General features: G+C 36.9%; 1 protein-coding gene across 1 annotated transcript; it reads right to left on the minus strand.

The window, feature by feature from the left end:
- Positions 1-4,512: 4,512 nt before the first annotated feature.
- LOC140148697 (general transcription factor 3C polypeptide 1-like) lies at positions 4,513-58,700 on the minus strand. The gene is made up of 37 exons (XM_072170739.1): positions 58,662-58,700; positions 56,506-56,611; positions 55,498-55,724; positions 45,741-45,901; positions 44,563-44,803; positions 42,969-43,166; positions 41,106-41,240; positions 39,988-40,087; positions 38,919-39,022; positions 38,202-38,320; positions 37,551-37,627; positions 36,598-36,678; positions 35,686-35,834; positions 35,358-35,422; positions 33,879-33,963; positions 32,725-32,877; positions 31,863-32,024; positions 30,732-31,095; positions 29,927-30,255; positions 29,091-29,282; positions 28,216-28,393; positions 27,409-27,586; positions 25,729-25,907; positions 23,411-23,535; positions 22,607-22,819; positions 21,073-21,180; positions 20,455-20,568; positions 20,108-20,211; positions 19,193-19,358; positions 17,528-17,659; positions 16,955-17,111; positions 15,532-15,608; positions 14,083-15,089; positions 10,250-10,436; positions 7,637-8,106; positions 6,597-6,789; positions 4,513-5,671 (listed from the first exon to the last, which is right to left on the minus strand). The coding sequence occupies exons 2-37, from the start codon at positions 56,558-56,560 to the stop codon at positions 5,501-5,503; spliced, it is 6,756 nt and encodes a 2,251-aa protein (XP_072026840.1). The 5' UTR covers positions 56,561-56,611; positions 58,662-58,700; the 3' UTR covers positions 4,513-5,500.
- Between the last annotated feature and the right edge of the window lie 4,107 nt (positions 58,701-62,807).

Here is a 62,807-nt window from a genome sequence, read left to right on the forward strand (position 1 = left end):
GAGAGTGGTTTTGAAAAGATTCCACGTACGTTCGATACGTACGTTTGGAAATCGCAATCTCTCCAGTTTCTTGCAGAAATCCGTTTATTAAATCTTATTCTGCCGTGGCGTTGGCGTTCTTGTGATCGCATCGCTATTACTGTTCATTCTATTTATCATGTTTATTACACCTCATTTACATTCATTACACCTCGCCTCGGCTTATTTCGGCATGGCTTAATTCGGCAACCACTTCTTCACTGTTTACTTCGGCAAGGCCGTGCTGATGCCGAAATGCCCTTAACTAACACTCCCTGTCCCCCCCTCCCCCCCCCCCCCGTAGACCTATATGAGGTATACTGGATCTGGACATGCTGGAAGAGCCTCCGCATAAATTTGGTCTTGTTATTCGCTATTCCATCTCGGTATTCAGTGTCCAAGTTTCACTCCGTACAGAAAGAATGTGCTCAGACTTACGAGGTTCATTCTTGATTCCGCCGAGATGTGTTACCGGTATCCCTCCAGTTGGGTTTTAGATTCGTTAGTGTGGATGTATAGCAACTGCAAATTATTCTGATCTTGATCTCTTGCACTGATTTTGCATCATCTGTGAAGGTCGCCCCTCTAGGTATTTAAACTGAGCCACTGTTGGAAATGCCTCTCCTCCATCAGATCCCATCTTCATGACCTTGATTCTGCTAATTTCCATGCCAAGACGTTTTGCGCCTTTCTATTCCTGTATCGGTATTTACTGACTTCTTCTGGATGTTCTGCTATCTTCATGATCTTGCTTTTTTCAGCGCCAATTTTCATGCCAAGACGTTTTGCGCTTTCTTCTAATCTTCCTGTAAGGGCTTCTGGTTGTTCTGCTATGACGTTAGTATCATTTGCAAATCTCAAGTTGGTGACATCTTCCTCCTATGCTGACTTTCCCCTTAAACATGCATGTTGAACCGACCAATCCATAGCTTCCATCATTTATGTATTCTAAAAAGTACATGTACTAAAGATGGTATGATAAAATACATCCTTGTCTAACTCCAATCCCTAATTTCATCTCACTACAAGGTGGTACGCTTACTTTGTACAAGGCAAGCCCTCAATTGAATTGCAGTCAAAATCTCAATGAATGCAAAACGTCCTCAGAAATTCGCACATCCTATCTTGCCGTACCGGTCGAAGGCTTTCTTGAAATCGACGAAGTAGGCCTATGTGGAAAAGTGGCTTTTCAGATCTGTACAGTACAGAGATCTTGTTTAAAAATCTTATTTCTGTGGTCCCCCCTCTAGTGGTCGGGATATTTTGAGTTATATCTCCAGTATATCATGATGCATTGGAGATGTAACTTGAAATATCATATTATAATGGAACGACCACGGGTCAATATGGGGTTCCACACGTGGGTCAAATGATGCAAAGATTTTAAGTCTTGAATCATTTGTCTTCAAAAATATTCAAAATGAAGACAAATTTGCAGTTATGCATTACGATGTTTGCATGATTAAATTGGAAATACGTGTCTTCAACATATTATCCATCGTCACATCATGTTCCACCTTGAGCGTTATCATATGAATTTTCTGGCAATATTCAAAACGGAATCTCGTGGTTTCTCACAGCACGTTCGCAAAAGTTGTCCTAGAAGTAGACTGCTTCGCAGCCTGATTTTTTTTTCTTTTTTTCCTCTCAATCTCAATCTAAATTAGCCATTGATATGCCAGTGTCCCAAGTCCTGCGAATGAGAGAAGAAAATAATGATGGCGCTATAACCATCCATCTCCCCTCCGAGAACCATGAGAACAGCGAAATCCTAGTGAGAAAATCATGCCTCATAGAGTCATACTCTCATTCAGATTTCGCGGTTCTGGCGGGTTGCTGGCGCTGCATGGTTATAGCGCCATCATTAATTTTTCTCTCATTCGCAGGGGATTTTGACCCTCCCTTAAATTAATCAGCTCCAATCCGGTTACTGGATTTTCGATTCCCCATGGCCCGGCTCTGTGTGTGTAGGCCTAATCAATGCTGGTTTTCAATGGCATCGATTTGTGGAGAAAGAGTGGGTTTTTAGAAGCTGATTTTGGAGAAAACGTGGGGGGTGTCTCAGATATAATCTAATTTTGCAAAATAAAACTAGCATTGAGGGTGATACAATTTAGGATGAACTACTGGGCTGCAGAAACAATTTGCTTAATTCGCACTGACATCAAGGAACAGACAAAAAGGATCAACAGAATTTGACAAAAACTCCACTTTTGGTCATAAACAAGAAATAAAATTGACAAGTAACACAATGACTAGTTTTACTTTGTGCGTTGGTTTATTTCTTATAAATAGAAAAATATCATACATATCTTTGAGCTGCATGTTGACAAAAGAATGCTTTTCAATCTGAACTATTATAAACACAGCTTGGCAATAAAAAATATTCCTTAATTAATCATAGTACTTCATGTAGTAATCAACTTACAACAGAGACCCCTTTTTCTAGGGTCTGTGCTTACAATGATGACAAAATATTGAACAATAATATGATATAATGGTTTACCTTTGACAAATAATGAGCTTTGTGATAGAAATTGCTCACAATTGATAATGCCAGAGAAGCCCTTCATCAGTGGGTTTCAAAGATTCCAGTTGATATAATTAAAAGTGGGTTGGAAGGGAGCTTAACCTAGCGGTGTTTGCATTCAAACATGCCCCCCCATCACGGACATTCAAAGATTCCAGTTGATATTATAATTAAAGTGGGTTGGAAGGGAGCTTAACCTAGCGGTGTTTGCATTCAAACATGCCCCCCCCCCATCACGGCAAAGATTCCAGTTGATATTATAATTAAGGTGGGTTGGTAGGTAGGCAGATAGTGCGGTACTGAAGAAAGCATACACACGCCTGACATTACGTACATGCTTAGTACGCTACATGGACGCAATGCACATGTTCCAGCTTGGCCAAGAATTACTTAATATACCTGTAGTTAAAATGATGCCATATAAAAACATGGCCGACCTCATTAATAGCATCAAAAAAAATGATGCTGCCACCAGCAATATAGCGTAAAGTAAAAAAGCGTATTGATATCAAGACTTATGTTCAACGCTATAACGTCACTGTCCTCAGATCGTATGTTGCCTATCCACACACTTCGTGCATCATCCTTGCTTCAAATAAGAAGAATAATCTAAATTATTCTTCCAAACACACTGTCAGAATGCAAGAATGTGGCAGGATTTCAGAAACATTTCATCAATTAAAAAATGATTTATACATAATACTGATATGGTATTACTTTCAGAATTTATACTAATTATAACAACTTAACTTTGATAAATAAACAAAGTGAAAATTAAAGCCATAATATACGATTTATGTCAAATCTTGAATTTTTTGACTTGTTGCCCAAAAAGTATTAAAATAATATTAGTAACAACTGTCAGGAAGATTTTCTGGTCATTTTAAAATGATGTAATGAGGTAAAATTAAAGAAAACCCACTGCTTAACTTTGGAGCCCTATATATAATTCAAAATTGCTATTATAGGTGTAAGTTTAGACATGTGTAAACATTATTATGACAAAAAAAATCAGGTTTGAAAAAAAAAATTAACTAAACTAAATTATGAACAATCATGAAGTTAGTGATAGTTTCTGCTACTAGGGGGTTATCAGTTTCCTAGTGAAATAATGTGGTAGTGCATTGAAACTGCATAGATATAACCACCTTCTTGTATTGAAACTACATGGACATGGCAATCTTTCTTGAGAATTTTCATGAAATGCACTCAATGTGACTTAACCCCCCTTTTAGAACTAGCATCCTCAATTCATTTTAAAAGATTGTACATTATGGCTTTAACATGATTAATGTACCTTGACATGATCCCAATTTGACATCCCAAACTCTAACAAATTACCCTATATATCTCATTTTATTATAGATGGAATCTATGGATTATAGAATCAGGAAATATAAGTGAGTGTTCATAAATACTTTGGTGGGGGGGGGTAGAAAAGTTGGAATTGGAGTGTTTTTGATCACCTTAAAAAGGGTGGATGTTTTATCCCCCTTTTTATGGTCTAAACTTTTATTGATCCCCCCTGCATATCCTAAAAAAGAAACCAAAAATATATGCAATAAATAAAGCTAAAAATTACCGTTTGGAGTTGGGCCTAGGCCTATAACTCATTGGAGTCATAGTGTTACACCCAAATTATTTTTGATCCCCTTCCCCATATTTTCCAACCCCCACCAAAGTATTTATGAACACTCCCTAAGTATGATTGCATCAAAGAAACTTTGACGTAAATTTCAACAACACGGGTGGGTATCTGGTGTTTTTCAAAGCCTAGTACTAGATCACCAACAATTAATTAATTCATTTATAATTAATTACTGAATTCAGACTGCTTGGCAGCATTAATATTGATTGCAGCCAAGATATTCATCAAAGAGGATGTATATCTGGTTTTCAAGATATGGTTTCCAGATTAATGACACAAGTAATAAATGCAATCATACTTTGCAGAAAATTATAAAAACCAGACCCTGCCAAAAGTGTTGATTCTTTTAAATTATCTGACACAAGCTATGAATCTCAGATGCAAGACTTGAGCTTAATTCTCATCAACATGCCTGTTCATTAATAGCCAACCAACACTATAACTTGCCCAAATATTTTCATCAAGAGCATGATCGTTCAAGCATTGATTGAGTGAGTGCAATTGCCAATGTCTTACACCTCCAGACTTGAGCAACATAATTACACCACAAAATTCTTTTGAAATCAGGTAATGGCGAAGTGATTTTCGAAATAATAATTACGATCGATTGCAACTCTCAATTTAAAACAGGCAAGTGCCAAATATAATCCCTATTTATGTAAATGTCACATTTGTTAACTTTCTAAAAAATAAACCCTGTTCAATGTTTTCCAAGATGAGTTCTAGTAATATAACAGTATCTGGCTGGATCACTTCTACACATCACCAGTAAAATATACATTTCCCCTATTCAGTATTCCTAAACACATTCCACCATGTCCACAGGCTGCAAAGGAGGTAATAATAAATATTGGTGTACCAGTACCTCATAACTGCTTAAATTGCACATGTGCTCCATAAGCTTGGATTATTATAATATTTTGCTGTAAACCTTTGACGAGGGTGTATTAAGTCAGAGCTAACAACGCGTTCATTCATAAATGTCCACTATGCAACAGTGGATTGCCTCAGCAGCCAATCAGAGACAAGTTTGTTTCAACACAGTAAATGTGCAATGTATGCTTAAAATACGCTCTCGTCAAAAGTTTACAGAAAAAGATTGTAGTGTATGCTTGTTTATGAACGAGATGTAATGCAATTGAGCCATCAATGTAGAAAATGCTTCATGCGCAACCCTTTGTATTGTTCAAGCTTTCAAAGGCACGCCGATTGTCCAAGGTACACCAGTTTTGTCTCCAAATGTGACAATCCAACATGTCACTGAGATTTCCTATAGAGTTACTCAAGTGGCTTTACACCTTTCATCACGTTGGTTTAGGTTGACTTACTTCAGCGAATGTTGCCAGGCAGTGTGCAGTAGGTTGATAATAGTATGTTCTGTCTGTATCATCTGCCTGCATAGGTGTCATGAATATAGATGTGGGTTTCATCTTCTGTACTTTGTGTTTGGTAATGCACCCAATGTCCTTCAGCATCTATACCAAGCAAATGAAAAAATATATAGTAAGTGCACCTATATATAACTTGCTATATTAAATTATCTAGTTTGTTACTTGATCAGATGTGTGTGTAGTATCATAAAGAAATGATGGTGTTCAAAATTGGAAAAGAAAGTTACATGAAGAGGCTAATGCTAGTATACACGATCTGGTCCATGGGGGGCCAAAGGAGGCATTTTTGAAAATTGAGTTAATGTAATTATTACATTATACATACAATAGGCTAGTATTTACTGAAAACACCAAAGGTCTAGTATACTTGGTTCTAAAGTTATGAAGTTTTTTGATGTCTATTTTCTTATGTATTTTATTGTTTTTAATCCATATTTTTACCTTTATCTCAGTTTCAAATTTGCCGCCTTTGGCCCCCATGGACCAGATCGTGTCACATATAGAGGGTATGCAATACGACGTCACTCATAACAGAGTCATCTTCATTTAAATAAAATTCTGTCCTCCATAAGGTACCACGGGAAAATTCGCATAATAATACAATAAAACGTGTGATAGGTATGAATGGTTGTGGAATCGATCTAGAGACTTGTCCCTCTGTCATCTTAATTTATCTTAGAACTGTCCTCCAGCTGGCTGCCATTTCAATTGTTATACCGTTCTGGTTGGTTTATTGCATACACTCTATATATTATATTGCTCTATAGAATTAAGATTAATAATATGCAGTCAATTCAGAACACTCTCAATGCAAAGGTGCAATATCACTTTTCTATATCTTTGTACATGGAAGAAAAGGAGAATCCTGAAATCAAGAACAATCCTTAGAAATCAGATGGACGCAACTGGTCATGCCCTCATTACCATCTCATTTATTTTGTGCATATGCATGCACCACTTAATCATTTAATATGTTTAAGACATGTAACTCAGTCAAGGCCACACTTACTTTGAGCAATTCCATGCATTCAACTGGGTGCAAGATATCTTTGAAGTTTTCAAATACCATCTGCTCTTTAACACCTGGCCTGGTGACGATATAAAATATGACATGCTGAAGATATTTCAATAATTCACTGTCACACTGGTAGCCTTCAATGCTCCGCCATGGTCTCCCCACAAAGGTGACTGCAGTTCCAGCACTATTAAAAGAGCAATCAACATCATAATTACACCTTGTTTTTAGATCAAGCTTGACTTGCCACATTCATATGCGACTGACCTTGTATCCTAGGTTGTAAGTGGACCAAAGTTTATTTATCTTTGTGCTTTTGCTTTTTTGTACTGCAAATATTGATCCTTATTTTACTGATACATAATAATTTCCAGGATTTCATGCAAAAAACTTGCACTGTGTTCACAATCCATCCGATAAATTGGGCTACTACTGATGCTGTTTTTAATAATCAGTGTTGCGTCAAATGCGTGAGCGTACTTCGCAGAAGCTCTGACCTTAGCGACAATCTGCCTAGTAACAACATTGCATAGCGTGATTGGTTATTCTTTTCCAACCTATGCGTAGTATACAGCTTGAATGATGCTTGTGGATGCACTCTTTGCTTTCAAATTATATGTGTCGTATCCGAGAATTAAATGTAGCAACAGTAGCAACATTAAGATAGCATATAACATACCAACAATTTTGAATGAATTTTGAACAATCCTCAAGAGAAAAATAAGCCCATCTTCCAGCATTCATTTCTATCACCACAACTTGTATAAAATCAAGTTGATAGATGCAATACTGTGTCACATGTAAAGATTAGTAAGTCACAGTATCCACTCTTCTGACAGGACAGAGTTGCACACCTCCGCAACTTGACAGTCTGCTTTAATCTTTAATAGGCTCCAATAATACACGTCATCCCACACCCATGGACCAGTGTTCATTTCTACCACTTCTACCCTTTAAACAATGATGTTCTTATAACTGTCCTCCTTCACTATTTCAGACCTCGCCTAGATACAAGAAAAAGACACATTCCTTACCATTCAGTTGGAGACTGTGATCGTTTCCTCTTCCCAAACACCTGCACTTCTTCTTCTATTTCAACATCTTCTTTGTCTGGTTCACTAACTGCTGCTTCTTCTTTGCTCACATTCTCTTTACTCTTTGGACTTTTCTTCTTCTCGTTAGATTCATCTTCATCATCGCTGATGACCATGCATTCGACATCCTGGTCTTCGCTGATGTCGATCACTGGTGGGTCAGGCAATGGTGGATCAGTCACTGGTGGGTCAGCCAATGGTGGATCATCAGTCAATGGAGGATCAGTCAATGGTGGATCACCGGCCAATGGTGGATCATCAGTCAATGGTGGATCCATTCTCTGTTTCTTGGTTTGATGAGGGAATGTCTCATCTAGACTTGTTGGATCTAGTCTTGTTGAATGTATCAGCCAAGGTGAGGCATTTTGGGCTGCCACAAATCGCAACACATCAAAACCAACTTCCAACACCTTACATGAGACAAAATAAAGTAGCACAGAATTTTGGATTTATGACTTAACATGTTTAACATCATATTGAATCTAAGCATGGAGATATAACAAATTCAATTAACATACTATCCTATTTGAAATTCTTTCAAACATCTCACTTTCAAAGTAAGGAAATCAGTGACAATTGTGAACCAGGACCTTGACTCACAACACTTGTACTTTTAAATTGATCTCGTATGTCAAATACCAATATTTTATTCACTGCTTTTCAAGTTCAGTTTAAGTATATTCTTCACACATCACCTCATCCCCCAAATTCACCTTTAAAATGTATCCATTTAAATGTACCTTAAGTGATTGAATAACATATTACTTTAACAATTGATTTTTATTCGGGTGCGCCGTCAGATATCACATTACCGGTGCAGCTGGTCAATGTGTGAAAACTACAGTACTGGTGCAGCCAGTCACCAGTGGCGATGCCGTGGCCGCCCCAACCCGGGGTGGGGGCTGAAGAAAATTCAATTTTGCCGCCCTTCCTCACCAGCCCGAAAAGGTTGACCCAATTTTTTCTCGGTCATTTGAAAAAGTGAAGAGGAAAAAAAAATAAAATAAGGGTTTCAGGCCATGTATAGTACCATTTTTTCAAAAATTTTTATGCTTTATCAAATTTTTCCGCCCTTTTTTATTTACTAAATTCTTTTTGCCGCCCTCTTCGCTTTTTTTGCCGCCCTGTTTTTGCTGCCCTTCTTCTTCCGCCGCCCTTCATTTTGGCCCCCTGTTTTTTACCCGAGGAGCTGGCGCCCCAAAGCCCCCCAAAATACGCAAGCATGGTCACTGTGTGAAATTGGTCAAGCTTTCGTCAGATCAGTCCTGATGAAGTCAGAGCCACATCTGAAGAAAGCTTGACCAATTTGACACAGTAATTGGCTGCACCAGTACTGTAGTTTTCACACATTGACCGGCTGTACCGGTAATGTGATATCCGACAGCGCACCCGAAAAAAAAAAATCAATTGTTATGGAATCCTGTCGTGAAAGCCCATCTACTCACTAACATATTACTTACAAGCCGACGACGAATGTCGGCTTGTTCTGTCTCTTCCCAATTCTTTCTTCTTCTTTCTTTCTTTCTTCTGGCAACCGCAATCAACTGCATGTAGCTCCGCAAAGGATTGACAGATTTCAACCAAACTTGACCCAAAAGACCACTGGGCTAGGCCAAACCTTTCATTTGACTTTGACCTTGCTGTGACCTTTGACCTAGCTATAATGGTCAAAAATGTGATTTCACAAAAAATGCTACTCCTTCCACAAATTTCATGCGATGAGGACATGGTTATATCATGTGACTCAACTTTAGTCGGTGTCTATAGGGTATGCTCAGATAAGGGGTCAAAGGTCATTAAGGGGTCATTTCGGTCAAAGTCTAAAAATATTCAAAAAATCACTGTCTTTACAAATTACATAGCAGAGAGTCGCCATTAGCACACATGCATTGCTACTAGCCAGGGTCTTTAGGATGCCTACAGTTTTGGGGTCAAAGGTCATTAAGGGGTTAATTCCAGTCAAAAACCAAAATTATCAAAAATGTTCAAAAATTTTTATCTCAAAATGTAAACAGACCAGAATAATATAACCAACATACATGAATTAGTGTTCCCTGATGTATGCATGGTATTTTTATTTTGGGGGTCAAAGGTCATTAAGGGGTCACTTCCTGTTTTTAGCTGAATAAATTCAAGAATTTTTATCTCAAGAACTGAACATGTTAGAATTTTTAAATTAAAATTTGAACAATGTATTTTGTCGGTGTACATAAGGTTTTTTTTCCATTGAGGTCAAAGGTCATTAAGGGGGTCAAAAGGTCAATCAAAAATTTTTTAAAAATCGAAATCCATGTATAAGTTCCGATTAAGCTGAAATTCACCAGGAATATTTCTTATGACATCCTAAGCACAATGCAAGAGCATTTGACCCCATCCGTAACCCAGGGGTCAAGTTATAGGGGTCAAATTGCGGCTTGTATTCAGCGTCTGTTGACTCTAGTTTCTTCTCTAGACTTCAGCTTTGCTACTATAGATCTTGAAAAATGGTCGGTTTGATACTTTACAAGTTACAAAACTACACATTTATGATGCACTTGCATTCATCTTACTTACAAGTTGTTCCTGAACAAGAATATGCACGCATTCCCTTATTGTCTTTTGTGATGCGTTTGGTAAAAGAGCAGCACACTGTTGTCTGAAATCTGTCTCAGCTACGATGCCCATGAAGTCAGTATCATCGATACAGGTGTACAATGTTCGTAACGCATCAAGATCTTCCTTTCTCCACTTCAAACTAAGTCTGTGGGTGTTGGAGAGAAGATTATTATATTTTTACCAGTGTCTCTTTCATTTTATCAATCTCAGGCACTTAAAAAATCTACCGTATCTGGGAAGATTTGCACTAAGGACCATCGATATATCAATAATAATTAATAAATCAACTATCCAATAATATTGATATCACCAATATGACTTTCTGAAGAAAATCCGATTTATCCAATTTACCTATAATGATAAAAATTATCAAAATCAAGAAAAAAGGACCATGCTGAAATTGAGCAATTGTTGTAGGTCGTGTGATGATATCGTACTACTGGGGTGCCAAGGAGAAAGGCTTTCCATGCCAGCATGAATAGATGAATGTAGAAGACATTCAGTAAAATTGAGAGAAAAATCAAGTTATAGATTTTTATCGATATTGAGTGGCCAATATATTGATTTTTAAAAATACCGACATTGACGGTCCTTAACACTAACCCACTTGTGGAATATATACCAAAAGGGAGCACTTGTACAATGCAGTACTCTACACCTGCCATACACACTTGATTATTTTGTGACAGGTGCTACATACATGGAATAAGTGCAGTGTTACCTAGCCACCAAAAGATTTATGATTTATTATATTTATAAATCATAGTACAGTTTTCGCTAAAACCACTAATCACTCCAATTATCCCCTGCTGATCCCTTGTTGATAGAGCTGTCTTTCAACAGGGTGTGAAATATGTGCCAACAGGTTCCATAATAAGATTATTACATAACATTTGTCTATCAGTTGGTTTATCCACTGTGGTTTATCACTGAGGTGTGTCTGGCTAGCTGGGAGTGAAATTGGCCAAAGGAATTGAACTTGGTTTTATATCCTTTTTTTATAGCAAAATCCAATATAACTACCGTAAATGTTCGCCTAATGGCGCTATGGGCTCCCTTGACATAACTGGAATTTTAGACACAAACTAAAAAGTGCACTCCCATAAAAATCCCACCAGCAAATAAGGGCACATCTATAATAAATTACTGAGTTTTTCGAGTTGGTAAGGCTAAAAACTTCTACATTTTACATTATTTCGAAAACGGATTTTTTGCTATGAGAGTAAAGTTGTCCGCACCCCAATAAAACGTCCAATTTTGTTTTTGTTTACGTTAAGGGTGTCAAATTATGTTAATTAGTTTCAAAGGCACTAGCAGGGCACTTGCATGCTAAATTTCATACACTAATGCACAAATCAATTGTAGTCCTGGCCCCCGGGGCCACTAATGCACAAATCAATTGTAGTCCCGGCCCCATCAATTGTAGTCCCGGCCCCGGGGGGCACTAATGCACAAATCAATTGTAGTCCCGTGGATAGTGGGGACCTACCCGGGGATGTAATTTTGGAAACTGTTACAAACATGCTACAGTCCCCCTTGCCCCGGCACCATGTTCTAAGTCCCCGCGAGTGTTTCACCCGCATACGACCCGGCACAATTGTGAGTAGGCCTACTTTTCTATTACGTCTCGGGTACACTCCCGGGGTAGATTCCGGCCTGTTTGAGAGGCTTTACATCCCCGTACACTCCCCATTACATCCTGGCCAAGTCACCGCTCGGACCCTGCTATTGCCAGGCCCCTTACGTCCCGGGTACACTCCCGGGGTAGATCCCGGCCTGTTTGAGAGGCATTACATCCCCGTACAGAAATTGGGCTGTTACATCCCCGGCCAAGTCCGCGCTCGGACCCCGCTATTGCCAGGCCCCTGGGGGCCGGGACTACAATTGATTTGTGCATAATGTTGACATAGCCTGAAATAGGCCTTCTCTCATGCCATCGGTGTGAGGATATCATGCCTGTAGTCTGAATTAACCATATTAACTTGGCCCTATTATTATTATACCTCAGGCATTCAATATCATTTTTGCAGATCCAGACTCAGGGTTGCCATATTCATCATTTTTGCAGATCCAGACTCAGGGTTGCCAAAATTTTCAGTCAGAATCATAGGTAAAATCACCCAATTTTTTCAGATCCAGACTCAGGTTTGTAAAATCACCCAATTTTTATTTTCATAAACTATTGGCTTCTGGCAATATACAAATTGTGGAAAACATTTCAAAATTCACCTCATTGGGCTACCAAATTGTGGTTTCAAATGTACACATTGTGGATAACATTTTAAAAGTCACCTAATTGGGCTACCAAATTATGGCTTTGGCAACCCTGTCAAGACTATGAACATCTCATTTACACCTATTTTGACACATCTTGGAGATCAATAATGACTGTCAACAAGGGTCAATGTCCTTTTTGGATGTTGGAGTCTCCAAATTGTCCTTCTTGGATGTCAAGACTCATGTGTCATCTCATAATACCTAAACCAACCAATGGCTATAAAATATTGATCTGCCATACACACACCTTGAACATGTACATGTAACCTAATTGTTCTGCCATATACAATGTATACACATATTTAACATGTACATGTATGTGACCCAATGACTTTGTATCTCTCATTTGCATAATGCATGTAATGATATTGGTCTCAGCTGGATGATATTGACTTATTCTTGAGGGGCTCTTGAGGACTTTTCTTTAAGTTCAACTTTTCACAAGTTTGAATGCAAATTTTGAGCTTTTTTCTCAACTTTTCATGAGTAATTTCATCTTCTCATGATAAGTGACATCTACACCTATGAAGACTTTGATTGCACCTTTTCGAGCTATTTCTCAGCAAAGATGCTTGGGCAGCGTCTCTAAAGATGGTATGATGGCATGCAGCCATTTTAAGCTAATGAATTCCATGTACATGAATGAATAATAGGCATAGGCCTGTCTGCCTTATGGAAATTCTATGTGATCAAGATATATTGTACATGCATTGTACGTAACTCTGCAACTTTATGTATATCATTGATAATTGTGTCAGAAATGTGAATAAAGGCTGTGTTCATAATTTACTTTAAAAACAATCCCCCTCGCTATTGTGATTTCTAAAGGATAATCTCACTTACGAAACTAATCACAATCAAAAACATTTACACACCCAACATATCACTACAATTCACCAACCGCCGAAAGGCTGTGACCGCCAAAGATTGTGACCGCGAAGCACGGGTGACCGCTAGTACTCTTAATTCTTGTTGGGATTTTTAGAGGAGGGAGCTCTCTATTTGTACATGAAATTTACCCCAAGGCAAAGGAGCCCGGGTGCGCCATTAGGTGAATGTGTTGATCCTCTCCTAATTCCTTAACTGATGTGAAACCAGAAGTGATCAAAATTTACATCACTGTTCTTTCAAGAGTAAATAATATATGCAATTAATAATAATACATGCAATTTATTAAGTGCCTTATATTGCACGCATCCACAAGACCATTTACATGGTAAACAAAAATTCTAAAAATACAATAAATTTTAAGCTACGGTAAAACTAACTGAATTTAAGAGCATGAAAAATAGCACTTTTTAGTCAAATATGCACTTGTAAAATAACAAGTTACAACAGATTAATTTGTCATTTCAAAACCCCTCCTTCCCTCACAACTATATTCAATCATTATGGTTCACTGGTCTATTGGGTTTGTAAATGTCTACACAAACATGGAAATGCTCACTTAGAACATTCTATCAATGTGACACATGAATATGTTAAGATACTGATAATTCCAATCCACTACTCACCCACTGATCATGGCATCTACATCTGACCACATAGTATTCACAATACATGTAGTATCTTTGCCCAAGATCTGTCGAGTCCTTTCACTGCACCTCTCAAATCCTTTAAACCGTCCATCATCATGCCAAAACATGTCCCACAACAATGTCTGCTGCTCTGTACAGTCACTAGTTCTTGTTTCCATGCTTTGGTCATCTGCTTTTCGTAAAGTGACTGTGCAGGCATTAACAAGCGTGTTGTCCTGTATGTTCTTTCCTAGCGTCTCCCGTGTGCTGGGAGTATAATGCCCTTGTAATACTAACCACCTGGAGAGAGATACCTGACTTCCCTTTATATTATACTTTGAACCGGATACTGGTTTATTCTCAGCCATATCAGTTACATCTGACTGACTGGTGTCTGTCTTCACAGTCTCTTTGTCATTATTATCCTCATTTGTTGTAGTTCTTTGTGTTTGTGATGTGGTGGCACACTCCTCATCACCATCCTTTGCCTGCCTAGTAGCAACTTCATCAATCTCATCTTGAGGCAACGTTCTATGATAAACTGAATAACTGTGATCACTTAATACTGATACAACTGGCGTGTCATTCTCTACAGAGGGTTCTTTCTCACTTGGCTTGGTAGACTCATCTACAATCTTCTGTGTCAGCTTTATAGTTTCTGCTATTACAGGAGTTCTTTGTTTCTGAATGCTCACCAGTTGCTCTATGTCAGATTGGCTTTCTTTGGCTGCCATATGTGGCTTGTTAGACTCCTCTACAATCATCTGTGTTGGCTTGATTGTTTCTGCTATTACAGGAGTTCTTTGTTTCTGAATGCTCATCAGTTGCTCTATGTCAGATTGGCTCTCTTTGGGTGGCTTATTGTGCTTGGCAGTAGATCCACTATCAGCTTCCTCATCAGAGTCAGAGTCTGAATCCAAATTCTTAGCAGTCAAGTCTCCTTCATCTAGGAGATTGAGGTCAATCTTTATGATCTGATCAGGGAGTGTGATGTCCAAAATTACCTGAAAGAAAAACAACCCAGTTGTTAGAGTAGAGTAGATTAGATTAGATTAGAGTAGAGTAGAGTAGAGTAGAGCAGAATTGAGTAGAGTAGAATCAAGTAGAGTAGAGTAGTGCAGAGCAGAGCAGAGCAGGGCAGGGCAGAGCAGAGCAGAGTAGAAATAGAAAGTGAAGGATTAAATTTGCTCTGTATGACTTTACAAAGATCAGCCCTAACCCTGCCAAAATGGGGCACTCCAATAAAGACTAGCAAAACAAATTCTAATTTCAGACATAAATGAAGTAAGAGATGAAATCAAAACTCGGCTGGCAGCTGACCGCCAGTTGCATCCGGTTCTGTCCAGTTTCTTTTGTTCTAAACAATGGAAACAGGATGGAACCGGGCAGAACCGGTGGTCAACCGCCGGTCAAGTTTTGATTTGATCCCTAACTACTGCCATGTACCTTGTCTGCTGCCATTAGGGATAACACACCAGCACAGTCGCCCCCATTGATCTCTGTTGGTAAAACCAATGAATCACCTGTATAGGGAAACAAAGCAAGAACTTTCAATGGAAAAGTTGTCAAGTTTTTAATTGCAATGGCCACTTACCAGATATTAGAGTGCAATTTATCACTGCTACAGTGCTTTTTAAGTAGTGCAAACTTTTGTAGCCCTGGATGGTTGACTTAATTTTTTAGAATGTTCTTCTTTTGATTTCATGATGTGGTGCATTCTTATAATTTTTCCATCAGCTCTTACCAGACTACTGATACTGAAAGGTATGTTGCTCTGTAATAGGGTTTAGGCTATTCTATGTTAAAAATGTTGTTGCGAGGTCTTTTTGCAATCCCAGCATGGGTTCTTGGAAAGCACTTTTGTATTCGGCAAACCGGGAGACTGCTGAAAAACCTTGCTGAAAACTGTAAATGACAATATGATCTATGTGGCATGTCAGAATGATTTTCCTCATTCTAAAGTCTAAACTTTTAACTGTAAATGTGTAGGGTCTCCATAAATCAAGATATGCAGAAAAAGTTTTCAACTCAAAATCTCAGAATACCCCATTAAGTATTCATAAATAGTTTGATGGATAAAATGGTCCAATCGTTTCATAAATATATATGTTTTCAAACATACTTAAATATATGAATGAAAGTGTCATACGAGCTGTTGATACCACAACTTTCAAACAAATAAGTTTTTGATCCACAGGTTTTATTTGAGGATAATTATGACCTACATTTACTTGGAATTAAGTTTTTGCACTTAGGTACTTCTTCCACTACAGTCCTCAATAGCTGTGAGTACTTCTGATTAACCCTAACCCTAACCCTACCCGTGGCTTTTTGCTATCGGAAGGAAAGAAAAAACAAAAAAGGAGTGAAGGTGAAGAAAGAAGTCACTTGGTACCCCCGGGATTTGAACCCGGGACCCCTCGCATGCCACACACACAATCACCGACCTGTAGCTACAGAGGTTAGGCTGCCCAGGGCAGCAATTCCCTGGATATATATGACTTAGGCTGATTGCGCCATCAAGTCATGTGGAATATATGCACGCAGAGTGGTTTTAATAGTGAGCTTTAGTGAGACTTAATTGGGTTAGGGTTAATACATAATGTAATGTTTGAAATGTACATTATTATCACCAAAATTCAAGATGAAACAAAGCATTTACCGATACAAAGATATCTAATACTGATACTTGCTTAAAACATGCAACACATTTCCCATTGTTTTCAATACAGTCTTTGTTAAGTTATGCAATCTACACACGCACACACAAAACCCACCCTCCCCCTCACATATCCAGAAAATTGACAGCTGGATAACCAAGGTAGCACTGTATATAGAGCTACTAGAGCTCCAAAATGTCTTGTCATACCTGCTGCACGAAGCTTTGCCATAAACTCGTGCATCTCTCCTACGAGAGGTTCTGGCATTGGTGTCACAAATCTGTCTTTATAAGAATTGGATAGCTGGATGCTGATTGGTGCAACAGGGATTATTCTCTTGTGGTTCCAAGCAACGGTAGGTTTTCTCTGAAGACAAGAACAAATAGAATATAGCAATAAATGATACTGGACTCTTGTCATTATTTTACTTTAAAATTTTTGTTTTTGCTGAGCAGCAAAGTACCCCATCACAGTGTCTTCATTCAGCGCTGGATATGACTCACCATAGGGAGTACACTAGTATGTAGACAGGCGGTTGTCCGTATACTGGGGATGCAACTGTGTAAATTTACTGAATGGCACTCTCAACTTGAGATAAGACACAGTATCAATAAACCACTAGGCCTTACCTCAGCATACTTAACATATTTCTCATCAGCTCATAAAATAAACCTTCACAACCACATTCTAAAAAGTTTTATGCATGGAAACTGTGACAACCAGGAGTGATTGTTTAAAAAAATAGAGTTAAAGTCAGTAAATCTTGGTTGAGAAACACTTACATATCTATTACAGAAACCCATCTTTCTGAAATGTATGAAGACACTGCCAAGAAGATCCTGATTATATTGCTCATACGTCTTGTACACTAGTTGGTTATTGTACAGGTCAGAGTGCCGAGATGCCAGCGAACTCTAAAATAATAAAATATTAATGACAAAACAATTTCAGAAAACAATGAGCAACTTGGTTAGTCTACATTTACTTGTATTCTTTACTTTTATTGACTTGCTGTTTGCACTTGATTTTCCCACAAGTGGTACAAATTCCTAATATGGGGGCAAATTTCACCACTGACTGCAAATTCTCAACAGCTTGCTGCTAAATATGGCAAAAGGGAGGGTACGTAAACATTTTGTGCACCATTTAAAAAAATACACAGAACAGTAGGCCTATAAGAATTGAATTTTAATTATAATAACTCATTCATGCAAGTACAGTCATTGGAGAGTTAATTTTGAGATCATAAATAGATTAAAGGAACATTTTGTGATTCTAGCAACCCCTTTTTACTGTATGTTTCAAAATATCCACAAAAAAGCTTATTTCCAAACTGTCAGTTCATTCAGCAATTGAATTTGCAAGTTCATATTACATGTATTTCCATTTCCCATAACCAACCAATTCTGCAAGAAAGGTTACACATACAAACATTGTGTAGTCCTAAATTTCTGATAGTATAAGAATCTCAATATTTTTGGAGTAAGGGAGGGGGTGTGAGGCTGCAGATCACAGAGTGCCCCTATAATTAATTACACTGGCTTCTTTAAAATATAAATTGGTAAATAATGCTACTGATTTTGCAACTGTTTCATTGCATTTATAGTTGCCATGTGATTCACTTTATCCTTTAGCCCAGGGTTGATGATTTTTTTAAATTTTTTTTTAAAATAAAAAAAATCAGATTTTTTAAATTTAAATCGGATTTTTTTTTATTTAAATCAATTTTTTGGATTTTTTTAATTCCAAGAACTGCTATACCCCATAATAAATTCAAAAGAGACCAGTGGAATGCTAGACATATGTGCAATCCTATCAGGAATTTACAGAAATTCAAAACATGCTTTTATATGTGAAACTTTTATATGTGAAAATTTCAAAGAAAATATTTGGCAAAAATCATGGGGGAAAACCTGTTGAATTCTGCACCTTGAAGATGAATTTTTAGCAATTGATAAAGTGACATCATAGAGGTATTTTAATTGTATCCAAAAGTTGTAGAAACATCAGGAATGAAGTAAAGCTGTCAATTTAAGAAAGAAATTAACTTACATATTTATCAATGATTTAAATCGGCGTGATTTAAACAATTGCAACAACCCTGCCTTAGCCCCAAAGTCATCAATCATTGATATTCAGTTATTTAAAGTCACACGATCATGAATATTCAATTATTGCCATACTATTATTGAAAATCACATATCTCTAGCATGCTTAGTTGCAGAGTTATGATATTTCAAAATGCCTTTTTTCTTCTTCTGTTTTAACTTGATTTCTGTTTCATTTTAGTGCCTGTATTTTTCAAATTCAAAACTTTCCATTGTTGTCCAAGAGGTCAGTTAATTCCAGGGCTTACTTTCTTAAATTTGTGTCCAAAATATAATTGTTTAATCTTAAATCTTAAATATAATGTAATGTTGAGTACCATCCTGAAGTGCTTAACTTACCAACACAAGGGAGCACAGCAGCTTGAAGTGTATGTCCTTGACACTCTTGATGTCCCTGTTAGTCAGCGTTTTCTCATCCACCAAGGGTCGACGATGTACAGGGGTGATGATGTAGTTCTTAAGCTCACCTATGTCTGTCAATGCACCTATTGTACTGTCGCTACTCCTGGGTTTAAAACATAAAATAGAATCTTACGATAATATATGAAATCTAAAAGAACACTACAAGATTCCTATTGTGGCCACCTGTACAGGCATACTGTCACCATGGTTCTTGGCTGGTAGTGCAGTACCAGGGAAGAGCCAGTGCAGTTGGTACTGTGCGGGTACTCTGTGTGTACCAGTCAGGTACCTTGGCGACAATGTACCTATGCAGGTGGCCCCATCAGGAATCTTGTAGTGGATGTGTATGTCTCATATGATCATTCAAAAATTCAATATTTTAGCAACAAGAGCAACAAACACTTCTTTCAAAACATGATGTTTGTACTCCTTTTTATCATCACCCTTGTGACCTTTTTGACCAATATATTTTAAGAATTTTATTTTACTTTAGGGTAAGGCCAAATTACATGTATCAGACCTCGCTAGCCCTCCAGCCCTTTCATCTATAGTGTTTATTTCTCTACTTTGTCATTATTATTTTTATGTTACTCATTGCTCTATATGTGTATTATTATTATTCTGGAAATAAATTGAAATGAATTTGAAACTGCAGCTAACATTACTCATGATAGGGTTGGTGTGAATTTGTGCATAGTTTTTATTACCAGAATACGAAATTAAAATAAGAACATTTTTCTGTTATGTGGACTTCATTGTATTTGAAAAATGTAAACATAATAGAAATGATGTCACAATCTAAAATCAGTTTTACAAGTACACTCATTTTACATATTCAAATACTGTACTCACTGAAATTTCTCCTGTAGTTTCTGGACAAACTCCTCAAATTCCTTGGCACAAACTGTCATCTTAGAGTAATCTTCTGTGTGTTTGGTTGATAAAGCCAGAAGTTCCTGCAAAAATATAGATTCACTTGTGTGTAAACCGGTTCCTTACCGTATTTTGACCAATCCATCAAGTTATTTTGGACCAATCAATTGTTAATTTCTTGTTTCGGAATATTCCATTTGTTTGTCTTGCCCAATGAGCTAGTAGGTAATGTGAAGATAATATGCTAATGAGCTCTCACTTTTGTGTTGGATCCTGCAGTGGACCTGCTGTTCTTCATAATATAATGAGATGGCTTTGCTACCTACCTTATCAGTCTGAGCCTCAGCAAGACATATCTTGAAATTGAGATAAGTTGATGGATTCTTCATAATATGATGAGATCGCTTGGCTAATGATTTGGTTGTCTTGTCTTTACTCCTCTGAAATGTGACAAGATCAGAAAGCAAAATATGATCAATATATGAGAATCAAACAATTATTTCTTGCAAAAGAAACAACATTGATTTTCCTCAAAATATGTAGCTTATAATGAAGCTTAGAAACTCATCTGTGCAGGGTTTAGTCAGGATTTCAAAGTTGCCTGTTCATCTCGGTCTCAGCAGATAGGTACAAAAGAATCTGTGAAAATGCTAATACCACACAGAATTGTAAAAGCTCGTAAGGCATTTATTAAGTTTGGGACCCTGATATTGTGTAAATTAAAACATTATATTCATCAAGTTTACATTTTGAAGCAAGGTTCAACATGATCTTACGTAAAGTTACATCAATACTCTGCCCAAGATGTCTATTTTGCTCAACAAGCTTTTCATGCTATTTTGATGTATTTACCAACAGCTATTTAAGCTATTTGCAATGTGATTGATGTGTTTAATAAGAGTCTGGATATGGACATGAATTTACAACAAAGTCAAATACCTTACCTCAATGTTTTTGTGCATGACATCTCGGATGACAAACCACGGTACAAATGCGCCCATCTTAATTGCTTTGGTATTCAAAATGGTCGATGCAACACGACATAAAAGTATCTGAAAAAAAAAAAAAAAGAATATTAATATAAGCAATGAGAACACTTTACATCTGACTCCAAATAACAATGGGTTATATCCAGGATGTAGTGGGGTCGCAATCACAGTATTTTACACAGATCTGTCAACTTGATTTTCAGTGCATTTTACTACACTTATTTGTCACAACAGGTCTTTTAATTCATCAGAGGCCACAGTGGAACACTCAGAACACATGTAAAAGTCTGTTCATGCTTCACTGCATCTGCATTGCAGTAATTGTGTTACCCGCATTGCAGTCTCTTTACAAAACAATCCACAGGTGTCAGTACACCTGTACCATACACTGTAGAAAACAGCGTAGGCTGGTATGCCACATGTATGTGACAGTCATGATGGCCACAAATTATTTGAGATTACTGTAGTATCATTTCTCTCTGATGATTAACAATATATCTGCTGCCGTAGTGCATGTTAATTAGTAACCATTGGTTATAGGTTCAAGCCTTTGCTCATACACTTGTTCCGAATTATGTATGTTCCTAACAAAGAAAGCGTGAGCCAGTTAGCAACTGTCATTATCTAATGTGCAGTTTTGTGCACATATATATACAAACACTTTGGGTAATTAAAGGTATGTAATGAGATTAACAGCTTCATCCCCCATTTTTCCTCATCAAAACAGATTTTGGTAGCAGAAGGAAGCTCATGTGTTTCTCAATACCCCAGTAAAATATAATGCCAAGATATGTTTTAATTTAGATAGTATCAACAAAAATGTGGTAGAAAGTGTTAACCACCACCACCAGAAATATGTACTATCCTATGGATATAAACATTTTTGCTTCTTATATCAAAACTGCTGGAGCAATGTAACTCAAAATTTGAACATATTGTTTTAATTGTACGTCTCAATGTAAGATAGAAAATACAATATGAAAAAAATCTGACCACACAACTTTAATACCATCAGATGATAATAAAAGATTGCCAACAGATGAAGGCAGATTACTTGTTTAATTGTTCCTCTATACAAATTCGGCTAAAGAAGATATGTCTCAAAACCCATGCGCGTGTTCGTTTTTCTTAGCACGTCTATGTCAGCTGAAACGGCAAATTCATTTTTTTTATTTTTTTTCCAGTTTTTTGCTGTAAAATCATAAAATTCTGAGACAAATTTGGAAGAAAAAGTTACTTGATTCGATACTCGCCTTGTTTAAGTATAAAACCATTGATATTTGTACTTCAATTTCATGCTGTGTACTTTTGAACACTCGAAAATGACATCTTAATTCAAAATTTTGTTTTAAAAAATTGTAAAAAAAATCTTAAAAAAACACCCTCATTCTGCATTCGTTTCTGAAACTGCCATAGGCTTTGAGACATAGCATTATTTTTTTTTAGCATTATGTGTACTAAACAGGAACTCCCAATGCCAGCTACCTACCAAAGTATCTTCCTCTGGGGTCCAATCCACCCTCATCTTGCTCATCAGTTTCCTAGCTTCTTCATCCTTGTCATCATATGTAGTGGTGTTCCTCTTACCATCGTTTGTAAAAGCCATCCGAAATTTCCTTCTCCTATCATCTAGAATTTCATCATCTTTTTTCTTCGCATCTTCTGCCTGATCTTTGACCTCTTTGGTTTGTTCTTTGGCAATCTGTACTTCCAAATTATCAAAGTTGAAGAAACAATTTACAGGTGGGTGTTTTTAATTTATTTATATTTTGGGTAAGATTTTAATCCAAAACATGTTTTTGTTTTAAATGCTGAGAAACATAACATATATCAGTATCTCAAACAATATTCATTTCCATTACCTTTGATCTGTATTGTACATGAACATTACTGGCTCAGCAAATATTTCAAAAATATTTGAACAAGTTTCAATTTTGTACCTGCTTTATTTTGTTCGCACACAAACCTCAAAATGTCCAGATAACAAAGTATACAGGGAAGAAGGCTCTATCCCAATATTATTAATCTTAAGGGTCCGATGATATTTATCTTTAGAGAGTCAACTTTATTACACAGTAGTTAACAGATGGGATAAGAATGACACACAAACTCATGCCCAACACAATGAGTGAAGACTAGTCATATGTGAAAAAAAAGATAGTGTACTTCCCCAGTGTTTTATCTGAAGCTGAAATTTTGGCATCTGAAAACAAAGATTTCACAAGATAACTCCCAAATATGGCCAGGTACAAAATCTGCTTTTCAATTTAGTTAAAAACGCACAAAAGCTGACCTGTTTCTTGGTCTTTGTAAGTGGTGTCTCTTTTCCTTCAAACTTCTTAGCCTTGATGTTGCCAACAGTTGCCTGCATTTCTTTACGCTCCTGCCTGGTCACAGACACCACTTCGACTGTCGTACCTATTACAAACCACACATGTATAACCAGCAATTATTAATTCAAAATGTTATAGTTTCTCTCATTATTATTTGTCAACATTTACAACAACACCCCACAGGTCAGACCAAACAGACATAACTTCAAGTACGAATTATACACATTGCATTTGAAACATGCTTTTATAATGTATCTTATATTTCAACTTGTAGGTGAAACATGTCACTAGCAGAAACATTGAATAATATTAAAGTGCATTGAAAGTAAAATGAGAAAGTAAAAAGAAGTCAAATTCAATTATTTGGTGTGTGAATGGGGTGCGTGTGTGTGTTAGCAAATTTCCAAGCTACCTTGCACCCTTTTAAATTTCTTTGCATAAAACTTTTGCACCTTCTCAAGGATGAGACATTAGATTCAATTCATATGTTTTATGTGCAAAATTTGAGCAGCCAATCAAAAAGTTTGCTTAAGGCCAGAGTAATGGAAGACACATTCGTTCACGCCCGAATTTGAGATTTCTTGATATTTATCAATACTAAGATGTATTCTTTCACTTGAAACTGATAAAATACAACTTGCTAATATTTACTCATATTTTTGCTTGATTTGTTTCACTCTTTTCAACTCTAAAAAGTCACATGGCTCAAGACAGCTTAGTAAATTGGCGGGAAATAATGAGTCAGAAATGCTTGTGAATGCGAAATATTTTGATTACGCATGCGATTCGCTTAGCGTGACGCCGGCGCAACTCTGCACGTATGTCCCACGCAGTCTAGGCGCATTCGGTTTGTTGTTAACGCCAGCAAATGTGGTGTATACAAAACAAAAATTTGCAGTCAAAATGCCACTTAGATTTTTTAATTATTTTGATTTTGGCGCACTGAAAGCAGACATTATAGATTTATTGGTGCAAAAAGATGCATATTTAGACCATGCAGCAGATACAGCTTTTACAAGCGTGAAAGTCTTACCGTTTTAAAATATAAGGAGGTTTTGTGCATAATTTTGACATTTTTTTACTAAAACGTCGATTTCTCAGAGTTCACTTTTGACAATATTGCACGATTTTTGTGACAAGATAACTCGAAAAATATGCAAGCAAAAGGTAAACCTTTTGCACTATCATTTAGAGTACATCAAAGCCTAGGGAAGGTTTCTCATTTTTTCAAATTATTTGTTTTAAACAAAAATATACACCATTCTGTGCAATTTTTAGCTTAACAGAGTGACAAAATATATTTATATCATCAATCTTTATTCAGCAAAACAGACAAACAAAGAAAGTAATGAAAAACAAAGACTGGACTTACGCCCAGGACAAGTTGGTAGACAAAAGTCATCAACTATGCAGGGCTATGCATGCAACGAAAAACTATGTTTTTTTCAATATTTTGAAAAAAAGAGACGAATTTCAAAAAAATAAAAAACCCTTCCCTAAGTTCATGTCTCTTCTTTATGAAAAGCTAACTGAATTTTTTTTACTCGAGCGGATTTTTTTCTAAGTTGTCACAAACAAGTTGGGGTAAAAAAGTGAATTTTTGTGATTTTTTCAAAAACTCGAGATTTTTGAACAAATCTGACGTCACCATGGGATTCCTTGACTCATTTCCTTTCCAAAAATGTATAGTTTTATATACTTTTGACATACAATTAAGAAATAATGATGCTCGAAAAGGTCCATCTTCTCTCCCATTACACTGGCCTTAAGTCCTTTTTGATTGACTTGGGTGGTTTGGCTTTGACAAAAGAGAAGATATTGGAAATCCTTTTGGTGGTATATCGGGTGTAACCAAACCACATGACCCGATTTCTATGCAGGTAAGATTGCAAGTGAAGCCATTCTCAGAAATGTCTGATATGAGGTCAATATACTTTGCTAGCAATGCATCATTAGGCTTTCGCAAAGCGTATGCGGTAATTAAATCATGCAGATGACAGGCGTACGCACCCACTTTGCAGGCAGAACCTCATTTTGAGATGACCGTGCGATCGGTGAATAGCATGATGATAACCTTTGATACACTTTGTCTACACTCATATCCCATGCTTACTTTGTGTTGAAGGTTGTCTTATGATAACCTTTGATACACTTTGTCTACACTCACTGTAAGTTCTCATATCCCATGCTTACTTTGTGTTGAAGGTTGTCTTAGTGGGATATTAAGACCTTGGACACATATCCCAAAATATGATATCGTTATCTCAATCTTAGTTACCTTGAGACATGTTATTTCTCCTGTATTGTATGCTTCCAAGTCGCTTCAGTTTCTTCTTTGCATTTTTGCGGTGACTCCGATCCATCTCTTCTATATTATCATTGGGATATGAAGCAAGATAGCGATCATAATGGACCTCAGGTACGGAGTTGTACCAATTCCAGTTTCTTCGTAAGTGGCTAAAAGAAAAGAAACAAGATGACAAGATAATCAGTTATGGAGCAAAATTGCATGTCAAGTGTTTTGTGAATTAGATGCTATCTATGATGATATTCTGTGTATCTTCCTTTTCGTAAGGTATCAAACATCATTAATACAAAATACATTTAATTGTTGGTTTTAATAAAAAAAACTGTACAAGCATGAACATGTAACGGTTTAGATTTTTAGGGTGATTTTCTTTTGTTCAACTTTGGATCCAGGGGCTTACTCGGGCGATAATAAATGTCCAATACCGTTACACAAAATAAAATAGACACGATGGAAGACTTGTAGATATACGCTGTTGTTATGCTCCGGCTTTAATATAATATAATATGATGATTCGTAGAAACAATGAAGATGGATGCAATATAAATATATTTAATGAATATGATGACAATTTAATTGATGTTGACAAGTTGGATGCCTGGATGGAAGATTTGATGTTTATCAGTTGGTGGCTAAGATGGAAGTGAGGTTAAATTATCTAAGGGCAAGCTCACCAGAAAAACACTTGAAAACCAACTTAAATACCATCTCTGCAACAGCATAAATAATAACCCTAACTAAGCATTTACTTAATACAAATCTTAACAATACACAACCCGTTAAAGAGATAAAACTTTCTCATGAATAATTCATAAGTAGATGACCTACAATCTCAAGCTAAAAGATAAGTGGCAATAATTTACACCACACTTAAGTTTTTAGGATAACAATACACACTCATATAAAAGGAATCAATTGCTAAAGTGCTATTAAAACTTCTAACAAAGGAATACAATAAACAATGAAGACATAAAACATTTGATGAACTCATAAACTTGAGAATCAAAGGATGCAGCGTGTTCATGACCAATGGATGAGGTGAATGACCTTTTCAAATTAAAGATAAACCATGATCTATTAAAAACAATTTCAAAGACAATAATGATTACGATGGAAAATAACTTAACTTGATGATGATTATGATGGATTAATTACACAACAGATAGAAATATAATTTGATATGAAACCAAAAACCTACATTAATTAAGAATGACACAATCAAAATAAACAAAATAATAAACATGGTAAATAATGATATTACCTTAATCTTCCTAACATTTCAAACCCTAACCTTATTATTAAAACCAACCATTCTGATGCCGGTTACATTCATATGACCCTTTAAACTTGTAATTTTTCATACAGACCTTTCATTTTGAAAGCTACATGTATCTTTACCTTCCCATCACTCTGCTTGATTAAAACACTATCGTAAGTGCAGTAGAAATGTTGCAAATGGCAGCTATTGCATTCTACTGCACTTATAATAGTGTTGCACTCTGCCGAAGACTTGAGACTTATGGGATATACTAGTACTTATCTTAAGAGTCTAAATCGGCTGCTCAACTTTGTCTCTACAAAGATATCCTATGATAATACTTGGTTGTTGTTGTTGTTGTTGGGTTTTTTTTTGGGGGGGGGGGTACTTACCTAAAGATGCTAGAATCTAGACCACATGCTCCCCTGCCATCTCCTGGAGGTATCCCATCGTCTATGATTGGTTGAGACATATCTGACGCTATCTGTGCTATGCTTTTAATGTGGCTTTCATAGCGTTGATCTGGATATACCTTTTTACCGACTTGATTTTTTCCTTTCATGCTCATTCCTGTAAAAAATTATATCAAAACATTTAGATATACATGTATCAGCAAACAATCAATACAACCTTTTTGGACCTGAAGGCCAGATTGCAAATTACAGATAGTTTGATGGACTGCATTGAGTGTTTGATATATTCATGATGTTATTTTGTTAAAGAAAAGCTTTGTGGACATCACCGAGGGTCGCACATGGCCCACAAGCGTAGATCACCCACCCGTAACTTGCATAATTCAGTATAAAGGCGTAAAAAATCCACCGCTTAATGGGACCGACCCAGATTTTGCACTTTGAGATTTTTTTTTTTTAAAGTTTTGCTAAAATCTGGTGTTTTGGGGGCAAAATTGATTGATTTTGACTGACATTTTTTGAAAACATTCAAAATATTTTTCAAACTTGTTTGCAACAATATCATCAAATTTTTGCCAGGTTTTTCATGTTTGTGGTGATATTTTAGGGTCATTTTAGCCCCCAGAAAAAACAAATTCTGACCAACTGCCCTACTTGAAAAGTCTGTTCACCCGTAAAACTTTTGTCGCCCAAGCCCAAATTTGTAAGGGTCACTTGGGCCCTTTGGTCTGCTTATCTACAGGCTCATCAATTTTCATGGGCTTTTGGCCACTGGTGAAACTGTACCTAGTGGTGTATCCAGACATATGCACTGCAGATCAAACCAGTAGTCCTCCACATCCTTGAGTGAATTGAGCTGATAAAAACGTCTCATGTAGCGCTGCTTGTCATTGATCTTCTTTGGAGCTGGCTTGGATGTGGTCGTGTCCAAGATACTGGCTTTCTTACATATGAATACTGAAAGCTACACAACAAGGAAAGAAATATTGAAGAAAAACACTCAAATTTGTTATTCATATAGGAGTGATAACCAAGCAAATGAGGCAGATATTAGTAAATACAAATTTGATGGAGATGCTGTACACATATGTTACTTAGGTATTTATTGCACTTAAAATGCAATCCTTTCTTTTGAGATGCTAAGACTAGACACAACAACAACAACAAACAAGCAAACAAAAGCAGTTGAAAGAGTAACATCTATTCTACATGTTTGATGTGCTACTTGGAATAAAGTTGCTATAGTATTTAAATTGAGTTATCACATAGTCATACAAAGGATTCAAATTACATCCAGTACCGTAATGCAGTCCACGGCCCCAAGGAAGAACAACTTTGTTGATTTGGGCCTCCGTGGTGAAATAAAGCTTCCTATCCGATCCTATCCTATTCAATAAACTATTGGCATGAACCTATTTTCTGTTGAATATATTGGTGTACGTTAGAAATAATGGGATGCTTCTGTTGTTCAAAGTTGAGCATTTAGCCATTATTGGGGTGACTTTGTCATATGCAGGGGCTCTATGCTGGATTAAAGCATGACTGGGTATGTACATTCTTTCAGATGATGAAATATATGAAACGATTGAAAACAATTATCTGTCAATAAGTAGATCATACGGTGCACACAATTCCATAAAAATTACTACAAATAAAAATACCTGATCTTTGTTGATGTTGTTGATATTGGTGAGTACAACCAAACCTATGGAAGCCAATAAGATTAGAACATTCTGGATGGAGAACAAGTATGTACGCCCTCTCAGTAACTGTCTGCGAATCCCTATTGGCAAATGACGCATCAGGATGTGCTTCTTCAGGGGATGGTTTAGATATTCCTTTATGCCCTTGACCTGAAAAATATGAATGACACATTGGATATACATCAGCTAACACAAGCTAAGTCAGGAAGATATCTGTATATGGTTGTAGGATGGTAACAAGTCGTAGATATATATTTATTATACTTTGATCTGCTCGTAATTTGCGGGAATTATTAGGCTTTTACCATTACGCCAAAAAGTAGACGGGTCATGTTAAGAGTGATATAGTTGATCTGCCTGGTATATATTTTGTGTGTTAAAGAAAGTTGACAATGTATACAACTTCAATTGATAATTTGTAATACTTCTGGCAAGATGTCACAAGTCAATTCTCCAAATAAAATATATTATTATTAATCCGCAATGTTATAAGGCCCGCCGATTACAAGCTGATCAAACTATAGTACAAATATTACATTTTACTATCCAGAATATTAAAGCCTGTTACAACTGCTAAATAGGGCTAATAAATTTTTAACTACATGAGGGCTGAGGTCAAATTGCCACCAAATTTCACAAAATGTGGAAACTTTTTTGTCAATGGGAAAAAGTACACAAAAAGGCTACCTGTTAAAACATCTGTTCAAAGTAGCCCTAGTAATCAATTAAGTACTTTGTGCCCAGATGTTGCAATAGTTCAAACTCCTAAGAAAGTTTCGTATCTTTATACTCACTTCAATAGGTAAGCTGACAATCTTGAGAAATATGCTAACAGGCATAGCAAGCAACAAGTCTCTGATCACACACCAGCCTGCTGGCCTCTTGGGATCCACAGGAAATGGTGGAACATAACGCCTCCAGTCATACGTGTTACTGTATACAGTGAATTTCATATTGTGTATCCCCGTTCCAATCCCGGCTGATTCTTTAGGTTCGTCATCTATGATTAAAATATCTTCATGAGTATCAGGTGGTGTTGTAGTGCCACTGTTAGATTCGGTTGCTTCATTGTTGCTCACTTCTGATTGGTTTATTGTATTGGCTGCTTGCTGAGTGTTGTCCTCTGGTGGTGATAAGAAGCAGAAAGAAGAAGAGAACAACATTTATTTTTTGACATTGTACCGCTATTTTATTGCCGATTTTAACACAGATCAATATTAAAAGGTCTATAGTAATCTGTTTATTGACAATTGGTCACAAAACAACCACCATTAATTATATGATTTATTTGATTAAATTCCTATGTCATTGTTGAGTGGGATTCAATCATGTTTCACTGTTGTTCACCACCATTTTAACAACTCTGATTTGCTTAGTTTTACTTTGCACTGCTGACGTTGCAAAGTAAACCAAGCAGACAAAGTTAAACAGTGATGTACAATGGTGAAACATGACTGAATCCCTAAATAGCCAACTGAGTGTAGGTGTGACAGGTAGCAACATTAATAAAGCTGCAATTGAAAAAAAAAAAACATACAGAGAAGTTGACAGAACAAAGAAAATCCATTCATTATCAGTTCTGAATCCATCTAATCATACCTGTGCCATCCATAGAGGTCTTAAGACTGTCTTCCAGCAACTCATCTCCTGCCTTCCGAATTTTGATTGGTATTGGTGGCAAATCATCTATTTTCTCACTGTTCTCATCTAGTTTCATATTGTCAGCAGCTAGTTGTACAGCCTCAATATCTTTGAGGGTTTCCCTTTTCACAGGTAGACCAAAGCGTCCATACACCATATGCCACATAAACATGTGAGCCACTCTCATTCTGAGCATCTTGGGTTGGTAACCCAACTGTCTGAAGTAGTACTTGCGACTCTGGTAAGGTGCGTTCCTGGGGGTATACGATGAAGACTCATCATCTTCATCTGATGAGATGGTCTCCACCTGTAAACTTTCAACCTGTCAAAATCATATCATTAAATGAAGACCATTGTTGCAAAACCCCTTACATCCACTTGAGCAATTTTGAGAAAACATCAAAAAAAGTACTGATATATGGGGGTGTGCAACAAAAGCAGTTTTTGGTGGGATACTTGGGTAGGATGAGCATCCCACCAAAAACTGCTTTTATTGAAAACCCCCTTATATCAGTGATTTTTTTGTTATTTGCTGTTGTCAGCGATTAAAGGGCGGAGATGCTGGAAAAATTTGATGCTTTAACTACTTCAAATGAAGAGCTTTGTTGCAAGACCCCTTGCATTCACTTGCCCAATTTTGAAAACACATCAAAAAATCATCAAAAAAATTCCCTGATATATAGGGGTTTTGCAACAAAAGCTTAGGTAGGATGAGCATCTCGCCAAAAACTGCTTTTGTTGACCCCCTTATATCATGATTTTTTGATGTGTTCTTAAAATTAGGCAAGTGGATGTAAGGGGTTTTGCAAAAAAGCTCTTCAAATGATCAATTTAGATTCCATAAAATATTTTATAACACTCATGTATAAAGTTAGACATTGCACTTCTGCCCATCCTCACATATAACATGATAACTTCCAAAGGCAAATTAAACAAAATATCGCTTGAAGCAGAAAATGGCACTTCAGACTAAAAATGTCAATTTCTTTCAAATGCCAAGTATCGTTGCATAATAACTGACGAATAATGAGAAATGGTTTACTATCCCTCCACTCCTTGGGCTATGCATGCAAAAGTCAGCCTACTAACCTCCTTCTCATCTTTATCCTTATGTTTGTGTTTTGCCTTCTTGGCTTTCTTATGATGGCTATGTGTCTTTTCTTTGTCAGCTTTTTTCTTCTTCTTTGGAGGTGACTTGCTTTCCTTGTGTTTTTCAGCTGCTGGTTTTGCCTTTGAAGCACCTGCATTTTCCTGCAAATGAAGTGAAGCATATAAAACACACCAATTAGAATTAGCTACAATTGCTAGTCATGTTGTTAATTTTGCAAACACTGCCTCTTAAGTGTATGTAGCATTGTTTTCATTTTTATAAGCATGAGAAGAGATATTAGCTTTTCTCTCAGCACTCATGGCTGGGCTACTATAGACCATTTGACATGTGACGTCATTGTCCGGCAGTATGCTCGAGAATTATGGCAATTTCCATTGTGTGCTTACACATCATAGTTTGATCAGGGCACATACATTTTAAATCACCCACCACATTTCATATAGAACAAGAAAGCCATTGAACAGTGTAGGGGTTCGTTCAAGTATATCGATAGACCAGTCCCTGACCTTTGTTGCTAAACAATGATGTCAAGTGGTATATAGCCTTCACCTTACATTATCGATGTGGTATATGTACTCTTAGCATAAATAGGTTTTCTTCTTTAACATTGTATCCCGGGATATATTATATTCTGTATACTAAATGGAAGCCTAAATTTCTCCAAGACCTCATGTTGAGAACTGTTGATGAAACATCAAGTTACTTTTGCTGTACAATGGTTCACCAATGATGTAGGTGCATATTTCTCTGGTCCCACTACCAAAAAAGGAGCTGAACCATACAACAGGAAGAGGTACGTTTTGACTCATCCCATTTAAATATTATGACAAGACTACTTACAACAGTTACTGGTTTCTTAGGAGGAGGTGGTTTAGTGCCCCTTTTCCTCTTCATGCTGGCTAAGGATCCAAAGAATCTGAATCTGGCCACCTGCAAGGCCGATGTCACTTCTGTATCGGTTGGCTTAATGCCAAATTCTGTTACTAGGGTCACCTGCAAGATAAAAAGTGACTGACACTGAGAAGTGATCTTAGGCACAATTATTAAATACAAGGTTTTCAACAAAACACTTTCAAGTTCAAAGGAGTAAGAACTTTACATCTATAACACACATCTGATGAGAAATGTATGATAATCATAATTATCAGAGACAACTAAAAGATGTTTTAATATTGTTCTAAGTTATTCGCTGTGTGGCCATCGTGATGTATATGTACATGAGCATATTTGACTGGACGACCTTTTGCATGTACATAGGAGTTTCTAATGTGCCATTCACATCCATGTGTTGCGTGTATATTGCGCTCGGAACACACATCATGATCACCGGTGCACACCTGAACAAGAATCAAATATGATACTGGCTTCAGTTTTTCATCACATCCATATATTCATAAAACATGAAATTAATCAGATAAATCTATCATACAGCCCTCTATAACTCATTCATCTTTATTTCATTCAAATATAAAATATAAAAAACTCATATTTGTGCACTGGTTTTCAAAAACGAGTTCGGGTATCAAAATTTATATTTTGCATGAACATTCTACACTGGATTTCAGAGAAGGACGACACTCCCTTGCTCTGATTGACGTGACCTGTTAATGAGCGACATACACAGAGCTTTTTGTTCACTTTAGGGCGCCGATCTGCGCTGACCAACGATTTCACGCACAATCAGCCAATCAGATTATTGATCTGTTGCTATGATTGTAAGACAATTGATTCTGCCAACCAGAACCCCACTTCCGTGTTTACGCCCTGCACGCTCTCAAAATGTAAACAATTGCTGTTCTTCCCTGACAAAAACTTTATATTTGCATAGTACTCTGCACACATGGGTTTGAGAAATCATTTTTGAAAAATTGCAATTAAGCATCTGTTCTGAGAAAATCACAAAAACTTTCTTCTTTTTTTCCAATTAAATAATGGACAAAAAAATAACCGTGAAGTACTTGGTCGTGGTGGTCACAGTCACAAGATGAACTTACTGTTTTTGTATGGAGTCCATCATCAGACATCACCACAGTAGAAATGGTCTGCAGTAAATTTTCCTTACAAAGTTTGGCAACCAGTCTGCAATAAAATTGAGTTAACAATAATTAATAAACTTATACAGCAGTGTGTAACTGCGAAGTCCCCCTGGGCGTCACGTTGTACCCAAATGCTAACATTTCCACTAGGTTTCAAGACAATTGAACATTTACTTGTTTGGCCTAGGATAACATCCATTTGACCTTGCAATTACCTGTCAAAATACATGTAAGTGGTCATTTTAGGACAGATGTATGGGAAGATATCAAGAACTAGAATTACATGGTTCGTAATTAAGGTGGCCCCCACACAAAGGTGTGTAAATAACAAAATAAATTGTTAATAGAAAGTATATGCAAGGTGCAAATAAGCTCATTTATATTCATAAATATGCAAATTACATGCCACAAACTATACAGCACATTAGGCCACTATATACTATCACAATACCAAGTTAGAAGTTGATCGGTTATTGCATTTAAGCTGCAGAGCGGATGAATGAAAATGTAAGCAATATATGCAAATAAGTACATTAATATAAGCTCATTAATATTCATAAATATGCAGATAACATGACACAAACTATACAGCCCCCAGGTCATATCCAATCACCAAACCAAGTATGATATAATATTGGATGGCTGAGCATGATACCATAACATATCGGATGAGTCATAAAAATATCGGACGAGCCAACGGCGAGTTCGATATTTGTATGACTTAATCCGATATGTTATGGTATCATGCTAAATAAGCCATCCAATATTATCATAATTAGGTTTTCTTAACTCCTAATAACCCTGAAAACATAATAATGAAGTTGATCGGTTATTGTGTTTAAGCTGCATAGTGGATAAATGAAAATTAAGGCAAAATATGCAAATAAGCTCATTAATATTCATAAATATGCAAATAACATGACACAAAACTATACAGCAAATCAGGATACCATATGCTATCGCCATACCAAGTGTGAAGTTGATCAGTTACTGCGTTGGAGCTGCACAGTGGATTAATGTATTTGCTTCTGCCCGCACAGCCAGCCAACCATGCAGCCAAACAAAGAAACAAACAAACAACCATCTGGATGATAACATAAGCCCCACATATGTGTGGGGGCCAAAAATTTAAAACCCAACCATCTCTACTAATTTGACCTTGATGACTTCTGATGAACTCCAAATTATGTTACATTTGTTTCTAAAGAGGACATTTAGAGCTTTCACAAACTGAAAACCCCATGTTGATAAGGCTTTTCTTTGCGAAGGTACATCAATGTATCAATCGCTGAAAACAATATAAAACAAAGAATTTTAACACTTTCTTTGCCAATATCTCAAAATCAACATTAGCAACATCCGACTCATTTTCCCTGATCGTGTCACATATGTACATTATACAATGTCAACTATACAAACTGTATTGTATTAGCATACCTTTTTATAGTCTTTGAATCACACGTAATTTTGATGCCCATTTCCTTCTCTTCAGCTCTAATGGCCTAAAAGTTAACAAAAAAAATCACAACTTATAGCCTGAGACTTCTTTACATTTTATCATGCATACACAAAATCTATAAACACAGGAATCTTATACAAATACAACTTTGAAAATTGTCCACAGTGATCACTAAACTCTCTCTCTCTGCTAAGACTTCATAAATTGAGTTAGTTGATTTCTGAACAACCTCTTTTTTGCACAACCTTATTTATTTATTTATTTATGTCAAATTGCAAAAATTCCATGTTGATCCGACAATGTTACCTTTATTATGGGAAAAACGTATTCCACTACTCTGTTGGTGTGCATGTAATCCAAGATAAACTGGCGACGTCGTTGTTGATTGGCTGTTACTTCTGTGTTCCTTAAATAAGAAGATTTCTTGGGTGTGGGGGATGTACCTGGATACTCCTCTGACAGAGAAAAAACATCCAGGGATTATTATAGGAAGGAGCTATCTGCCAGGTGCCATATTTTTAAATGTGTACACTATTTGCAACACGATCTGGTCCATGGGGGGGGGGGGCAAAAGGCAGTAAATTTGAAATTGAGATAAAGGCAAAAATATAGAGCAAAAACAATAAAATACATAGGAAAATACACATCACAAAACTACAGAACTTTAAAAGTATGCTAGATCTTTGGTGTTTTCAATATATGATAGCCTGATGTTTGTATTTACGGTAATATTACAGTAACTCAATTGACAAAAATGCCTCCTTTGGCCCCCATGGAGCAGATCATGTCACATATAATAGAATGCATAAGCTGTCAAAAGTCTAATAAGATAAATATTCTAGATAGGGTACGTCTTATTAGACTAATCCTTCCATACATTTATATAATAGCTGATTATTAACACTAACAGTGATATCAATCAAACATTTCCAGAATTGTGGAATACAAACTGGAATTGGGAAATTTAAATTGCACAAAATGTGCTTATTTTCTACAATACACCAATACAATCAGAAACAACTCAGATTTATCTTTATGATACTGTGGCAAACTTCAACAAATCGGTTGTGCATTGAAAAACAATATTAATGATAAAAATTTTGTGATCAACACTTCACTGACTTGGCATCCAGAAAGGATAATATCAACCAATGTTATCTACAGTACAGGTGACAGTACTCAAGTGAGTGATTAAGAAGTGTATTGGACAGTACTTACGTTTAATGGCAACAGCTTGTTCACTCTCACCAAGTGGACTAGATGATGTACTAGGAACATCCTCTCCTTGAAACCCATGTCCTATATATGCAAAGAACAATCAATGTCTCTTACTCTAGGCATTACTTTATACAGGCTGTATCAAAATGTGATAATGGATATTATCCAGTGATAATGGATATGATTGTAGCCACATCAAAATGCAACATAGGATATGCATAATTTGTTGATTAATGACAAAGACCAGGCCTTCTCAACTGGCGGTGCGCGCACCACTTTTGGGGCTTGGAGTCAGTCGAAGTGGCACACGAAGTGGCGCGCGGTAATTTTAATAATTTTTTCACATAAATCTTGAACAAAAAAGAGGTGAAAATATCCAATTTGGGCCTTTAAAAAACCTTAAAATCAATTAACTTCCCGGGGGAGTTGCCCCCTGGCCCCCGATAGCACCACTGCACCTTAATGCATACGCATTACCTCGCAGAGTCCTCCCTTGACATGTTGGCACTTCATGATCACTAACATTTTCCAGTTGGCACTTCAAATAAACTACTTGAGATGGCCTGACATAGACAGTCATACAGCAATAAATTATGGCCATTTCAAAACATTCACTTATATCATCACTTGTTGTGAAATGATGATCAAGAAATCCAATCAAATTTTTTTGAAATACACAAAAATGTATATACTTGATATGTTTCAAGAATTTTACTGCTCTATATGATCTAAGCTATCCTTATGAATGATATCTTTAAAAAGTTTGAATCTCAGATGTTTCCTGAGAGCTTTATAATATACATAACCCTTCGCATATCGTCCGTCATTGAAATCTTTTTGTCTCCTCCAAATGTTACTAAATCAATATGTTAACATTAATACCTGAAACAATTCACATTACAATGTTTTGGTTTTTTGCATTTGTTAGCTCATACAGTTTCTATGCTACATACCGGAAGTCCCTTTCTCAGGTGTCTGATTTTTCTTTGGTGTAGTTTGTTTTCTTTCCGTAGAATCAGCAATACGGTAACTGCAATATATAAGCAAAGGGAGAGTAGTTACAAGAGAGCATGTCTGGATCAAATAGCATTAGGCCAAAAAAAATAAATTGTTTGCTTGTCCATAGATCACTTTCAGAAGTTTGGTGCGGTGTTGTTTATTCTAGGAAAAGTATTGTTTATACTACCAGTGGCGTACCGTGGCCGCTCCAACCCCGGGGGGCTGAAGAAAATTCAATTTTGCCGCTCCTCCCCAACAGCCCGAAAAGGTTGACCCTATTTTTTTCGGTGGTTTGAAAAAGTGAAGAGCAAAAACAAACAAAAAAAAAAAAAAAAAAACAATTAAAAAAAAAAGGATTTCAGGCCCTAGCGTCCTAAAAGCAACAAATTTTGATGTATTGTACAATTTTTTCACAATTTTTTATACGTTATCAAATTTTTACACCTTTTTATTTACTACTTCTTTTTGCCGCCCCTTCGATTTTGCCGCCCCTGTTTTGCCGCCCCTTCTTCTTCTGCCGCCCCTTCATTTAGGCCGCCCCCTGATTTTACCCCGGGGGGCTGGCGCCCCCAAAGCCCCCCCAAAATACGTGCATGAATACTCACTAAGTTGTTCGTTGTCTGCCTTCATCTTTCATGACTTGTTTTAAAATTTTATCGTCAATGAACCTCTTCAAGACAAAACGAATTACGTAATAGTCCGTCATCACAGCATGATGAATGCCCTATAAAAGTATGCAAAAAAACAGAGTAAAAGGTACATGCTGAACAAATTATACATACACACATATTTACATGTTAGATAATAGACATGTTCAAGGTGTATAAGTTTCAATACAAGATATATATATAATTTAATGCACATATACCACATCTGTGTATTATGCAGCTAGGACACTTACTCATTCAAAACTGAAATTATTGGTTCAATTGAGATCTATCAAGCTCTAGCCCACAAGGAAACTATAATGTTGACACACTTTCAACATGTTAAGGTTGCTTGTTTCCCCAAAATACATTGTTAAGTAAAAGCCTATCCCACAAATCATTAATTGATCCCGTATACTGGTATGTAATGTCTTGTTTGTACTGTTTACCCTGACTGCTCATATACATAAGTACCAGACTTGAATCCTGTTTATCAGGGACAGTCTGTATAGCTCAGAGAGCGCTCGCCCGACAAGCGAGAGGTCTTGGTTCAAGTCCCGGCACAGGCAGGTATGTCCGGAGTTTTTGCTCTAGTATATCTGCCTATGCATGTCATGTTTCCATTTGTAAATTCATGTTTAATTGTGCGTAATTCTTCTTGCCCCTGTAACTTACCCTTTTTGACATCAACTCTCCCTGTTCTTGCTTTTCTTCAATTACATTTATCATTAGAGATTTCAGGTTGCGCTCTGCAACCCTTTGATTCTCAGTAGGATCCCCTGAAAGAAGAAAATTAACAAAAAAATCAAGTATGTTTTTATTCATTATTTGTCTATCTCCTCTGTCTACTTTCAGCAATGGAGTCACATTTGTTTGATCGACTATCAATGCTTGGTCGATCCTTATTATTTATAAATAGTCCCTAAACTGTTATTCAGATTTCCTTTTACAAATTAAGCGTACTGCTTGCCGTCTAGCGCATATTATTTTGCCCATGGTCCAATGCACACGCTTGACGTTGCACATGTATACGTGATGGTTAAATTGTAAAAGGGAATCTAAATAATACTTTAATTAATAGACTGTTGCTAATTATGATAACGTTTCATCCATAAACTAAAGAGATATGGACTATCCACAGATAACCTTTATCCCTGTGCTTTTTGTATGCTGTGAATTATCGCATATTAATGAGGGCTGATCTTTCAATTGTGCGTGTCTAACAATCACACAAGTGTTGTGTGCCCTTGCATATATATGAGATAGGTTGTTGTGTGCCTTCGCGTCATGCAAACGACAAAAATATGGGTCATAAAAGATAAAGACTTTTTTCAATTTTGACCAAAATTTTGGAAATTTTAAGATATATTTTTCAAATAAAGAAAAAATACTAAAATTTGACAAAACAGTTTCTAGTTTTGTGTCTTTAGAACATATATACACATATAAACACCTTAGTGAAGTGAGTCCATCCATGCCAACTCACTCGTGATTAATTTTAAATTATTGTATCCAAGATTGTGCGTTTGTGTTGTATTTTTAAATATGTGATATATACGATCGCAGTTGGATCACATGCAGCTGTTGAAAGCTGTGTTAATTCAATTGAAATTTCTACTGTAAATTCAGACTTTTTTCCAAACCATTAACCCAGCAAGTTGCCACAGCTAGGAATTGAACCCAGGACCTCATACACCAGATGTGAGTCCTTTATAACCACCAGGCCACACTCTCCCATACTCACTAAGGAATACAGTATCCCGCTTCTCTTCTTCCTCCTCTTCTTCCAGATTTTCTTCATTTAAATATTCTTCAAAGGTTTTGAGCAACTTAACCCCAATGACCTGGAAAGATCAATAACGCTTCATGTAAATATTGACACCATCAGTCAGTAAAAACAAAACATGGGGGTGCACACTACAGATGTTGAATGGAACGGGGAAAGTTTAGGGTCTAGAAAATGTCATACATGTTTTTGGAATCTTTGATGTTGCAGTGTTATTGTGTGAAATATTTTAATGAAAATACATGTATTTCATTTTGGATATCAGCAAATTCACTGTAGTTATAGTGTCCAAAAAAACTGTCCATCTCTAAGGGAACAAATATATATAATCAAAAGTCCATGATGTCCTATAAATGAAAATGCTTTTGGCTAACACCCTCTCCCTGAATCGAAAGTGTGAAATATTGAAAATTCCAACCCATCAGATAAAATTTGACCAATATTTTAAATATTTATTTACAAATGTAATCAGAATTTTTGACGTCACCCCTTCCCCATTTTGTTTATAGGACATCATTTAACTTTTGGTTTGCTAGCCCTTGCAAAGGTATCTCTAAAAAAGAACAATATTGATACAAACTAGAATAAAATATAAAATAAATTTATGCAAATAAGCTACCAAATTAGCATATTTTGTGACAAAAACCTAGTGGAAATTAAAAACCACCAGTTGCCACCAAGGCACATCACTATATGCCTTACATTCTGAGAAATTGCACTCGGGGACATTTATGCAAATTTATAGTTACCAAATAAGCACATTTTGAGAAAAAAACCTAATAGAATTTGGAGACTGCAAATTGTCACCTTTCACCAAATCACATCACAATACACCCCTACCATTTCCAAGAAATTGCACTCGCACGCTCAGACAGAATGATGGACGGATGGATACACGGACAGGCAACAAGGAATCATGATACCTCCCGCAGAGGCACAAAATGCCTTTTGAATAAAGTGCACTTTGCATCTGAACGCTTAAAATGATAATTTATCATCAAGAATTCAAGAGTCATAAAATATTGAATACATTTATAATATCATTGGCTCCATTCTAAAGTACTGTATTTTCTTACCATGGTATCTGCATCAGTATGTTTAGCAATCTTCTTCTCATTGAACACCACCTGGTGGGTTGTTTTCATCTTGTCTATCATTTTTGACGTTTTTGCTGCAGCCAAGACCCTCTTAAAAGTCTTGTCAGATATTGGCTGAGTGAGTAATTGAGAGAAAATATATATATATATCACATTAAAATTATGTGGATATTAATTGATATATAATAATTAAAATTGTGTTTCCATTAAAGTTTAAACTTAGTAAAGATTGTTTAATTGAAAAGTGTCAGTTACGAATGAGATTAGTGACTATACATCAGTTAGTTTTTGGGTATTATGAAAAATTTGAACATCTGAACAGTCAAAGGTGTCAACTTTATGTGACCCATTCTGACAAATCCAGGAATAGGTCACATTTTTGATATTTCATGATTTGAATAAAAATGTAAGCACGGGACAATTAGCTTCAAAATGATACCAAAATTATATACATGGCATCAATACTTTTCAAGATGGATAATTTTGCAAATGATATCTTGATATTTTTGACGAACGACTATTCTAAGTTATGGGCTAGTTAGTTTCCTGCTTTACACAGGATTGAATAGGGATTATCATAGATCAACTGTTAAAAATAAAACTCTTTTTAATAAGTACATGTACTTTCAAGGATTTGAAAGTCCACTCGGTCCCAAGGTTGAATACCATGAAATTAAAAATTCCAAAATTAGATTTTTTTATATTGGAATGTCATCTTTAATTAAACTAGGCCTATAACTCAAAAACATGCCTGGCGACTTGTTCCGGGTTTTGTTGGAGCTGGTCACATAGAAATATTGGGCTATTCTAGTTAAAATCCACAATTCAAATGGGGGTACCTGAATGGGTGACTAAATTTGAAATCTACACCCTGTCTGAGAGATTAAGGTCATGTCTTCCATAGGGTGTATGGATTTCAAATAGAATAGTCCATTTATCTATTCAGTCATCATGCATGTCTTCCAAATGTACACACAACATACATTGTTGGTGATTAGAGTGTTACTTTCTAACACACCAAATTCACTGCCGGCCGCAGGTGATGAGTTTGATAGCTTTTGAGCCCTTTTCATTCCCAGCATGCACCATGTTTGCCTAACAATTGCTATCAGCAATATGCCTTAGGCGATAGAAACAAATTAGTTCGATCTTTCGATCGACCATCGATGCTTGGTCGGTCCCTATTATTTATGAAATCAATTAATTTACTATTGTTAATTGGGATAAAATGGTAATTTGTGCCTGTAGTGATATTGACTAATATAAATTTAGCGTTAATTCTGATTAATTAGTTGATAATTAATTAATAACAAGCATCGAAGCAGCATCGATGGTCGATCCAAAGATCGAACAAATTTGTCTCTGGTGCCTTATTCTGTCGGTCCGTGTCACGTCACTTCCGGTTGATGATGTTCGAGTGAAAACAAGTCCCTAATTTGATTTTTGTTGATGATTTCTGTCATTGGTGTTATGTAAATTTCGATCGCAAATAGACAGTGGAATCAAACAACCGCTTCTAAGTCTTCAGAGTGAAAGAAACTTACTTGATTTACCGCTTATATACTGACAAACTTAAAATTAAATTCCATGGTCGAGTGTCGTTTTTGCGAAATTGAATGCCACTCCAGCAACATCGCTATGTAGCCTCCTTCACAGCCGGTTTCTGTTGTTCACAACAAACCGTGAGCCACATGCAGTTTGGGCCCGAGACTAGAGATAGCCCGGATGTCCGACCGACAGAATTTTGTCTCTGGTGCCCTATGCCGACAAATGTCAGCATCAGGATGCAATTATTCCGACATATCCGCATAAAAATATCATATTGACAACAGCAGCACCTACCATGTCCGGAAAGCGCTCCCTTAATGCAACTCTCAATGCCTGTAAAGTCCACATCCTATTAGGTCTCTTTTCCAACAAGTCAGACATCCCTTCCCACAGAGTCTCATACATGGGCTGCACGACATTCTCTTTGAACATGGTTCCAAATAGTATGACTGACCTTTTCTGTGGTTGATCTCCTACCTGGTAGATTGCATGCTGTAGACAGGTCAAATAGATATCAATTGTGAGTCCATGACTGATATGATTGAACAACTATAATGGGTTGATTGTCACTTAAACTAATTGGGAGATAGGGCCAAACAAAGTGTTGATTTTTTATTATTATTATATTATTATTTTCAGAATTTGACAAAATATTCATATTGCAGGAGCAAAAGGATGCAAATTTGGCAAGAATTAGATAATTGATTCTCGTAAAGATTCCCCTTGAATGGATTTGCGAGAATCAATATTGATTCTATTGCACACATTCTACACACAAGACAAGAATCTTGCTGGAAAAGCTTGTGAGAATCACTTAATTGGTTCCCGCAAAGTGTGACAAATTTGCACCCATGAAAAAACTAATTTGCACCCCTGGAACGACAAGTATAATGTCAATATGATTAAATCTTAAATAAAATAAGCAGCATTATTAGGCTACTTCAGTTGAAATCCATCCACTCCCTGTGGAACACATGACCTTAATTTTTCACACATGCAGTGTGAATTTCAAATGTGGCAACCGTCCATTCGAAATCTACACCCCTTGTGTGGGAGATTAAGATACCGTATTTCGTCAAATAGTCGCCCCCCTCGCCACTTTTTTCAACCAAGATGTTTCAAAAATGCCGATATTTCCATGCTATATTGTGTAGTAAGCTTACCAAGTTGCGCACATGGTCGACAATAGCGTCAATAATTGGCGAAAATCTGAATCAGAAACAAGGAAGTGAGCCAGAAGTCAGTGTTTCTAGTTCATAGTTCGTCATTTTAGCGTGTGTTTTTAGTTTACCTAATGATTTTAACGGAAATTATCGTTCTAAAATTGACCTTGAATAAACGCCCCCCTTGGGAAAATGTAATGCCCCGGGGGTGTTTATTTGACGAAATACGGTAGATATGTATGAATTTCAATTGGAATAGCCAGTTCTTTTGGTCAGACCTATCAATCAAATGTCATCACTTAAAACTCAGTTTGCTTTTAATCTCAATTGCATTACATGTATGTAACATCAGTTTTTGTTATGGCCTTATCAAACTAGCAGTCACAACTGAGAGACTGGTGATTGTGCAATGATACCAGCAATTAAAAGCCGTTGCTAGCAAATATGAATCGTTTCTGAAGATGACTTTAGTTCAGCTAGTAGTAGTAGTGGTTTAACGCTAGACATGCTATGCTAGCAACTTCTCAACAATTATCAGCTTGTCACGTTTCCGAATGAGCAAGTGGATGTAGACGCAAAATATGCCCCCCCAAAAAACACTATCTATCCTGTTGTGACTGCTTAGTATGATATGATCATTAGGGATCAGAGGAAATGTGATCATGTGATCAGACTTTGTTTGTCTGATACAAATCACACAACTATAAATATTGACACATTTGTACCCTTTTCTTGATGAAGCCTTGCTTGCTTAACACGATTCGATGGTAGAACATGTTCCTGCTTTCTAGCCCCATACGTTTGGAAAGTACGCACTGATATTCTCCTAACTGGCGCCCTCTGCAGACGGCCTCCAGCATCATATATTGCTTATCTCCCAGCTCAATTTGCGGATCACCATGGAGGCCTACCAAGACCTTCCATCGGGCATCTTGACTAGCAACCATGACCAGTTTGTTTTCCCATCTGACAAGACAAAAAACAAATTGTTAATATCTTTAACAATATTATTTCATTTTTTCTGTGTGAAACTTGTTAGCATGCTTGATGTCTCCAATAAACATATAAACTGAATCCTAATAATGAAAAACTGTTCTGTTCATTGTTCAAACATTCATTAATGTTGATGTTTGCAAATAGTACAATCTGTCAGTGGTTATAATGATCTCATTGATGCATATGATAGCACACATTCAAAAAATTCAACTGACACTGTTTATCTGAGATGTCGACAATGTAGCATGCCTATGGAAAACATAGAAGTAGTTCCTGATTGGCTACTCAAAACATCAACTCTTCATTTGCTTTCCAAAACACATCACATGACCCAGCAGGCAAACTTTTCTTCCCTATTTGTACATTTTGTCCCATTTTTATTAATTTTAAGGGCACTTTACTCTTTGCCATCCCCATTTTATCCCGAAAATATTTATGGAGGGGGGTAAGTCCCCCCAAGCTCCACCTGGCTATGCCCCTGCGACCCAACATGGCTTTTCATGTGATATACTGGAAGTGCTGCCCTGGTAGACACTGTGCAATGTCTACCAGTCAAATGTAGACATAACAGAACCCTATACATCGTGGATTGATACAGAATGGCACACACACAGCTAGGCGCAGCACCTACGCGAACTGCGCTTTGCGTGAATGATGCATTCTTTTGTGAATTTACGCGTGCGGAAGTTGAACTTTATTGACTCGTGCAGTAACAAAAACCGAATAATTCCCGCCTATTAAGAGCTGATCATAGTATAAAACTATTCAAGGTGGTGTGATTGTGCGCATGTATTACCCATACATCACAACTAGCAATTGCTTGAATGATTCGAGAATGATGAATTTGTCAATAAATACTTTTTTTAACATAAGTTCCTTGAAAACCTATTCAATGTGGTTTACTAACCTGTTTTCTGCTTCTGTGAGTGACATCTTAACATTGCCTTCCTCATCTATAACTTCTTTGGTAACATTTTGACGTGTAGAGTAAGTAGCACAAGAACCTTTGATGCCCTTCTCTTTGTCCTCAACATAGGCAACAGGATACACTGTTGTTATCAATTTCCTCTGTAATGGCAAAGGATAATGCATAAGTCAGACATCTTTCTACACACCTGATTGACATTCATGTTATGTGCAGTTTTGTGTTGAACCCTCAACAAACATGTGTAGAATAAACATATTATCAGTCAAGTTCAATATATGATTTTAATCAAGTTTATATGGAATCTCAAGGTCCGTTCATACTACGGTTACGGTTCGCTATCTCTAAGGTTCGCTATCTCTAAGGTTCGCTATCTCTAAGGTTCGTTATCACTAATTACGAAAAAGGTCCGCTATACCTAAGGTTCGTTATCACTAATTTCGATTAGGGTTCGGTATACCTAAGGTTCGTTATCACTAATTTTAAATAAGGTCCGCTATCTCTAATTTTAAAAAGGTCCGCTATCACTAATTTATTGAAGGTTCGCTATCTCTAAGGTTCGCTATCACTAATTTAAAATAAGGTCCGCTATCTCTAATTTTAACAATCCCGGTATCCCTAAGGTTCGCTATCTCTAATTTCAAATAAGGTCCGCTATCTCTAAGGTTCGCTATCTCTAAGGTTCGCTATCTCTAAGGTTCGCTATCACTAATTTTAAATAAGGTTCGCTATCTCTAATTTCAAACAAGGTTCGCTATCTCTAATTTATAATAAGGTTCGCTATCTCTAATTTTAAATAAGGTTCGCTATATCTAATTTTAAATAAGGTTCGCTATCTCTAATTTTAAATAAGGTTCGCTATCTCTAAATTTAAATAAGGTTCGCTATCACTAATTTCAAATAAGGTTCGTTGTCTCTAATTCCAAATAGGGTTCGCTAACTCTAATTTTATATAAAGCCCGCTTCATATCTGTAATTGAAAATAAAATTAGCTATTTTAAAATAAAGCCCGCTATCTCTAATTAAAAATAAGGCCCGCTATAAGGCCCATCTAATTTAAAATAGGACCCGTTATTTCTAATTTACTGTAAGGTTCGCTATGATCAGTAATTTTATTTTAATAAACATGATAAAGTTTGCAAGATCGCTAAATACGTATACTGGTCCGGTCTGAACAAGTTGAAGAGATTTGAATCAGTTCACCGTCGCGTACCAGTATAGGCCTACAATTGATAGCCGATCGCGTTGTGCTCAGGTGTTGGGGATATACATGTATGTTGTGTCCCCCTAAGAAGTGAGAAACCTTTCCAAAATGAAGACCTAATTAAAGTCATTTGGTGGACCATTTTGGCACAAGTTTTTTTCTGTTATAATTGTAGGCCTATAAAATAATTGTGTTAAACATAAAGTACCGGGTGACAAAAACGAAATCGGCGACTTGTTTATCCACTATTGTCTATGCAGGGGAGGTGTCGAGGAAGTTGGAAATTGGAAAATTTTCCAAAATTAAGGAAATTAATTCCAATTGAAGCCATTTGATGCATCATAATTTATTCACCCTATTTTACTTGATCAAACCAGAGAATATCTTCTCTGATCCAGTGGCGTAGCTGCCTGGCGGTGGGGGGGGGGCAGAAAAAAATTGCCTATTTGGGCCCCCGCCCCTCAGACCCTAAGCGCCCCTAGCGAAGGAAAAAAAGGGAAAAGGAGAGAGAGAGAAAAAGAGAAGGGGAAAAAGAGGGGAGATAGGGAGAGGAGGGGAAAAGAGATGGGGAATCCATACGATATTACGGTGTCTGATCTCCGCCAAACTCCCCCTTTTATAATTCATATCCCCAAATTTTTAGTTTTCCCCCTTTTTGTGAAATGCTTTCCCCCTTTTCAAATATTTCCCCCCTTTTAACTTTCCCCTTTTCAAATAGTTCCCCCTTTTCGACTTTCCCCTTTTCAAATAGTTCGACTTTCCCCTTTTCAAATAGTTCCCCTTTTCGACTTTCCCCTTTTCAAATAGTTCCCCTTTTGAATTTCCCCTTTTCATATAGTTTCCCCATTTTGAATTTCCCCCTTTTCATATTTCCCCTTTTGAATTTCCCCTTTTCATATAGTTCCCCCCTTTTCGACTCCCCCCTTTTCATATAGTTTCCCCCTTTTCGACTTACCCCCTTTTCAAATAGTTTCCCCCTTTTCGACTTTCCCCTTTTCAAATACTTTCTCCTTTTCGACTTTCCCCCTTTTCAAATAGTTTCCCCTTTTGACTTTCCCCTTTTCATATAGTTTCCCCTTTTGAATCCCCCTTTTCAAACTGCTTTCCCCTTTTTCAAATATTTCCCCTTTTAACTTTCCCCTTTTCAAATAGTTCCCCTTTTCGACTTTCCCCTTTTCAAATAGTTCCCCCTTTCGACTTTCCCCTTTTCAAATAGTTCCCCTTTTCGACTTTCCCCCTTTTCAAATAGTTCCCGTTTGAATTACCCCTTTACAAATAATACCCTTTTTATTTTCACCCATTTTGTAAAATTAATAGTTCCTCAAATAATCCCTTTTAACTTTCCTCCGCTTTTCACAAATAGGTTCCCATTTTAAATAGTTTCTCCCTTTTAAATAATACTCCTTTTTGTTTTAATACTCCCTTTTTGTTTGGGTACTCCCCGTTTTCCGTGCGTAGGCTTTACCAGTAAGCCTGGACCCTGGAGAGTACCGTGCACTCACTAGAGCTCATTTCGCTACATCCATTATTGGAAAGGCGTTCTACATGAATTTGGATACCAACGTAGGTAGATTTATAGCCTGTTGTGCAAGCGCCGCTAAATTCAATGGGTTAGGGATCCGTCAACTTTTATGCACGTTTATAGAGGGGCTGTACAAAGAGCAAATCCGATATGATTGATAAACCAAATGATGTTGATGGCATGCATAAATATTTATGCTGGTCAAATTCATAGCAATGATGTTTGAAAGTCTGTGAAGAACTTGTCTATAAACAGGGATATGTCAGAGACAACAAACAACTGTCTGCCATTGTTACAAAAGCCTAGATAATAAGAATTGTTTGTGCTATATAATTATTCAAAAGTTTTTTTCTAAAGTTAGCACCAAAGTTTAAAACAAGCGGTCTTAACAGTGAAATGACAATAAAAGCATACATTTATAAACGGGCCTGGACAAAATGGGCATTGCATATTTATGACAAGTGTGGCTGTGTGATTTTATGCAACTTTATTTTTAAGCCAGAACCGAGTAATTTTCGCATATTCTTTGTTTGTCAACAATCCCGTTAACAATAAAAATGTGCTTTCTAATCAAAGGCTCTATGGCGTATATTCAATTGACCAGACAAATGAACCAGGGACTTCAGTCAGTGGTGCACGCCTCAAAAATCCAAAAAGAATTAGTAGGCCCTATATGTTAGATGAAGAATTAAGTAGCAATTAAGGGGGTACTACACCCCTGTCCAATTTTGTGCCTATTTTTGCATTTTTCTCAAAAATTATGGCGCATTGGGGACAAGTAAGATATGTATATTAATAGGGGCAAGGACTACAACTACTGCACTGGAAATTTTATTTCAGCACAGCCAACAGTTGTGGAGTTACAGTCAAAAATGAGGGAAAACCATTATTTGATCAATAAATCAATAACTACTTGCTTTGTGTTGCTGTATTTTCAGTACAGTAGTTGTAGTCCTTGCCCCTATAATATACATATCTTACTTTACACCAATGTGCTATAATTTTTGAGAAAATAGCAAAAATAGGCATAAAATTGGACAGGGGTGTAGTACCCCTTAAGCCTAGTCTTTTTTAAAAGTCGAGACAAGTCCAAAATAATAACGATTAATAAGCCAATCTAATTGATTCGAATTCCAATCTCCTGGCCTTTTCCTGGGTCTTTATTTAGTTGCATAATATAATTCAGATTATGATTTTTCTTAAATGTAGATCTATATCCTATAGAATTCATAAATTACATAATAAGTATCATTTTATTCATTTTATTTAACTCAAGAATTTGTATCAGACAATCACGTGCTTTCAACGTGTAGGCCGGACCTATTTCAATACGAAGTACATGGGACGTGAATGCACGGTACTATAGATGGTCCGTGCCTACGCATCGTGAAAAGGGGAATAAAAAAAAGGGAGTAAAAAAAAGGGAATAAAAAAATAAGAGAGAAACTATTTAATGGGGAAAAATCTGTAAAATGGTATTATGTAAAAGGTGAAAAGAAAATTCAAAAAGGGGGAAACTATATGAAAAGGGGGAAATTAAAAGGGGGATACTATATGAAAAAGGGGGAAATTCAAAAAGGGGGAACTATATGAAAAGGGGGAAATTGGAAGAGGGGGGACTATTTGGAAAGGGGGAAAATAGAAAAGGGGGAAAAATTATGAAAAGGGGGAAATTCAAAAAGGGGAAACTATATGAAAAGGGGAAATTCAAAAGGGGAACTATATGAAAAGGGGAAATTCAAAAGGGGAAACTATATGAAAAGGGGAAATTGAAAATGGGAAACTATATGAAAAGGGGGAAATTGAAAATGGGGAAACTATATGAAAAGGGGGATAAAAAAAAGGGAGTAAAAAAAAGGGAATAAAAAAATAAGAGAGAAACTATTTAATGGGGGAAAAATCTGTAAAATGGTATTATGTAAAAGGTGAAAAGAAAATTCGAAAAGGGGGAAACTATATGAAAAGGGGGAAACTATATGAAAAGGGGAAATTGAAAAGGGGATACTATATGAAAAAGGGGAAATTCAAAAGGGGAACTATATGAAAAGGGGAAATTGAAAAGGGGGAAACTATATGAAAAGGGGAAATTGAAAAGGGGAAACTATATGAAAAGGGGGAAATTGAAAAGGGGGAAACTATATGAAAAGGGGAAATTCGAAAAGGGGAAACTATATGAAAAGGGGAAATTGAAAGGGGAACTATATGAAAAGGGGGAAATTCGAAAAGGGGAAACTATATGAAAAGGGGGAAATTGAAAATGGGGAAACTATATGAAAAGGGGGAAATTGAAAATGGGGAAACTATATGAAAAGGGGGAAATTGAAAAGGGGAACAATTTGAAAAGGGGAAAGTCCTAAAAGGGGGAACTATTTGAAAAGGGGGAAAGTCGAAAAGGGGGAAAGAAAGTCGAAAAGGGGGAACTATTTGAAAAGGGGGAAAGTCGAAAAGGTGGAACTATTTGAAAAGGGGAAAGTTGAAAAGGGGAACTATTTGAAAAGGGGAAAGTTAAAAGGGGAAATATTTGAAAAGGGGAAAGCAGTTTCGCAAAAAGGGTGAAAACTGAAAATTTGGGGAGATGAATTATAAAAGGGGGAGTTTGGCGGAGATCAGACACCGTACGATATGCAATACCATACGATTATTGTCAATAAGCCTGGCAAAAAACAGTGGGCTGTGTACTGCCCTCTACGATAATCTATTTGGAATGAGTATTTATGACTGAAAGCAGTTTAAGCAGCTAATTAGCACTAATTAAACCTTTGGAATAAATAATTAGGTCTGTTAATGAAGTAAATTTTGATCACCCTGTATACATAGAAGCAAACATCGCACCCAAAATAAAGTATATTTCTGGTTGGCTTTTTCAATTCAAGCTCTGTTTGATTTTGTGGTCCTCAGATTGAGAAAATATTCCTGAAAAGAAAAATATACCACATGTTCCTTAAAAAAGTTCATTTTTACACACTGTATATCGTCTAGTACACCCTGAATATTTATTTCGAATTTTGGTCAGTTTAATCTCTGTTCTTAATGCTTTCCAGAAATAGGCCTACCTGTAATTGGTTCATAAAATGATATAACTATTCATCGCAAAATTGAAAACAATGGCCATACCCGATGTCAGTCAATGGTATATCCAAACCACAATATGAACCTGAAGACTCGTCATCAGACTTAGACACTATCCATGCTATCAATGAGGAATTGCTATTACCCCATACCACAGTATTATGTTTATAATCATTCCTAGGCCTTATTAAAGGCTCAGATGCATGCAACTTTTAACTCATTTATGTTAAGTACAAACTTGAGAATATGTTCTTCATTTTAAGTAAATGTCATCATATGTTATTAAGTATACCAAGAAATGAACTAAGTACTCAGCATATAAATTAATTTGTGCCCTCATTGTGGGTGTTTAAGACAAAATAAAATAAAGGACACAAACATCATTCTCCTTTTTACAGTGTCGTTTCTAAAAGCTCATTTTTAAGCCAAAGGTCCTCTCAGTGAATGTGAAATCCAACATTTTTTTTCTTCATTCACTGCCGCCTTTTTAAAGACATTTCTTGTTTTATTTGATTTGATTTGTTCGGGTTTTGACAACCCTGGATAACCCAAGAAAGCCTCTATTGAAGCTTATTTCCATTGGGGTCCATTTGAACACCGGGACGGGTTGGGAACAGTCAGGGGTTAACACCCTACTCTTTTGAAACTGGCTGCGAAATACATATACAGGTATGGCTCTCTGCACACGGGACTGACGGCTTAACGTCCCCTCCGAAGGACGGAGTACTTTCATGATTCATTTACCCAATTCTAAATGAACCATGGGGAGAGCGGAAGTCTGAATTTAATCTACAGAAGTTGCCAATTAATTTCAGACTTTTTTCCCTAAATCTACGTGCTAAATAGGGGGTCGCGTTTTAGGACATTAGTCGAGTTACCTCCAACTTTATAATAATATTGTTGATATCATAAATCAGAACAAAATTCCGCATATCTGAAAATGACACCACATTTTTAGGTATAGGCCTACTTTTTAAGAAAATTAGCGACAGATTTTCCCGTATTTAGACCCTACATCTGACTGCTAACCACGTTTTGAACTGATATGTTCATGCGCACATAATCGTAAACATTGCTCAAATTTTCGCATTTTATTTTCAAATTTATAGAGATCACATTCACAAGATCTGTAAAACACGATTTTATGCAAAGTTGGGACTATAGGCGTGATAAACTTTTGCCGGAAACTGCTTCACAATCATTAATTTTTGGGTTATTTTCAACGCATTATAGTTGCTGATTTGCAATTTTCATGAAGATATCAATAGATGTTAGGAATAAAAGTCGTTTGAACATCTTTTACAAGTACTATCATCAAAAATTGAAACACAAACAGGCCTATCCCACCCATCCAGCATCGGATTTAACCCGTTTTGTCCAATAAGCAAATGTGATGATTGACTATTTGAAATTAAATTTTAATATAAATTCAACTTTGATTATTAGTAATAATTTGGAACACACAAAACATTGGTATAGATAGAGCAAACTAGAAACCTATATGAATTATTAAAAAAACCTTAATTTTTATGCAATTTAATCAAAATTGAAGGCCAAAACTTGAGTTTAAATTACAAAAAAAAAATAGTTAAAACAGCTAACAATAACATTGAAAAGTCTCTTTGTAATGAATGAATGAATGAATGAATGAATGAATGAATGAATGAATGAATGAATGAATTCAAACACCAATAAACCTTGTTTTCTATATTTTTAAACCCTTCTTTACTCATATTAAAAGGTTTCTAGCTTCTTCCAAAATCGGAGCTGTTATTAAATTGGAAATGAATGTAGGCCTAGGCCTATTCCCGGCAAATGCACGTACAGCGAAAAACCTGGTGGCGCCCATATGCACGCAGCTTGTGGATGTCCTCATTTTTTCACGTGCATTTTAAATAGATAAAGACACGAAAACGCAAAAAAAAACAGACTTTAGGTGCTAAATAGGACTCGCATTTTTAGGCCATACGTCGAGTTACTTCCATCTTTAAATATATCATTGATATCATCAAAATCAGAACAGGGGGTCCTTTATGCAATTTATATCTTCCAAACAACATGTGATGGAAAAAAGGGGTCACTTTGAGGTCAGTGTCATTTGGAACATCCTACCATAAAGCAGTTACATCAATAACACATCAGGCTTCAGATTGGCAGCTTTACCAGCCATCCGAAGACCGCAGCCTGCTGCTTCCATCAACAGGTGGTAACTCCCACATCAAGTTTATAGTAGCAGGCCATGAAAATATGCATGACAAAATTCTCTATCTATTGACTACTTTAAATCTTGTAATTTAGTTTTAGTGCAGGCATGAGAATTTTCAGTTTAAAAACTGAATTCAGTTTTTTATAGTCAAAATTTTTATAGTCAAAATTTCCGCAACTTTATTTAATTTCAGCCTGTTTTTGGTACTTTTTGCCCAATTTCACGCGCATTTTCAGTTTTTTCAGGTTTTTTTAGGAAAGTGCAGTCTCATGCCTGTTAGTGTGTTTAAGAAACGGCTCTTTTTTTTTTTAAAGAGTATACATGTTGGTTTTTTTTATGTGTATATTTTCACCCGTATAAACTATTCAACTCGAGGGCGCCTTTCCCGCTTTATTTAAAATAACTTTTAAGTCAGAGATAGTGGGCTAATTAAAATTAGAAAGAGCGAACTTTATTGAAAATTAGAGATGTATAGTGGGCTTTATATAAAATTAGGAATAGCGGGCGCTATTTAAAATTAGAGATAGCGGACCTTATTTGAAATTAGAGATAGCGGACCTTATTTGAAATTAGAGATAGCGGACCTTATTTAAAATTAGAGATAGCGGACCTTATTTGAAATTAGAGATAGCGGACCTTTTTAAAATTAGAGATAGCGGACCTTTTTAACATTAGAGATAGCGGACCTTTTTAAAATTAGAGATAGCGGACCTTATTTAAAATTAGTGATAACTTGAACCTTAGGTATAGCGAACCCTAATCGAAATTAGTGATAACGAACCTTAGAGATAGCGTAACCTTAATTAATTAGGGATAGCTAACCTTATTTAAAATTAGTGATAGCGTAACCTTAGGTATAGCGTAACCTTTATTGGAATTAGTGATAACGAACCTTAGAGATAGCGAACCTTCAATAAATTAGTGATAGCGGACCTTATTCAAAATTAGTGATAGCGAACCTTATTTTAAATTAGTGATAGCGTAACCTTATTTTAAATTAGTGATATCGAACCTTAGAACTAGCGAACCTTATTTTAAATTAGTGATATCGAACCTTAGAAGTAGCGGACCTTTTTTTAGGTATAGCGAACCTTTTTCTCTATTAGAGATAGCGGAATTCTGTCTCCATAGACTTTACACGTTAGTGATAGCGAACCTTAGAGATAGCGAACCTTAGAGATAGCGGACCTTAGAGATAGCGGGATGTCACCCATACTACCACCGCATTTGCAATGCGTTGCTTTAAGGTGCTTTAAGTTGTATTTAACTTTACTGCGATATCGCAATGCAGCACTTGCAGTACGATGCAGTGCGACAACGCACCGTATCGCAAAGCAACGCATCGCAAATGCGGTGGTAGTATGAACGGACTGCCATGCATATTGATCTCATTCATCAGTGTGATTTTGTTGGTCTCAACAAATCAGAGAATACTGAATCTTAACCATTATTGATTATTGATTATATGGATTGATCATCTCATCATTAAGGTTGGCCAAAACTTTGTGCAAACAAAAGTGCCACACAACCTGTTTCAATGATGCAGTTTATGTGGCTGTCAAACCCCTACTTTTCAGTAAAAATATAAAGTGCTCACTATCCCAAAATTAAGTAACTGATGGAGTAAATATCTTTGAAATTTTTTAAAAAAATTGTCATGTATTTTATGCCATACGAAAATTAATTTGACTTCATACATGTGAAATACTGAACATAAAATAATTTATTTGACTCATACCTCAGTAGCTGGTGCCATGCAAGTTGCACCATACCATGTTTGTGGACCATCTTTTAGAGTATCTCTCAGAATTGGCATCCCTCTAGGTTCAGGTAACTCAAAAAATTCCACTTCATTAGATTGAGCTATTTGTTGCCATATTACCGGTTTAGAATACTCATCCAGAGCTAATGGAAATGGCTGGTCTCTGGTTGCAAGACGCATCCACAAAGTCTCCAAAGTAATGCCTGCATCAAAACAAAATGGACTGCAAAAGTGACTGCAAAAACATCACAATATTTAACACATTGATATGGAATTCTGGTTGACACTGGCCAAAAACAAAAACTGGAAAAACACCTTGAACATGTATATGACACTTGTTAGTTCTGGCATTTATTACTTATTTGTACCTGTAGCCAAAACACATTTCTCGACACTTACCAAAACTTTTGGTCTTAAATCAATACATAATATCGTAATTCATGAGGACACCAAGCTCACTTGGTATAATCAATGGATCAAATCAAATCAATTGTAAAATGGATCAAATAATGACTAGCAGCTGACAAATTCTAACAGGAACTAGCACCATCAGAATGGGCTTATTTATTAGGCATGCTTTTGTAGATTTTGCCAGGGATTTAAACTCCCAGGCCAGAACCCCTACCTAGCTTCACTATATACCATTTTTCACCCTGATGTGGCAATGATGTCAGGTCATTGAGCGCACAGCTTCCAATCACTAGCATTTGTTTGAATCAGTGCCATACACATGCTTAAAGATGTCACATGTGCAGTGCATGAAACAACTGCCTTAACACGTTCACAGCACTGCCTGTGCCACATCAGGGCAAAAAATGGTATTATAGTGATGATGTGGTGTGGGGTGGGGTGGTGGTGTGGTGGGGTGTGGTGTGGTGTGGTGTGGGTGGTGGTGGTGTGGGTGGTGGTGGTGGTGGTGGTGATTGATGATGAAGTATAAACAATTTGACGGATCTGTCAAGTCGTCAAGTTATGTACACTTACCATCCAGTCCTTCAAGAGCAACTTCTTCTATTAACACTTCAACCACTCTATCCATTTTGAAGCTTGTCTTTATCAGGTTTTGTAAGAATTAATAACTGCCATTTCCCTAAAAATAGTACAAAGAATAATAATTGTATATGATAAAAAAATTCAAATGGAGGAGTTCACTGTATACACTATAAATAAGTTATGCTCTCGATCAGGGCCGTTGACTAGGGGAAGGGGATAAGACAGTACATTTAAGCACCTTCAAGAATCTGTGGTTGAAGGGGCAAGGAACATGGTACGTTGGGGCCTGATAAAATGGTATTATTTGTTACCATGGTTACCACAAGATGTTACAAATCACTTTGCATATATATAAAAAATTTAAAATTTGAGGGGGGGAGCAAACATCAGACAATATTCCTGTGTACCAGGGTATTCAAATAATATTTTGGTGGGTAAATTGCCACCCAAATTTACAATTTTGGGCTCCAGATTGGAATTTGGGACATAAAATGGGGTTTCAGAGCAACAAAAAAGGCACAATAAACAAATTATTATGTTATTGAGCAATTTTACTGAAAAATTGTCAGAAATAAAAGTGTGTGGAGTGAGTTCAATTTGAAGCTAATTTGAGTGTAATTCACTAACAATTGGAGCAAAAAAAAAGGTGCTGGGAACTTCAAATATGATTCTCTGGAAGGAAAAAAGAAATTGGGGGTCATAAATTTTTGGAAAGAAAACTAGGGGGATTCATAAAAGTTTTGATGGCCAAAATGTAGGGAGTCTAAATATGACCTGCAAGATGACCACAGATAGTGTGTTTATTTTATTCAAAAAGATTGATTTCAATACAATTGTAGCCTGTTTAGGGGGCAAGGTGTATCGGTGGTGGGGGGTCATAAAATTTTTGTTGCCGAAATAGGGGGGTTGGCATTTTGATTGACGCTAACCCCACTTCCGAAGAAAATGAAATGGAATGCAATGGAACAAGAGCTTAAAAGAGGTGGCGGCACTTACACACAGTGCAAGGACAGGTTCCTTGTTGACCATTGCGTATATGTGCGCGATGCAAGCGTGTCCCGGGGGGGTCACTCCCATTGTGGCCTGTACACCATCCGCGATAATCAACTTATGAAAAGCACCCTAAACAAGGATTTAACCCTTGGCTAAAACGACACCCTAAACAGGGATTTCATTCCTAACATCAAATTTCATACCCTAAATTTCATTTCCGCGTATTTAGAAATTGCAATTTTGCTACCTTTTTTCCAATTTTTCATGTTTTTGACACCCTAAACGCGATACGGCAGATCGTGCCTACCCACTAAAAACGACCCTTTTACGCGTTTTCATTATCGCGGATGGTGTACAGGCCACAATGGGAGTGACCCCCGGAAGCGTGTGCAATGGACCTTGTGAAAAATAATATGCACTGTGCTGGAAGGGTATAGTCAAATGCAGCAAACCAGGCTTTGACGAGCGCGACTACCGTGATGTTGCAAATTCGGCGCTAACAACGCGTACGGCGCACCACATTCATTCATAAATTTCCACTCAGCAACAACATATCGCCTTAGTTAGCAGCCAATCAGAGACAAGTGCGTGCAACGCAGTAAATACGCGATGTATCCTTATAATACGCGCTCGTCAAAGGTTTACTGCATTTTAGTATAGCAGTACACTTAATTTGTAAAAGGAAATCTGAAAACAGTATACAGACATGACAGTCGACGGATGAGATTTTTTTAGATAACAATGACGTCCCGATGTCGATGATCATGATGTCGATCGATTCGGTATCAGTCCCAATTAAAAAAAAAAAAAATTAGAAACACATTTTTACACAACTGCGCCTGTGAATACAAACTACACTACATACATAAAATATAATACAAATAGGAGAGAAAATTTGTTACTTTACATAGGGGTCGAAGGGGATCGAACTCGTGCATCACTTTGGGTTCAAAATTTGGAACCCTTACACTGTACATCATCGTCATCATGAGCATTCTATTTTTTCAGTGATCTTACAAGGTGAAGAAAATTCAATTAGTGTTAGAATAAGTCTCAAAACATTCTTGACCTTTGAATTCAAGAGGAATATTTTTAAATGCATCTAAGAATGGTAAATTGTTGACTTATTTTTCCTGAGAAACAACGGAACTTACACGTAATTATCTTGACAGGTTCCAGTATGTATGTCAAGAAAACGCAAGCGAACTCGGCTTCAACCAACCCGTCCCTCCTGAGAGTACTAAATTAAGAGAGGCGCTACATCGATCGCTCAAGTGAGGACAGCGTGAGCTCGATACCTGTATAAGAGTCTATTCATCACGCCACAAATCCAAAAGGTGTTTCTGAATATGTAATGATATGAATGAGCTATAATGTGACGTAGCTACGAAAAGGCGCTGTCATTGGATGTATGTGGTTCATTTTCCTATGAGTTATTGTTGTTGTTGTTTTAAATGTTTTTTTTTTGTCTTTTAAATGAACGCATCGCCAATTAAGGCGTGTGCTACTGATATAGGCCTAAAAACGTCCGTTCAAATAAATAAATAATATAAAATATGCCCATATTGTTGTTGCTGGGCAGACGTCACGCTATCTGCGAACGGTACAAAAAGGTGACTAATAGAAATATATTACGGATCTTGGCAGCAGACAGATTGCGCTGTCCTCTGACCCTGACTGTTTGCCACGTTGACCTAGATAAACACGTACAAGCAGGGGATGCGACTGTGCCACAGGTTTTGTCTACGGAATCGGTATAGGCAATTTGTACAGAGTGCCGCTGGCCTGGTCCCTCCACATATATCGCTGAGCCAGGTGGTGGTCGCCGTGCATTCTCTAAATTCAGTCAATTTTCTTCGTCAACCATGTAATTGAATGGGATTATTTTGACATTTTAAAACGCTTGAAATATCACAAACAAATAGGCCTATGTTAATAAATAATACGGTATAAATACAAGCTAAAACCGTTGGGGTTCGATAATGAACCCCACAAAACTAACCGAGTACATGGAAAATGCCATACGGCTGGCGGGTTTCACAAGTTGCCGGCTCATGCCACTCGCCGCCTGGCTGAGCGTTCCTTCTATTCGGGGCTTCTATTTAGGCATATCACCTCAAAAATAAGCGCAGCAGAACTACGTTATTTAATGTTTCTCACATGAATGAGCTATATTAAAGCATCAAAAATCAAAAAACGGAATTGAAATCGGTCAATGCATTGTGATGTAGTGTCAATTTTAAGATCAAATGGAATAAAAACCTGCCACAAATGGTTTAATGACAAAATCGACACATTTCGAGATTTTGAAGGTTTATTTGGATGCTTGCTTGAAAAGGCAGCGTTAATTTAAGTATCACATGTTAAATGCCTAATTAAAAAATCTATCATTGAATAATTATAATAAATTAACCAAATATACTATTTTAGCAATTTCGATCGAATTCGGCCAATCTGCAGACAAATTAAAGCTGAAAATATGACTAGTTCAGCTAATTAATAAATTATGCAAAATTGATTCCAATAGAAAACCGTACATGATATCAGGGTGCGGGTTTTTTTGCACACATTTTCTTTTCAATTGATAACAAAAAATACACAAAAAGTGTACTTTTTGTAATTAATTACGGTATGCGAATTAGCTAATTACAGGTAATTATGTATTCGTGATATTATTATGTAAATTAGGCATGTGTAATTTTGGGATTTTTTTTTCAATATTATTTTAATGAAAGTCGATTCCATCATAAATTTGTCAAGTATGAACCTGATATGATGTTGAATAAAGAAACTGCAGTTAATTACTTAAAGGGGAATATTACCGAATGTCATCTTTCCCAGGGTAAGATCTGACAGCAGGCAGGACCATGACCAGAGGCAGAGGGTAACATGGGTAGATTTGTTTCACCTTGAAGGCAAGGATAGTCTTGCAAATAATTATGGGCTAACTTTCCCCTAGGCCATCCAATATGCCATGAATTAGTTGGACTACATATACAACTGGTGTCTACTAGTCAGTTTATAGTCCTACTCCTATTTCCACATCTGTTATTTTTATGTGCGCCTTTAAGGGATGTGTAATGGGCGTGAACCTGGTTTGGATTCCAGAGGGAGTGTGCCTGTAACAGACATATAGCCACCAGAAAAGGACCAGCTCAGATCGCGCGCCAAATAAGTTTGCAGTTCAGAAATTGCATTTTTTTCTCAGCCTTGAAAAATATAGGCAGAGCTGGGAATCGAACCCGGGACCTCCCTTTTATAAAACTCAGTGCGTGTAAATTATTTCCGTCGACAACGAATGGAACACTCGAGGAAAACTAGTTGAAACATAACATTATCAAAGAGAATTTATAGGGAGTAGTTTTCCAAACCACAAAAGCTGTTAACCATTGTGTGTGTGTCCAAGGCCAAACTATTTATGTATGTACGCGGTACAGTGGAATGACGGTTCCTTTTACCATTTGTCCTCCCATGTTAATCCAGATAAGAAAATGTTAATTATAGATTAGTATTTCAGCATGGTGGTAGGTCCCTTTATTTCAATAGGCCTATATTTTACTAATTTATGAGCGATCTTCAAAAATCCATAAAACATGCAGTAGCAAAATATTTAATTTTTGAGGACCCGATGGTAACCTCGGAAAGGCTTCACACACCTTATATTAAAAATTAAAACAATTGGGATAAATGAAACATAATGAGGAAATTCGTTTTTCGACATGTATGTTTTCTAAAATTGGCCAACTTTGAAGCGCGCGCTTTACAATTCACTGTTATGCTTGTATGCACGGTGTGGCAGAATTATTGTACAGCAACTGTGACATCCAAGTTCTATTATGTGGCCTGAGCAACGAGCGATTGGCATTAAGATGACCATAAGATAGCACGCCTTTTCCACTACGCAACAAAAGCGCTCTACCACATTGGGTAGAAACCAGGCCTATTATAATTTTTTTAAAGCTTTATAGGGGGTGTGCAATATTAAATTATGAGCCCTGGAGGGAGGGTAAAATTGGAGGGGGAGGGGGAGAAGAAATTTTTAACGAGCCGAAGATTAACCACAAAAATACACTAACCGCGCCTCCCGATTGGGCGGCGCGGTCACTGGACTTTCGCGATTCGTCTTTCTTGCACCATGTCAGATAGTGATCATAGTGTGAAATGAGTATAGTCTGGTAACTTAGAAAAAAAGGTCCTACTCGTTGGACTAGTAACCAGTAGAGAAACGCTTAAATATGCAAATTTTTCTGCTACATGTACATGTATCTAGACCATTCAAGGTTTGCAAATTGGGATCCCCAAAAGTTGGTATCATGTGCAAAGGGGGGGGCAAAGTGGCAGTCCGAGAGGGGGGGGGCAAGTGATTTTTGGCGAGCCGTTTGACAATTTTGCACCCCCCGGACTCATAATTATTGTATACAGCCCATTATGATAGCAGTTGAACTTGGAAAAATAAGCCTTTTGGCCTTTTCTGCCGCTTTTTGTGCCGGCCAGCCTGTCAATATAGGCTATGTTAGCACATTTATGACACTAACAATGGTCGGATTTTATCACGTGCTATTTCCACTTATTGAATGACCCTGACCCCCATACCTTTTGCCGGACCTTTTGGTGATGTTAATTTGAGGTACAGACGTATTAATAATAATAGGGGTGCCCCAAAAAACAAACGACCGACTTTGGGCAGCTGTGCAGTAATTATGAGCCTTGGGAGGGTAAAATTGGGGGGAGGGGGAGAATTTGTTGGCAGTTGTAGGGGGGGGAACTTTTGGCATGGGGTGCCACTTAAATAAAATGCTCAAGTTATAAAGGCTTAGGGGTGGTGCAATAATGATGATGTGTACCCCAAGTGGTGAATTCTCACTGGTCTGCCAAAAATTGCCCCCGCCCCTTTGGCCGTGCCAAAAATCTTTACCTCCCCTTTTTGAAATGCCAAAAAAACCTTTGCCCCCCCCCCTTTTGATGTGCCAATCCCCCATCCCCACCACATGCACCGTTTACACATGCAAGACTTTGGGGAACCCAATTTAAAACCTTAATTATTTTCTTGGCATACCGTATTATGCGAGGGCATCAATCAAGCAGGAAATTTTGCATATCTGAATATGTTTTCCTGCACTGCATCATGAACATCTGTGCCAAAAATCACTTGGCCCCCCCTTTCAACCAGCCAAAATTGCTTGCCCCCCCCCTTTCTACCTGGCAAAAAATGCCCCCCCCCTTTGGCCTGCCAAAATCTTCGCCCCCTATAACTCACCCGGCCCGGGATACACATGTCAATTGCACCACCCCTTAGGCAA

This window comes from Amphiura filiformis, chromosome 3, assembly GCF_039555335.1.
Source record: "Amphiura filiformis chromosome 3, Afil_fr2py, whole genome shotgun sequence".
In the NCBI taxonomy this organism is placed as follows: Eukaryota; Metazoa; Echinodermata; class Ophiuroidea; order Amphilepidida; family Amphiuridae; genus Amphiura; species Amphiura filiformis.

Coding starts and splice junctions, on each gene's coding strand:
- LOC140148697 (XM_072170739.1), bottom strand. CDS start 56,560: ATGGATAGAGTGGTTGAAGTGTTAATAGAAGAAGTTGCTCTTGAAGGA. Junction 41,241..42,968: donor GGGAGCGCTTTCCGGACATG/GTAGGTGCTGCT, acceptor TTACTCACTCAG/CCAATATCTGACAAGACTTT. Junction 19,359..20,107: donor AAACTACAGGAGAAATTTCA/GTGAGTACAGTA, acceptor TTTTAAACCCAG/GAGTAGCGACAGTACAATAG.